General features: G+C 39.8%; 2 protein-coding genes and 1 pseudogene across 4 annotated transcripts; 2 read left to right on the forward strand and 1 right to left on the reverse strand.

Moving 5' to 3' along the window:
- The first annotated feature begins 12,910 nt into the window (after positions 1 to 12,910).
- Positions 12,911 to 13,362, forward strand: LOC309796407 (large ribosomal subunit protein P1-like; annotated as a pseudogene). The gene has a single exon. The product of its transcript is annotated as a large ribosomal subunit protein P1-like (transcript).
- Positions 13,363 to 25,607: 12,245 nt separating this feature from the next.
- On the forward strand, positions 25,608 to 33,872 carry MCTS1 (MCTS1 re-initiation and release factor). Of its 2 annotated transcripts, none has more exons than XM_082609954.1 (6): positions 25,608 to 25,771; positions 26,961 to 27,113; positions 27,657 to 27,754; positions 30,760 to 30,893; positions 32,835 to 32,902; positions 33,666 to 33,872. In XM_082609954.1, the coding sequence occupies exons 1-6, from the start codon at positions 25,761 to 25,763 to the stop codon at positions 33,745 to 33,747; spliced, it is 546 nt and encodes a 181-aa protein (XP_082466080.1). In that variant the 5' UTR covers positions 25,608 to 25,760; the 3' UTR covers positions 33,748 to 33,872. The 2 variants fall into 2 exon arrangements, with proteins under 2 accessions (XP_082466080.1, XP_082466079.1); XM_082609953.1 differs by lacking the exon at positions 25,608 to 25,771 and adding an exon at positions 26,158 to 26,389.
- An 8,350-nt stretch (positions 33,873 to 42,222) lies between these two features.
- C1GALT1C1 (C1GALT1 specific chaperone 1) lies at positions 42,223 to 50,839 on the reverse strand. Its single transcript, XM_082610085.1, has 2 exons — positions 50,679 to 50,839; positions 42,223 to 48,598 (listed from the first exon to the last, which is right to left on the reverse strand). Exon 2 carries the CDS (start codon positions 48,591 to 48,593, stop codon positions 47,637 to 47,639), a length of 957 nt encoding a protein of 318 aa, XP_082466211.1. The 5' UTR covers positions 48,594 to 48,598; positions 50,679 to 50,839; the 3' UTR covers positions 42,223 to 47,636.
- Between the last annotated feature and the right edge of the window lie 21,250 nt (positions 50,840 to 72,089).

Genomic DNA, 72,089 nt, shown 5'->3' on the forward strand with positions numbered 1-72,089 from the left:
AAGAAGAAAAAGAAATAAAAGGAATCCAAATAGGAAAAGAAGAAGTAAAGCTATCACTGTTTGCAGATGACATGATACTATACATAGAGAATCCTAAAGATGCTACCAGAAAACTACTAGAGCTAATCAATGAATTTGGTAAAGTAGCAGGAAACAAAATTAATGCACAGAAATCTCTTGCATTCCTATACACTAATGATGAAAAATCTGAAAGTGAAATTAAGAAAACACTCCCAATTACCATTGCAACAAAAAGAAAAAAATATCTAGGAATAAACCTACCTAAGGAGACAAAAGACCTGTATGCAGAAAATTATAAGACACTGATGAAAGAAATTAAAGATGATACAAATAGATGGAGAGATGTACCATGTTCTTGGATTGGAAGAATCAACATTGTGAAAATGACTCTACTACCCAAAGCAATCTACAGATTCAATGCAATCCCTATCAAACTACCACTGGCATTTTTCACAGAACTAGAACAAAAAATTTCACAATTTGTATGGAAACACAAAAGACCCCGAATAGCCAAAGCAATCTTGAAAAAGAAAAACGGAGCTGGAGGAATCAGGCTCCCTGACTTCAGACTATAATACAAAGCTACAGTAATCAAGACAGTATGGTACTGGCACAAAAATAGAAATATAGATCAATGGAACAGAATAGAAAGCCCAGAGATAAACCCATGCACATATGGTCACCTTATCTTTGATAAAGGAGGCAAGAATGTGCAATGGAGAAAAGACAGCCTCTTCAATAAGTGGTACTGGGAAAACTGGACAGCTACATGTATAAGAGTGAAATCAGAACACTCCCTAAGACCATACACAAAAATAAACTCAAAATGGATTAAAGACCTAAATATAAAGCCAGATACTATCAAACTCTTAGAGGAAAACACAGGCAGAACACTCTATGACATAAATCACAGCAAGATCCTTTTTGACCCACCTCCTAGAGAAATGGAAATAAAAACAAAAATAAACAAATGGGACCTAGTGAAACTTCAAAGCTTTTGCACAGCAAACGAAAACATAAACATGACGAAAAGACAACCCTCAGAATGGGAGAACATATTTGGAAATGAAGCAACTGACAAAGGATTAATCTCCAAAATTTATAAGCACCTCATGCAGCTCAATATTAAAAAAACAAACAACCCAATCCAAAAATGGGCAGAAGACCTAAATAGACATTTCTCCAAAGAAGATAAACAGATTGCCAACAGACACATGAAAGAATGCTCAACATCATTAATCATTAGAGAAATGCAAATCAAAACTACAATGAGATATCATCTCACACCAGTCAGAATGGCCATCATCAAAAAATCTACGAACAATAAATGCTGGAGAGGGTGTGGAGAAAAGGGAACCCTCTTGCACTGTTGGTGGGAATGTGAATTGGTACAGCCACTATGGAGAACAGTATGGAGGTTCCGTTAAAGACTAAAAATAAAACTACCATACAACCCAGCAATCCCACTACTAGGCATATACCCTGAGAAAACCATAATTCAAAAAGAGTCATGTACCAAAATGTTCATTGCAGCTCTATTTACAATAGCCAGGACATGGAAGCAACCTAAGTGTCCATCAACAGATGAATGGATAAAGAAGATATGGCACATATATACAATGGAATATTACTCAGCCATAAAATGAAACGAAATTGAGTTATTTGTAGTGAGGTGGATGGACCTAGAGTCTGTCATACAGAGTGAAGTAAGTCAGAAAGAGAAAAACAAATACCATATGCTAACACATATTTATGGAATCTAAAAAAAAATGGTCATGAAGAACCTAGGGGCAAGATGGGAATAAAGATGCAGACCTACTAGAGAATGGACTTGAGGATACGGGGAGGGGGAAGGGTAAGCTGGGACGAAGTGAGAGAGTGGCATGGACATATATACACTACCAAATGTAAAAATAGATTGCTAGTGGGAAGCAGCCACATAGCACAGGGAGATCAGCTCAGTGCTCTGTGACCACCTACAGGGGTGGGATAGGGAGGGTGGGAGGGAGTGAGATGCAAGAGGGAAGAGATATGGGGATATGTGTATATGTATAACTGATTCACTTTGTTATAAAGCAGAAACTAACACACCATTGTAAAGCAATTATACTCCAATAAAGATGTTAAAAAAAAAAGAAGGGGGCTTCCCTGGTGGCGCAGTGTTTGAGAGTCTGCCTGCCGATGCAGGGGACATGGGTTCGTGTCCCGGTCCGGGAAGATCCCCCATGCCATGGAGTGGCTGGGCCCGTGAGCCATGGCCGCTGAGCCTGCGCATCCGGAGCCTGCATTGGTAGGCGGATTCTTAACCACTGTGCCACTAGGGAACCCCGACATATTCTTAACAATTATTTGAACTTTAAGTTTTATTAGTTTATTTACCACCAGAACCTTTTGATGCGGCTCTATTGGCAATCCCATCCCGAGCAGATGACCGTGACATCATCTATCATTGGGGTCTATGTGAGAAAACGGAGAATTCACTTTTACAGCTGCCCTCTCCCATATCTGGATGCTATTATGGATTCATTGACTGGTTTCCCAACTAATTTTATCCTATTTGTTTCGTATCTTCAAGAAAATCCTCACAGGGCTTCCCTGGTAGTGCAGTAGTTAAGAATGTACCTGCCAATGATGGGGACACACGGGTTCGAGCCCTGGTCCGGGAAGATCCCACATGCCACGGAGCAACTAAGACCATGCGCCACAACAGAGCCTGCTCTCTAGAGTCTGCGAGCCACAACTACTGAGCCCGCGCACCACAACTACTGAAGCCCACATGCCTATAGCCCGAGCTCCACCACTGCAGTGAGAAGCCTGCGCACCGCAATGAAAAGTAGCCCCCGCTCACTGCAACTTGAGAAAGCTGCACGCAGCAACAAAGACCCAATGCAACCAAAAATAAATAAATTTATTAAAAGAAAACAAGAAAAAAGAAAATCCTCACAGTTTCGGCCTACTAATCATACTGTTCCCTGTTATCCCTTATGGCTATGGCTCTATTCTTATATTTATTTTTCGTCTTTCATTTAAAGCTAACTTGGGGGGAGAAAAATCACATTTGTTCAGACTAACATCTTAAACTGGAAGTCTGACGTAGCCCTTCAAATCCTATTTTGAATTTCGATGGCTTGAGCCCCTGCTGGCTGAAATGCCAAGAACTAGACTCCCCTCCAACTGTCTTGCAGCTATCTTGAGGGTTCTTCAAAGTATGAGCTCACTTGTGATCTGAACCAGGTCTCTAATTATCTTCTATTGTGGCCTCTTCAGCAAGACCTGTGGTTGTTGAGGGTCCTCCCGTGGTCACCGCTTTGCCGGAGGCAGTTTTCTCGACAGATAAATTCGGCTCTCACATACTTACCCCTAAATTCTCCACACCGCAGGTGAATAAAGGCTGTAACTTCTAATATACCTCTTCTAAACGTTTGGGAATAACGAAAGGAAGTACAACATAAAGAATAACTTAAAAACTGTCTAGGGCTTCCCTGGTGGTGCAGTGGTTGAGAGTCCGCCTGCCGATGTAGGGGACATGGGTTCATGCCCCGGTCCGGGAAGATCCCACATGCTGCGGAGCGGCTGGGCCCGTGAGCTATGGCCGCTGAGCCTGTGCGTCCAGAGCCTGTGCTCCGCAATGGGAGACGTCTCAGAGGCTCAGGGCTCGGAAGACAATCGTTCGGTAAACACGCTAACGACGACAGCCAGACCGCTGAGCTAAGCCTTGCCCACTGAGGTTGGATTTCCTGTGGATTTAACGGTTTTCAACGATGATTGACAGCAGATCTGACCAATCCCTTCAGGGGAAACCCCACTCGCCTAGCAGAGGCCTAGTTGGTGCCAAAAGCGAAAAAACGAACACTCAAAGACATCTGCTATCGATGGATACATTACCCAAAGTCTGGGTTATTCTCTCTTGAATAATACCACCTATGGGACATCAGCAGGTCAGCCAAAGTTGTTCTATTTCAAGACTGGTGCAATTCCTGCACTAACACCACTGAGTGGTAGTGAAAGTTCTGACTCTCCTTGGGGTCTCCTCAGACACAATCCCAGCGCGCAGTGGGAGAGGCACCAGGCTCCCCACGTGGTCTCCACTCAGTGGGCCAGGGTAGGAGAAGTGAGGTGGCCGCCTCGAGGTAGCTTGCCCAGGGTGGCATGGGTGAGGGGCGGGGCACAGTTCTTCCATGGCGTTTGGCTAGAGTACATCAGTTGTGTAAAATTTTCTGTCTTGCTAGGTTGGTCCTTTCCTCATCCTTTGTCTAGAGAGAGCAGAATTTGGGGGGCCCTTATTTGTGCCAGTTGACGTTTCACACATACCTTTTTCCACTACTGTGAATGGGATACTTCTTTTTCCTGTTTCTATTTCTAGTATTGCTAGAATAAAAGAAAGCTATTGGAATATAATAATAGAATGTTAATTGTAAAATCTACGTGTTGGGTATATTGGTGTTCATTGTGAAATTCTTTAAACTTTTCTGTATGTTAAAAAATTTTTATATTAAATGTTGGAAAATAAAACCAAATGGAACCACTTTATAATGCTTCAAAAAATGGAAAAATGAAACCTATGGGATTCTGTACATTTATCTTACATCCAGCTTGTATTATTAGTTAGGACTTTTGTTTCCAAGTGACAGAAACCCAGCTTGAATAAGCTGAAGAGGAAAATGGAGTTTATTGGTTTATATAACTGGGAAGGACAGGGCAGATCCCAGACACACCTGGATCCAGAGACTCAAGTCTAGCCAGTACCTAGGCACTCATTTCTTCATCTGTCTTCTCAGCCTCTCTCTTCTCTGTATTGCCTCATTCTCTAAGACTCTTCCACATGGTAGAGACACAGCTATCAACTACTCTGGGGTCTACTTATGGTTTAAAATCTGAAGAAAAGAGAATGCTACTTCTTTACCTCTTATTTGGAATATTCCAAGGAAGGTATTAGATCTCTGGTCTGGGTCATATGCCTATCTCTTGGAGCTGCCACAGTGTCCAGCAGGGTTTGATATTATGATTAGTCCATGCTGGGTTAGGTGCCCAGCTGTGTGTGCAAAGGGGGAATGGGGCAAAGTACTAACATTGCTCGTCCCACCAGGACTACATTGAAAGGACAGTGAAGGAGTAACAGATCTCCAAAGGAAGAGAAGTGCTATTACCAGAAGCAGGGAGGAAGGAATGCTAGGCAAACCAAAACAACAGATGTCCACTACATAGACTCCTCAGTTTTAATAGTTTTAAAATTGCATTTCTTGGATTCCCAATGCCTATAATCGTATCATCTGCAAATAATTATACTTTTTTCCCTTTCCCCCTTTTTAGTTTTATACAGCTTATTTTATTTTCTTGGTTTATTACATTTTCAGAACCTTCAAAATGCTGTAGTGGGGCTTCCCTGGTGGCGCAGTGGTTAAGAATCCGCCTGCCAATGCAGGGGACACGGGTTCGAGCCGTGGCCTGGGAAGATCCCACATGCCGCGTAGCAACTAAGCCCCTGTGCCACAACTACTGAGCCTGTGCTCTAGAGCCCGCGAGCCACAACTACTGAGCCCACGTGCCACAACTACTGAAACCCACGTGCCTAGAGCCCGTGCTCCGCAACAAGAGAAGCCACGACAATGAGAAGCCCGTGCACCGCAATGAAGAGTAGACCCCACTCACCGTAACTAGAGAAAGCCTGCGCGCAGCAGTGAAGACCCAACACAGCCAAAAATAAAAACAAAATAAATAAATTAATTAAAAACAAAAACAAAATACACTGTAGTGGACAACCATGCCTTATTCCTGCACAGTTGCCACGATAATTACTTCTGGTAGATAAGTGGATGGCCCAGGTCGGGTGAGTGGGGTAGGTTGTGGGAGGAGGCATTGTAGCCTGGTCAGTACAGGCCTTGTCCCTAGTTCCTGAGGACAGCTCTTGGAGCGGCCTAGCGGTGGTTGATGGTCTCTGAGAGTTGTTGCTGGCATTTGCGTTAAAGACCTTGCTCTTGGTGCTGAGGGTGGCTCTGTCTTCAGTGAGGAGGGCCTAGTCTCTAAAACCAGAGCTCCCCGATTGTTGGAGGCAGGATCTCTGAGCTGCAATTCAATGTTGGCTCTGCAAGAGCTCAGGGAGGTCAGAAGACTGTCTCTTGGGACAGTGGGTTGTGGGGAGCAAAGGTTGTTGCCATAGGAGGCCCACTTGAGCAAAGTCTCTGAGCTTGAACCTGACCTCTCAGCCCTGTGCATGGAATTGGGAGAAGCCCCACATGGCAGAGGCCTTGTCTCTGGGCATTGTACATAGCATTGGCAGAGACTACTATTTGCTTATATATGGTTCTGCAGGATATGCCCTGCACAAAGGTGTACCACTGAGGGGGTATGTGTGTTGGGGGTGGGAGAGGATGAAATCTAGCCCATACTCTGCTAGTCCAAAAGCCTTGAGCCCTAATGCAGGGATGCCACTGTCAGCAGAGAAAGGCAAGCATTTTTCTAATTGGCCTACCCAAAGGAGTGCCTTTTTCTAATCAACTCACCCAAAGGGGGCCTTTTTTTTTTTTTTTTTTTTTTTTGTGGTACACAGGCCTCTCACTGTTGTGGCCTCTCCCGTTGTGGAGCACAGGCTCCGGACGCACAGGCTCAGCGGCCATGGCTCACGGGCCCAGCTGCTCCGCAGCATATGGGATCTTCCCGGACTGGGGCATGAACCCGTGTCCCCTGCATCGCTAGGCAGACTCTCAACCACTGCGCCACCAGGGAAGCCCCGAGGGCACTTTTTTGTGTACAATTTTTCTGCTCTGAGGATCATGCCTGCTAGTTGTCACCTTGGCTCTCTCAGAAGCACTGATATGCAGACACTAGATTTCTCAATCCTAATGGACCTTTATTAGAAGTCCTGACTAATCAGAAGCCAGCACTGGAAGATGCCCTTTCCCCTGGCCTTTCAGAGTGAACGCTGGCCACTCTCCTTGCCTCAGTCAAATTGACATAAGAAAATGACTTTGGTCAGATTAGATCAAGATGGCAGCCTAAGTGCTTGTAACTTTGTCCCCATCCTCCCCTCCCCAAATGTCTTAAAACATCAGAATAGCAAAATGACCAAGAGTGGTATAGTTAAAGGAAAGTGTACCATCAGCAGTTCAGAAATTGTGAAGAATCCGTTGAGGATAGAAATCTGATATGATCATATTGATAAGAAAGGAGGAGGAGCACAGTCCAAAACGTGCAAGAGAAAATTACTGGATTAAAACCAGAGTAAATAAAATCTCTGAATAAATGCAAAGAGCGGGGGAGGCTCTCTGGTCAATTAAAGAATTGTATTCAGAAAAGAAGGATCAGTTGGGCCCCTTTGTGATCAGTCCTACCCCTCCTTCCCCCAACCCATTCCAAGGTTAAAGCCTAAAATATCACCCTAAAGAAAGTGAGCTATTTGCTTCCAAAAGTTTGCTAGTGTGAGTGTAGGATCCTAGAAAAAAAACAGAGCAGACCATGGTGTAATCTGGACTTCCACAAAATATATGGAAAAACAAAAAAAGAGAAGCAACTTTGAACAGGAGAGAAATACACTAAAGTTCTCCACTGCCAGAGTAAAATTGTTTTGGCAATTTGTGGGGAGTAGGGAGAATGGCCTTTCTGTCTCATTCGTAGTTACTTACCTTAAAGGGAAGCCTGACAGGTCAGCACACACAACCCACTTACATAAAGTTCTTCTGCTCAGAAGACGGGGCAGTCAGACACACATAACTGCAGAGGGAACCCAGGCAAGCTATCTTTGCTAATCAGTGTGTCCCTTATTCACTAATATGCATAGACAACAAAGGATTACCAGAAATAGTTGGAGAAAATCTACAACATAAAAGAGAAGAACCAAGGGTTTCAATTCAACCAACCACAGATCGAAAATATTCTAAAAAGTTCCAAAAAGCAAAAGTGAATTTGCAGAGCTGGCAACTATATACATAGCATTTACATTGTATTTACAACTATTTACGAAGCATTGACATGTATTAGGTATTATCAGTAATCTAGAGATGATTTAAAATATATGGGAGGGGGCTTCTCTGCTGGCGCAGTGGTTGAGAGTCCGCCTGCCGATGCAGGGGACACGGGTTCGTGCCCCGGTCCGGGAAGATCCCACATGCCGCGGAGCGGCTGGGCCCGTGAGCCATGGCCACTGAGCCTGCGCGTCCGGAGCCTGTGCTCCGCAACGGGAGAGGCCACAACAGTGAGAGGCCCATGTACCACAAAAAAATAAAAAATTTAAAAAAAATTTAAAAAAAAATAAATAAAATATATGGGAGGGCTTCCCTGGTGGCGCAGTGGTTGAAAGTCCGCCTGCCAATGCAGGGGACGTGGGTTCGTGCCCCGGTCTGGGAGGATCCCACATGCTGCGGAGTGGCTGGGCCCGTGGGCCATGGCCGCTGACCCTGCGCGTCCGGAGCCTGTGCTCCGCAACGGGAGAGGCCACAGCAGTGAGAGGCCCGCATACCGCAAAAAAAAAAATAATAAAATAAAATAAAATAAAATATATGGGAGTTTTTATAATAACTATAAATGGAGTATAACCTTTAAAAAATATGAATCACTATATTGTACAACTGTAACATATAATATTGTACAACCACCATACTTCAATTTGAGAAAAAGTATACAGGAGTTCATTTATTTTGTTTTGCTTTTTATTTGTTTTTTATATTCCACATATGATTAAAATCATACAGTATTTGTATTTCTCGGTCTGACTTATTTCACTTAGCATAATACCCTCAGGGTCCATCCATGTTATTGCAAATGACAAGCTTTCATCTTTTTATGGCTGAATAGTACTCCATTGTAACAAAATAAATGAACATACCAAACCAAACAAAAACAAAGACACAGATACAGAGAATAGAGTAGTGGTTACCAGAGGAATGTGGGGAGAATGAAATGGGTGAAGGGGATCAACTGTAAGGTTATGGGTGGAAACTGAATTTTTGGTGGTGAGCACGTTGTAGGGTATACAGAAGGAGAAATATAATGTTACACGCATGAAACTTATATAATATAAATCAATATTACCTCAATAAAAATAAATACACCTGAAAATAAAAAAATATAATAATAAAGTATATGGGAGGATGTACATAGGTTATTTGCAAGTACTACACCCTTTTATATGAGACTTGAGCATCTGAGGATTTTGGCATCCATGGGGGATCCTGAAACCAATCCTCAGTGGAGACCGAGGGACTACTGTACATAGAACAATTGTCCCTGAGTGGGGAAAGGGAAGGAGTGAAGTAATACAAGGAACAAAACTCCAGTTTTCAGATTCTAATTTTCTGACATATTCAGAACACATTGTAGGCATATTCAGAACCTTTGTGAATTACTCAGGTAGGTATTACAGCAAAATGAAAGAAACAAATCCAAAAAAGAGGACGATGTGGAATATAAGAAATCGTGGTAAGCAAAGAAACAGTAAAACTTTGAGTTGTCCAAATGCTAGCAAAAACCAAACAAACAAAAAAAACCCACTATTTGAATCAGACAAAAATAGAATTCAGAGCCCAAAATATTAAAAGAGACAAAAGGGTATTTAATATTGTTAAAAGGTACACTCCACTAAGAACGTGTGACAATCATGTATCTTTATGAACCTAACAACATGAATTAGTGACAAAGACTGTTAGGATACTAACAGAATACAAATTTACAAATAACCAATCATAGGTGGAGGATCCCCTTTCTTGCTCTCTCTTTCCTCCTTTCCCTCTTCCCTTCTTATCCCTTTCCTGCTTTCTCCCCTACTTTTCCCCCAAAATATATATTTAGCACCTAATATGTGCCAGGCATTGTATTAGGTACTGTGGGCATAGTAGCAAGCAAAACAGCCTTGATGCCTGCCACATGAAGCTTTCAGTCTAGTCAGGGAGATAGACATTATTCAAATATTCATTCAAATACATGTAAAATTACAACCGTGATGAGTGCTCTGTAGGAGAGGTACACAGAGGTGTGAGAGGTCAGGGAAGGTTCCCGAGCAAGCGAAACCTCCCCAGAGATTTGAAGTTAACTGAGTGAAGAGGGAGAAAAAGTATTTCAAGCAGAGGGAAAAGTCTGTGCAAAGGCCCTGTGGCAGGAGGAAGCCCAGTGCATATAAGGGACAAAAGAGCTGGTTCGGCTGTAGACAATCAGCAAGTGGGGAATTTTATAAGATGAGACTAAAGGAGTAAATATTCAGGGTCTCAGAGGCTATGTTAATTGTGTCCTTATTCTAAGCACAATAAGAATCATTGAAAAGATTAAAAGCGAAAAAGACAATTCTGACGGTAAAAGGTATTGACTAGATAAAAGTCAAAGCAGGGAGCTCAATTAGAAGGCTCTAACTGGGAATTCTCTGGCAGTCCAGTGGTTAGAACTCCAGGCTCTCAATGCCAAGGGCCGAGGTTCAATCCCTCGTCGGGGAAATAAGATCCCACAAGCCACATGGCGTGGCAAGAAGGCTCTAACTATATGCTGGAAGATATCTTAAAGGTGGTGCAAGTGGTCAACATTGAGAGAGAAGAAGAGAGTTTTAAGAGATTTAACAGGCAAAATTGATAGGGATTCAGGGTGGGTTGCACATGAAGACGAGAGAGAGGACATAGCAAAGGTGACTCCTGGTTTCTGGCTTTGCAAAAGGCAAGTGATGGACGATGGTGCCATTCTTGGAGATAGGGAACACTGCAAGAAGACCAGGTTATTGGTTTTGGTTTATAGGGGGAGGTGGAAGAAAAGACTTTGGTTTTGAATATGTTGAATTGGAGGTGTTTTGAGGCATGTAAGAGGAGATGTGTAGTGGGCGTAAAAATCTTTGGAGTTCAGAGAAAAACTGGGAACATCAATTTGTGACATATATGAACAGGGGATAATTGAAGCCCCAGGTATGGATGTGATTACTTAAAGAGAGGTTGTAAAGTGAGAAGAGGGGCTGTAACTGAGTTAAATGTTAAGATCCAGTGGTTGAGTAAAGGAAGGTAAGGAGGGTAGAGAGGTATGAGGAAAGCCAGGAGAGTGATGTGTCAGGTAAACCAAGGGAAGAGAGTATTTCAAAAAGAGGCAATGGTTCCCTGAAAGAAGAGCTACAGACAGGTCAAATAAATGAGGATGAAAACATGTCTATTACATTTAGCAATACAAAGGTCATTTTTGACCGTTCTAATTATTCTTTTTTAAAAAATTATTTTTGGCTGCATTGGGTCTTCGGGCTTCCTCTAGTTGCAGCGAGCGGGGGCTACTCTTTGTTGCGGTGTGCAGGCCTCTTGTTGTGGTGGCTCCTCTTGTTGAGGAGCACAGGCTCTAGGCGTGCAGGCTCAGTAGTTGTGGCATGCAGGCTTGCGGGCTCTAGAGTGCAGGTTCAGTAGTTGTGGCGCACGGGGTTAGTTGCTCTGCGGCATGTGGGATCTTCCTGAACCAGGGCTCAAACCCACGTCCCCTGCATTGGTAGGTGGATTCTTAACCACTGCGCCACCAGGGAAGTCCCCATTCTAGTTATTCTTTTCTAGTTATTCTTAACACACAATCCCAAAATTTAGTGGCTTAAAACAAAAATGTAATAATAATTATTGTTATATCTGATGATTATTTGGGTCAAGAATTTAGACAAGGCACATCCAGCTCATTTTGGCTTCATGATGTCTGGGGCCTCAGCTGGGATGACTTGAATGGCTGAGAACTAGAATATTTGGGGGCGGGCTGGACATCTTTTTCTCCAGACAGCCTCTCCACGTGGCTAGCTTGGGTCTTCTCACAGAAGGACGGACTCAGGGTAGGCAGACACATTACCTGGTGCTTCAAGAGTCCAAGAGTAAGTGTTCCAAGAGGCCTAGGTGGAAGCTGCAAGGCTTCTTATGTCCTAGCCTTATACATTCCAGAATATCACTTCTGCTGCATTCTTTTGGTTAAAGAAGTCACTAAGACAAGCCCAGATTCAAGGAGAGAAGAATTAGACTCCAGAGAGAGAGAGGTGCTGAAGAATCAAGAGAGAAACAGGATAATTGATAAGGCAAGGTTTCTGAGAAAATGGAAAAGAATGGAATTCCAAGGGCAGGTGGAGAGATGGGTCTCAGAAGGAGGGGTAGTTCTTCTATTGTTAGAAGAATGGGAAAAGTTAAATGGGATGGGATGAAGGTAGACAGTTGTAAGTTGTATGTTTGGTACCAGGCAGATGAAGGCAATCCCATCTTCCTTTCCATTTTATGCATAAAGTAGGATGTGATGGTTAGGGGAGGGGTGGCAAAAATTTGAGAAAAGTGGAGAAGGTTTGAAATAGTTCAGAATAACTTAATAAGAGATAAGATTGGGGTTGCTGGCCAGACTTTCAGGCATATTTGAAGTAAAATATTTCTCTAAGAAATCATCAGATCATGTGAATAAGTAAGGATATACAGAAGTTCATGACACTACTCAACAAGATTGAATATATATATATATATACATAGATATATATAATATATATGAGATTACCCTGTCCAAACATAGAATGTGTTTTCTTTGCAAATACCTATAGAACATTTTCCAAAATGGCTCATTTATTAGTCTGCAAAAATGCAGAAATCATAGGAGTAACAGTCTCTGATCACAGTGCAATAACATTACAAATTAGCAACAGAAAGAGCCCCCCAAATCAACACACTTAGAATTTCTTTCTGGTTAAAGTCCCTTAGGTAACAGCTTTCTTGAGATAGAATTTATATGCCATAAAATTCACCCCTTTAAAGCATACAGTTCAATGATTTTAGTATATTCACAGAGTTGTGCAACCATTGCCACATTCTAATTTTAGAACATTGTCATCACCCCATAAAGAAATCCTGTCCCTTTCCTCAGCTGCCACTTAGGTGGCTAAGGCCGCGTTGGGGTGAGGCCCTCACATCATCGGGCGACTAGAACCACGCCGGGCAGCCCCTGCCTTGCACTCCCCCGCACCATGGCCTCCGTCTTAGAGCTCGCCTGCATCTACTCCGTCCTCATCCTGAACGACAATGAGGTGACGGTCACGGAGGATAAGATCAATGCCCTCATTAAAGCAGCTGGTGTAAATGTTGAACCTTTCTGGTCAGGCTTGTTTGCAAAGGCTTTGGCCAGTGTCAACATTGGGAGCCTCATCTGCAATGTGGGGACTGGTGGACCTGCACCGGTGGGAAGTCCTGCCCCCTCCACCACTGCTGCCCCAGCTGAGGAAAGTAGAAGCAAAGAAAGAAGAATGTGAAGAGTCTGATGATGACATGGGCTTTGGTCTTTTTGACTAAACCTCTTTAGTAACACGTTCAATAAAGAGTAGAGCTCTTTGCTGACAAAAAAAAAAAAAAAGGAATCTTGTGTTCATTAGCTGACACATCCTATTCCCACCTTTCCCCATACCCTGGCAACCACTAATCTACTTCCTGTCTCTATGTATTTGCCTATTCTGGACGTTTCATATAAATGGAACTATACAATATGTGGTCTTTTGTGACTGGCTTCTTTTACTTAGCCTAATATTCTCAAGGCTCATGCATGCAGTAGCATGCATCAGAACTTCATTCCTTTTTATGGCTGAATCATATTCCATTGTATGGGTAAGCCATATTTGTTTATTTCACCAGTTGAAGGATATTTGTGTTGTTTCTGCTTTTTGGCTATTATGAATAATGCTGCTATGAACATTCATGTACAAGTTTTTGTGTGGGCATATGTTTTCATTTCTTGGGTAGATACCTAGGAGTGGAATTGCTGGACCATTTGGTAACTCCATATTTAACATTATATGGAACTGTCAAACTGTTTTCCAAAGAGGTTGTACTGTTTTATCTTCCCACAGCAATGTGTGAGGGTTCCAGTGTCTCCACATCCTTGCCAACACACAATATTATTTGTCTTTTTAATTATAGCCATCCTTATAGGGTATTTTTAAAACATTTAACAAACTCTTTTAGGATAGTTTTACATTTACCAAAAATATATAAGAATATTACAGAGAGGGGCTTCCCTGGTGGCGCAGTGGCTGAGAGTCTGCCTGCTTATGCAGGGAACACGGGTTCGAGACCTGGTCCGGGAAAATCCCACATGCCGCGGAGCGGCTATGCCCGTGCGCCACAACTACTGAAGCCCCCACGCCTAGAGCCCGTGCTCCTCAGCAAGAGGAGCCATTGCAATGAGAGGCCCACGCACCACAATGAAGAGAAGCCCCCCTCGCATCAACTAGAGAAAGCCCACGCACAGCAACGAAGACCCAACACAGCCAAAAATAAATAAACTAAAAATTAAAAAAAAAAAGAATATTACAGAGAGTTCCTATATACCCTGTACCCAGTTTTTCCTATTGTTAGTATTACTATGGTACATTTATCACAACTAATGAACCAATATTGATACACTATTAATAACTAATGTCCATATTTTCTTCAGATTTCCTTAGTTTTTACCTAAATGCCCCTTTTTTCTCCCCCAAGATCCCATCCAGGAGACCACATCTTTAGTCATATCTCTTTAGGCTCCTCTTGGCTGTGACCATTTCTTAGACCTTCCTTGTTTTTGACTACCTTGACAGTTCTAAGGAGTCCAGTCAGATATTTTGTAGAATATCCTTTTTTATCCAAATTTGAGTTTGTCTGATGCATTTTCCATAGTTATACATCATACCAAGGGTACATGCTATCAACATGATTTATCATTGATGAGGTGAACCTTGATTGCCTGGCTGAGGCAGTGTTTGGCTTGTTTCTCTACTGCAACACTATTCTTTTTCTCTCTTTCCAAACTCCACTGTTTATAAGGATGTCATTATGCACATCCTACACTTAAGGAGTGGGCAGTTATGCTCCACTGGCTTGAGAGAGTATCTACATAAATTATTTGGAATTCTCCTGTACAAGAGATTTGTGTACTCTCCTTTAATTTATTTATTCAATCATTTATTAATATCAGTATGGATTTATTAATATTTATTTTATACTTTGAATTATAATCCAATGATAATTTTGTTGCTCAAATTGTTTCAAATTTGGCCATTGGAAGCTCTTTCAGTTGGCTCCTATATCCCTTTGACATACCTCTATAATTGCAGGGGTTTTTGTTTTTATGTTTGTTCAGTTTTTTATAATTAAAAAAAATTTATGGTGGTCCCGACTCATCTTATATTTTCCATGCTCCAGTCCTAGAGTCAGCCATTTCTCCATGGAGCCCTGATTCCTTCTATCGGAGAATGGAGAAAAATTTGGTGCTATCTACTAAATTAAATATCCACTTAACCCTCAACTCTGCAATTCTGTTAGGTATGTAGCTTAAAGAAATAATGGCATTTGTTTTGAAAGAGGTATGTGCAAGCAATTTTTTGTGTGTAAGCATTTAAAATGCAGTATTATATGTATTGATAATTCACTTAAATATTTATTGCAGGCTTATTATGAGTTCAGCCTATTCTAGGCCTTGGGGATATAGCAGGGAGTCAGACAAAGTCCTAACCTTCTTCTTTTATTTTATTTTTTTTAAATAAAATTATTTATTTATTTATTATTTATTTTTGGCTGCGTTGGGTCTTCATTGCTGCGCGTGGGCTTTCTCTAGGTGTGCCGAGTGGGGGCTACTCTTTGTTGTGGTGTGTGAACTTCTCATTGTGGTGGCTTCTCTTGTTGTGGAGCACGGGCTCTAGGCACACGGGCTTCAGTACTTGTGGCTCGCAGGCTCTAGAGCACATGCTCAGTAGTTATGGCGCACAGGCTTAATTGCTCCGCGGCATGTGGGATCTTCCCAGACCATGGCTCGAACCCATGTCCCCTGCACTGGCAAGGAGATTCTTAACCACTGTGCCACCAAGGAAGTCCCAAAGTCCCTACCTTCTTTTTTTAAAATTTATTTTATTTTAATTTATTTTATTTTTTGTCTGCATTGGGTCTTTGTTGCCATGCATGGGCTTTTCTCTAGTTGCGGCTAGTGGGAGCTACTCTTCATTGTGGTGTTCAGGCTTCTCATTGCGGTGGCTTCTCATGTTGCAGAGTGCAGGCTCTAGGCGTGCAGGCTTCAGTAGTTGTGGCACGCGGGCTCCAGTAGTTGTGGCATGCAGGCTCAATAGTTGTGTCCCACAGGCTTAGTTGCTCCGTGGTGTTGCAGTTGTTCAGTCAGAGACGAAAATGAGTCCAACACATGAGATGTATGCGTTAAAGCACAGTGGTAGAGGGCTGTAGCTCGCTCAGGCAAAACAGCAAAGCCCTCAGTCCACTATGGCGTTTTTATTTAAGCTTTATCTAATAGAAAAAGGTTCTTTTTACAACAGGCTGTGTCGTCCTTGAACATCTAAACAATGCACCTCCTTATTTTCTTATGTTCCCGATTATACCAAGGACATGCATAGATCAGTGCCCAGAGCAATCAGTACTGCTTGCAGTCCTGAAACATTCTCACGCACCCAGCTTGTTAGGTGAGCCGATTCTTGGGTCACGTCTTTTCCCATGTCCTCAGTTACCCTGCTACACTGTGGCATGTGGGATCTTCCCAGACCAGGGATCGAACCCGTGTCCCCTGCATTGGCAGGCGGATTCTTAACCACTGTGCCACCAGGGAAGCCCCTACCTTCTTGAAGCTTACTATCTACTGGGGGAAACAGACAATCAACAGCAAAAAAATAAATAATTTTAACGTCAGGCAGTCCTGTCACTCAGGGTACTGGCAGAAATGAGAGGTGCATTCAAACAGAAGGATTGATAAGCATTTAATGAAGGATTTACAAAGTTGTAAACAATGGTAAGTGAAAGGACAAGAAATGATTCAGCAGCCACAGGTGGGAGGGGGATGAGAAGACATTACCATAGCTTGGCCCTGAGTCAACCTGGAGAGAAGTATGACAATAGGAGAGAGTTACCAGACAGGAGTGTCACAGCTGCTGGAAAATCACAGCAGGGAGGGAGCTGGGGAATAAATGCTACAACTCCAGTCTCTCCCACCCTCCTGTCTCTTGAGGGTATCTCTCACAGGCAAAACCTAAGGGGAAACCAGAAGGCAAGGAAGCCTATTATTGCAGATCATAAAGATCTGCTGCAGGGCACAGAGCAAGGTGGAAAGGGGGAGAGAGGATCCGGAGAGGCAAAGTGAGAATATTCAGCGCAGTAGTGATAAGTGCTATGGGGAAAAGTAAAGAAGAGTAAAAGAGAGAGTGTAAAATGGGGCACTATTTTAGATAGTGTTAGGATGAGGTGGCATTTGAATAATGGCGTGAGTGAAGTGAAGGAGGGAGTCATGTGGATATCTAAGAGAAGCACATTCTAGGCAGAGGGCAAAAGTGCCAAGGCCTTGAAGTGTTATTCATACAATGAAATATTATACAACAATCAAGATGAATGAACCACAGCAACATGCAAATTTACATGGGTGAATCTTAGAAAAGTAAATATGGAAGGGGAAAAATTAGGTTCCCAAAGAGTACATACAGCATACAGCTGTATAAAGTTAAAATGCATTGTAATAAAAATTATACTTTTAAGAAAGATATATATATATATCCATATATGTATGTAGGCACACATATCTATATGTGTGTGTGTGCATATATATGTATTACATAAAATTGTATTAAATGGAGCACCACAAAATGATGAACACAGGATTCAGGATAATGATTCTTTGCCAGGGGGTGGGGGGAGGCAGAGGAATGAGATTAGGGCCATATGGTTAGATTTAGTTATTAGGTTCATGGATACTTATTACATTATTTAAAAAACTAACTAAAAATGAACCATACTTGTATTAATAAAGAGAATGTGCCATGAATCAAAGATTATTATTAATTTAATTCTATTCATCCAAGAACCAATGAAAAAAAATAAGACTCTGAGAAGCAAGGGACCATGCTTGGCATGCTTGTGGAATAGCAGGAAAGCCAATGTGGCTGGAGCAGAGAAAGGGAGAGGAGTAGTAGATGAGGTGGAGGGGTGGATGGGGGCCAGATTGTGTAGAGCCTTCAGAGCAGGATGAGGACCTTGGATCTTATTATAACTGAGATGGGAAGCCACTGGGGGTTTTGTGCAAGGGAGTTACATGATCTGACTTATGTTTTAAAAGGTTCATCCTACCTGCTGTGTAAAAAATAGACTGTAAGGCAGCAGGCATAAGAGTGAAAGCAAGAAGCAAAATAAGTAAGAGACGAGTTTGGTAGTCAAGGTGACAGATGATAGTGAATTTGACTAGAGTCATAGTGTTAGAGGTATGTGAGAAGCAATCAGATTTTGGATATATTTTGAAAGTAAAGGTGATAGTATTTGATGATGGACTAAATGAAGGATGTAAGAGAAAGAGAGGGCTTCAGGGATTTTTGATCCAAGAAAATAGGTGGATGGGACTCCCATTTATTGAGATGAAGAAGATTGCATGTTGGGGAAGGGGCTGAAATCAAGGATTCTATTTTGGACACGTTTCATTTGCAGTGTCTATTATTCAAGTGGAGATGACAACTTTGGATAGTTTGAAGTGTAGTGGAGATATTCAGGCTGGAGATTTCAAATTGGAAGTCCATGGTATATAGATGGTATGGAAAGCTATGAAACTGGCTAAGGAGAATCAGGAGAGGGTGGTGTTAAGGAAGTCAAGGTACCAAAGTGTTTCAAGAAGGAGATCATGGTCAACTCAAATACTACTGAGAGTTTGAGTAAAATGAGAACTGAGTATGATTTTTGGTTTTGGCAAGGCGGAGGTCATTATTAACCGAACTGAGTAAAGGGATGGGGGGGTGGTAGATGGCATTTTAAAATACGTATTTATTTATTTATTTTGGCTGCACCGTGACTTAGTTGCAGCACGCTGGCTTTTCGTTGCGGCATGCGGGATCTTATAATTTTATTTATTTATTTATTTTTGGCTGTGTTGGGTCTTCATTTCTCTGCGAGGGCTTTCTCTAGTCGTGGCAAGCGGGGGCCACTCTTCATCGCGGCGCACGGGCCTCTCACTATTGCGGCCTCTCTTGTTGCAGAGCACAGGCTCCAGACGCGCAGGCTCAGTAGTTGTGGCTCACGAGCCCAGTTGCTCCGTGGCATGTGGGATCTTCCCAGACCAGGGCTCGAACCCGTATCCCCTGCATTGGCAGGCAGATTCTCAACCACTGTGCCACCAGGGAAGCCCGTCATACAGGATCTTTACATGCATGCAGGGATCTAGTTCCCAGACCAAGGATCAAACCCAGGCCCCCTGCATTGGGAGCGTGGAGTCTTACCCACTGGACCCCAGGGAAGTCCCTAGATGGAATTGTTAAAAGGAGAGATTACGGCAATACCTTATTGAGAAGGTAACATTTGAGCAAAGGTCTGAAGGAGGTGAGGGAATTGGTCATGTGGAGATCTGGGGTAGAGCTTTCCAGGTAGAAGGACCAACCAGTGCAAAGACCCTAAGATGTGGGGTGTTGGAAAATAGCAAGGCAGTCAGTGTGACTGGAGAAGAGTAAGAAAAGGGAAGGAAGAGTAGTAGAAAATGAAATTGAAGAGGTAACAGGAACCTAGACAATTAAAGACCTTGTAAGCTATTGTACAGATATCGGTTTTACTCTAGTTGAGATGGAGAGCTGTTGGAGAGGTTTGAGCAGAGAAAAGACTTTACTTTGAATTTCACTTTTAATAGGAAAATCTGGCTTGTGTTGAAAATAGATTGTGGTGCGAGGCAGAGGTAAAAGACCAGTTTGGGGGCTATTGAAACAATCCAGGCAGTAGATAATGATGGCTTGAACTAGGATGGTAGCTGTGAAGGTCATGAGAAGTGGTTGACTTTTTTATGTATTTTGAAGAATCAATAGGACTTACCAATGACTTGGGGGTGGAGTGTGACAGGAAGAGAGGAGTGAAGGAAATTCCTAAGATTTCAGGTCTGAGCACATGAAAGGATGGAGTTGTCAATAACTGACGACTGTGGGTAAAATAGGTTTGGGGACAGATGAGTGTATGAGGGGACAGAATGGAGAGAGTCTAGAAGTACAGTTTTAGACATGTGTTTGAGATGCTGGTAGAAGTGGGTAGATGGGGTGGTGGGAGTCTGTGAAAGGTGTTGGGGGTTGAAGGAGAGAAATAGTCATCTAGGGGAGACTGCATAGCTTATGCTGAGCTGTCCAGTACTTAGCCACTAGCCACATGTGACTACTGAGTACTTGAAATGTGGTTAATATGGCTAAGGAACTGGTTTTTCAAGGTCCATCTAATTTAATTATTTAAATGTAAACGTAAGTAGCCACATGTGCTAATGGCTACCGTTTTGGTGAGCACAGAGTATAGAATATTTCCATCATTGCAGAGAGTTCTATTGGACAGCACTAGTCTAAGAATATATACTATAATTGCCAGGCAGCATTAAGGGCCCACTTGAGATTAGTGATCATGAATTTAAAATGAAGCCGGTTAGCATGGCTCTGTGTGTGTGTGTGTGTGTGTGTGTGTGTGTTTAATTTATTTATTTTTGGTTGCATTGGGTCTTTGTTGCTGCACGGTATGCGGGCTTCTCACTGTGGTGGCTTCTAGTCATGGCACGCGGGCTCAGTAGTTGTGGCGCACAGGCTTAGTTGCTCCGGGGCATGTGGGATCTTCCCGGACCAGGGCTTGAACCTGTGTCCCCTGCATTGGCAGGCAGATTCTTAACCACTGCGCCACCAGGGAAGCCCTGTGTGTGTTTTTAAAAAAATTTTTTAATTGAAGTATAGTTGATTTAGAATGTTGTGTTAGTTTCTGGTGTATAGCAAAGTGACTATATATATATATATATATATATATATATATTCCAGATTCTGGTACTTCATAGCTTGGTAATCTTGGGCAAGCTACTTTACCTCTTTTTCCCTCAGTTTTCTCATCTATAAAATGGAAATAATAATAGTATCTACTTCATAAAGTCACTCTGAGAATTAAATAAGTTAATACATGAAAGCACTCACAACAGTGCCTGACATAGCATAAGTAGTCAGTAGATGCTAGCTATGATTATGGTCATTATACTTCCGTGTTGTTTGAATGTTATACGATGTGGGTGTATTCACGTATTTCCGTTGAAAGAGCTGAGAGGAAGGAGCCAGTAGAGAGGGAGAGGTTGAAGGTATAGGACAGAGGTAATGACAGCTTGAGTAAGGTTACTGAGGACCTGTACATGAAAGGGATCTGGAAGACAGATGGAGGAATTAGACCTAGCTTGGAAGAGGGCTCTCTCTCATTTTAACAGTAGAAGGATGGCTCTGAATATATTCCTAGTTTGGTAGTAGTAGGTAGTAGGAAGTTGGTTTCCCATATGGAGACTTCTATCTTATCTTTAAGAGGTGAGTTATTTGGTAGATTGAAGGGGCTGTTGAGGTGTTGGAGTTTTGAGGAAAATGGGCAAGCTTTGAAAGAATCACTGGGGAGAATGAGAGAGTGACCCGAAAACATGAAAGGATTTCCCCAGGAATATTGAAGGTCCATTTGAGGCTGGGACTACGAATTCAGGGTGGTACCTGTTTATTTAACTGTGATTTTTCTTTTGCAGTGTTTAACGACTCTAGGGTGGAGAGGAAAGGCTGTGAACCAGGATCTTCAATGAATGAGTAGAGGACAGCAAAGAGGAAGTCAAGGTGTAACCAGATAGTATGAAACTTGGAGGAAGAAGAATCAGGTTTTTTTTTTTTTACCTGAGGGTGAGGAGGAATTGTCTAGAAGTTGTAGTGTGGCTGGAAGAGGGCATCTCATCACCTCCTGACTCCCTAGTACATGCAGCGTCTTGGTGTAAATCACTTTCACTTGAAAGTGCTGCAAGAGAAGCTCCAATCTCATGGGAAAGCCAGGAATATCACTGGACATTCAGGGATAAGTTGGAGAATGGGTAGGAGTTTGTTAATCATGGAATTGTGTTCCAGGGAGGCATAGCAGAAGCACCTGGAAATTAAGGTAGAAATGAGAGGTCAGGTGGCAGGAGAAGAAGCACAGAGGAATATGGGAATGAGGTTAGAAGAGAGGAATAACGACTGCAATAGTAATTTAATAATAACAATACTAATAATTTAACAATGCTTTGCCTGTATTCTCTCATTTAATCCTCATAACAACCTCATAAAGTAGAGCCTTTACTTTTCAGATGAGAAGACATGCACACGGGTTTAAGTGACTTGCCCAAGGTCACATAATAATAGATTGAACTTGGTGCTTACATATTGGGCGATGACAAAAGAAAATAGGGATATGAGTGAGGCACAGTGAGTTTGGCTTATCATAAATTTGTCAAGATGGTTACTTCTGACAGTCTTTTGATAAATAGGGGTCTCTCAGCTTTCTCCAAATTTAGCTGTATTTGGGACTAGAGGTGGATGATGCTGTTTGGTTGGTGTTCCTTATATTGCTCTGTATGGAAGGATCCAGGCCATGGCCGATGCATTTTCTCACCTGTGCTCTGCACAGTGATTGGTGGTGGGGGTAGTGGTGTGATTCTTAGGTATGTCTTGACATTGTTGGGGATATAAAGTCAGGCTGCAGGTGGCTCTGAAGTATAAGGCTGCGGGGCGGTTTGTGGGAAAAGTGACCTTAATGGAAGACTTCACAGGCTGTAGATTCTGAGAGCTGAGAGACCCAGTAGGGGTCTGGCAGTGGCCCAATTCTTTCTTGCAGTGAAAGCACCTCCTCCAGTGTTCAAAGCTATGGCCCACCTCCTAAAGAAACCATTTTTTACTGGACACTCTGGAGGGTTTTGGTGCCATGCTTATTGCTCAAGGAAGCTTATGAAGAAGAAAAGGAGGCCTTACTGTAAACTTCCTTGGGCAGCATTTTATAGTCTTATGTCAAGATGATCCTATAAAATTGTTTCAAAATTCTAAGACAGCAAATACAATCATTAAACGTTTAATGCTTATTATAGCTAGGTTACTTATTTTAGTAAACTGTATGCTAGACTTGGGTTTTCTGTGTCCTGTGCTGCATGTACATTGATGTCCCTTGTAAAATAAATTGCACAGAACATCTATGCATGAATTCTAGTATAGACAGCATATATGTCTAAAACATAAAGGTCCTTTATAACTATTGCATGAATAAATGAAGTTCATTATTTCAATTTTGGAAGAGGTTTATTTTGAGGTATTTCTTCTTTTATGACATATTGTTTGTTGTAGCAGTGATTTATTTGATGATGAGTTCTGTCAGGAGTAAACCCCCAATCATGACCTTGGAAAAATGATCCCGTTTACAACACAAAACCAGAAACACATTACAGTGAAAAGTGGGCCCTGCTTATGTATCTGTGTAGATGGGTTATGAATAAAGGTACTCATGTACACATACAGAACTAAATATCTCCCTCATTAATACTAATGACCTAACTTGGCATTTGTCATAATTCAGATTCAGTTTCTGTGATTATCAGAGTGTATGAAAGTGGATTAAAATGTGTATGCACATGTAGCTATATATCTATTCCATGCATGTGGGATTTGTCATAATTTAGAGTATGTATAATTTTTTTTTTTTTTTTGCGGTACGCGGGCCTCTCACTGTTGTGGCCTCTCCTATTGTGGAGCACAGGCTCCGGACGCGCAGGCTCAGCGGCCATGGCTCACGGGCCCAGCTGCTCTGCGACATGTGGGATCTTCCCAGACCGGGGCACGAACCCGTGTCCCCTGCATTGGCAGGCGGACTCTCAACCACTGCGCCACCAGGGAAGCCCTATTTTTATTTTTTAAAACCTTATTATTATTATTTTTGGCCGCCCCACGCGGCATGTGTGGTCTTAGTTCCCCTACCGGGGATCGAGCTGGCACCCCCTGCAGTGGAAGCGTGGAGTCTTAACCACTGGACCAACAGGGAAGTCCTTATGTATAATTTTTATAGAATTAAAAGTTAGCTATTATTTCTAGCACTGCAAATACTCAGCATAATACTTTTTAATAAGTCTAAAATTAGTAGGTTCAAGAAATTAGGAAGTCCATCCAGGTATTATTAATTTTGGAGTTCATCAAGTTAAATTTTATTTACTAGTGGAATGCATTGTTATTACTAAGGTGTTATGTTTAGACTGAATACAAAATATTTATTTTCTCCTACCTCCAACCGCTTAATAATAACTGTTTATAGTTGTTATAATATATTTACTGTTACATGGCAGGCTTCCAGGGCGATGTGAGTTGCCAGTAGAGGAAAGTTCTCCTGTTTTGTAAGAAGCCTAACAGTGTAGCACTAACCACAGCTTGGGGTCTGGGCTTCAGTTTTGTATGTTCATAAACGATATTTAAATGTCACAGAGTTGATTGATGCTGGGAATGCGGATTCACGCTAAGGACGTTCTCAAGAGATTGATGTATAAACCATAATGCCAATTTATTAATTTACAAAGACAATTGTTCACGCGGATATGATTTGAAAATAGCAAGTCCTTTCCGGGCAGATCTTCATGGGAAGCTAAATTATAATCAGAAGATTGTTGCTACCATAGAGTCAAGGCAAGGTGAGTTAGCAGTACAATTCAAACACATAATACCATTTGCTGTCATTGCCAAGGCCCATCTCCCCAATATAGAGTATTTGCTCCATGGAGAGACTGGTGTATTTGTTTTACAGATCAGTGCACACCCATCCCACCGCCTGGGTAGTGCCTGTTTAGGTTTTGCATTTTTCTATGCTTTCTTTGCTGATCAAAACCCTTGATTTGCTCTTTTGTAAAATCACATAAGTAAAACGTGTTTCTTTAGCTGTTATCTCTTCAATCGGATTAGTCTAGTATCGATCGGCTACAGGCCATTCTATCATTCAGGGAAGGTACCTCTTTATATTTATAGCTCAACTTATAGCCATGGGGGTGAGGCAGGGGACAGCAACCTAGTGAATAATTCTTTGGGGGCACCTCACTGTGGCCAGTGAATATGGTTGCCAGATTAAAATACAGGACGCCCAATTCAATTCAGATAGCACGTACTTTTTTTTTTTTAGTATAAGTATGTCCCAAATATTGGATGAGGTATAGTTATACTAAAAAAAGTATTCATTGTTTTTCTGAAATCCAAATGTCCTGTACAGGGCGTCCTATATTTTTATTTGCTAAATTTGGCAAGCCCACGAGTACATCAACATGATGTCAAGAGGCTTGCTTGGCTTCAAGCTGGTCTGTAAGCACCAATCCATTCGGTTTTCTCAGGGAACAAAAACCATTCCCACTAAAAAATAACTGTAGGTAGCAATGAAACACGGAAGAATTTTGACCCTTTGAGGAACCCGTAGTGACGCAACAGCCTTAAATACTGCCTTGCTTGATTGCCCCGCCCCCTCCATCTTCTTTCTCTGCTCTTAGAATGATTGCTCTATCACTTCTTCCTTCTGAAGTCCCGCCTTTTCAGCTACCCGCTCTGGATAGGGATCGGTAAACCAAAAAGGGCCGGCAAAAGAGCCGACGGGGCTTCCCTGGTGGCGCAGTGGTTGAGAGTCCGCCTGCCGATGCAGGGGACACGGGTTCGTGAGCCGGTCCGGAAAGATCCCACATGCCGCGGAGCGGCTAGGCCCGTGAGCCCTGGCCGCTGAGCCTGTGCGTCCGGAGCCTGTGCTCCGCAATGGGAGAGGCCACAACAGTGAGAGGCCCGCGTACTGCAAAAAAAAAAAAAAAAGAGCCGACTGTTTTGAGAACCGGAAGTAGTCAAATTTTCTGACAACCGTAAAGTGCGGCTGGCTGTCTCCCTTTCCGGGTAACGACAACAGCTCCGACTGTTAGTGCCGGCCTTCCTCGTGTAAGGGGATCTGCCGGACTCTTGCTAATTCAATTTTTTCCCCATTCCGGGCCCTTCCCTATCGTCGCCCCCTTCACCTTGGATCATGTTCAAGAAGTAAGGACATTCTGTGGCCTCCGTCGGCTGCTCACAAAGGTGGTGGGGGGGGGGGAAGAAGGCGAGAGCAAAGATTCTCTTTCTCTCTCCCCCGCCCCTGCCATCCTTACTCCCTAAGGTTTTCTATAGTACTATTCTCTCAACTCGCAACCAGCAACACTTCTTTAAGCTTTCGTCCCTAATCCTCAGTTGGGTTTGGGTCCTCCCACCCTCATTTTCTTTCTCCTTACCTCTCTTTCTCTTTTGCCCCCTTTCCTAGTTCTATCTCCGTTCCTAGGGTTCTACCAGTCACATCCATGCACTGTGATTTAGGGACATATCCTCTTTAGCAGAGAGGAGAGCCCTGCACTCACTGCCTTGTGGTTACTAGTTATGAACTGAATAAGGGAAGGCTTGACTTCCTGGGTCATGGGAGTGAAGGAGTCTGGGTGACAGGAAGCTAGCGGACTGTGATACCTATTGCCTAGCTGCCAGATGAACCTTGTCTTGAAAATAGCGTGACTGCCCCATAGGCTATTCAGTGTGAGGAAGACAAAAATTCTTTGGAACCTACCTAGTGGGTTTGCCTTCCAGATTTGGTAGCCGCAAAAAGCAAAGGGGGATCATGGGCAAAGGAAGGTGGGTTTTGTGCATGACATTTTGAGCAGAAATAAATAGGGATGTTAAATACCGTCGTCATCATCACTTAAAAAAGAATCTCAGCAGATTACATAGCCTAGGAGGGGCCGATTTTCACTGTTATATTTGGGTTGGTCTTTTGTATCTCAACGCTTGAGGGTATTTTCATTTTGTTTTGTTTTGCTTTTGTTTTTTTACACAGGTTTTGTTATAGGTGGGAATCTGTTTCTTCCTGGGTAGAGTTGAGAGTAAGATTTTCCAGGAGAGGCATTTGTGTAGCTAATTACAGATTATAATGTGAAATATGCCTCATATCCTTACCCCCTCGCCCCCCCGCCCAGCTAATTGTGACTTTATGACAGTTTATTTTAATATTGTATTAAGACTTTGGTTTTGTGTTGGACACAATAAAAGGGAAATGGTATTTTAAAAAAACAATTGATTTCATAATTAATTTAGACGTCTAAATATTTGCTTGGAAATAGATGACTAATTAAAACAATACCTTTAGCTATTCTGATATATCTTCTTGGAAATGCCTTTTTTTTTCCTTGCAAAAATCATTTGGCAGATTTGATGAAAAAGAAAATGTGTCCAACTGCATCCAGTTGAAAACCTCAGTTATAAAGGGTATTAAGAACCAATTGTTAGAACAATTTCCAGGTATTGAACCATGGCTTAATCAAATCATGCCTAAGAAAGATCCTGTCAAAATAGTGCGATGGTAAGTCTTTATTTTTTTCTATGTAAAGTTCAGAGAAGCTGAATATTGTATGATTAGATTGCACTCATAATAAATGTAATTATCTTCACATTAACTATTTATCTACTCTAAATGAGTAACTCTAAAACTTATCAATATTTGTATTTTCAAGTGTTTTTCTATGTTTGTGAAAATGTGGCTTTGTGTACTGATTGTTTTATTAAAGAGTTAATTAAATGTTTTTATTCAGAGTTGGATTTATTTCAGTTTGTGCTTTAGAGATTTGTTTTATTAATTATCTAAAAAGGAAATTAAAAAAAATAAAATGTGAAATAAAATTGTAGCAGATCATATTTTTCCTTTTTCTCTACTGGACTGGTATGAATTAAAAAAAAATGTTTTGTGTTTTTTTTTGCCCTGGATCTTTATTGAAATTTTTTTTAAAAAGCTTACTGTATCTCTGTATATGCATGCTTCATATTATACATTATTTAAAGGATGTTTGGCATATTCATTTTTGAAAGAAAATATCTAACTTGGTACTTTGTGACATTTGTCTTACAGCCATGAACATATAGAGATCCTTACAGTAAATGGAGAGTTACTATTTTTTAGACAAAGAGAAGGGCCTTTTTATCCAACCCTGAGATTACTTCACAAATGTAAGTCTTGTTAGAAAATATGTATTGGGGCATATGGAAAGACACAAAAGGAGTTGAAAGTGACTTCTGGTAGTTAACTTATTAGTACTAGGTTATATGGAATATAAAACTAAAAAGATTTCCCCCCTCCCCATCTTGTGGTAAATCTGAAAAATGCAAATTGTCTCATTATGCATTCCAGAAAGCCCAAGAAAGAGCATTCATTCATTCATTACTTAATTCAAAAAGTATTTTTTAAACTTACTCTGTGCCAGGCACTGAGCTAGGTACTGAGAATGTGATGGGAAGCAAAGATAGATATGGTCTCTGTCCCTAGGAAGCTAACAGTTTAGTTGGGAGAATAGACAACAATTAGATAATTACACAAATATATATTCACAAACTGTAATAAGTGCTGTGAGCATTTTCTTTTACATTTGTATCCAGATTTGCCTCATAGAGGTAATTCTGTATAAGGGAAAGCATGGAGTCCCAGTTACTATTAGTTGAGTGCCAAGGTCAGGTGTTAAGAAACAAAATAATGTTTATTATGTACCCACATTTGCATGTTGTTAGATTGATTACATTACAAAAGAAAACCCAAAGGAAGATGCTATCCCAGTGTACAAGAGTTTTTCAACTGCAAAGTAAAATTTCTGCTTTTCAAGCCAGTATGTGTCTGGCATGAGTGCTTATTTATGATGAAGCATTGTGTCTAAAATGTCAAATGGTAGAGGAAAAAAATGTGTGTATAAATAGAAAGAGATAAAGCAAATATAGCAAAGTGCTAATGAACGATTGTTGAAACTAAGTGGATGGTGTCCAGGTGCTCATTGAACTATTCTTCCAGTTTTTCTATATGTTAAGCATTTTCACAATAAGTTGGAAGAAAAAGATGTTCCTATTTAATAATATTTTGCTGGGAACCAACCTTTTAGAACATCTTAAAGTTATTCTTGTGCAAGAAGCAGGATGATATGGTGGTTAAAAGTGTGAACTTGGAGTTAGGCAGGTCTGGGCTCAATTCCCAGTGCATGTCACTTTTGTCAAGTCACTTAAGCTTTGTTTCCTTATCTTTAAAAGTGGACGCAATTGTATGTTACATCTCCCAAGGTTGTGAGGATTAAATAAGATAGTAACACACGTGTAATGCACCTAACACAATGCCTGGAACATAGTAAGTGCTCAATATATAATAGCCATTATTATGATGTAGTAATTGTTCAGTAAATGTCCATACACTACTACTACTTGTCATCGTCCCCATGATCAGGATCATCATTATCATTATTATTAAAGGGCAGATATTAATGAGTATGGAGATCTAGAAAACAAATTATGGCTTCTGAGTAGTAAACACATTCATTCATTCAGCTTCCTTTTTTTCAGTAAGATGTTTAATTTGGAGCTGTGTTTAAATTAATTTCTAGTCTTGGTAGGAAAAAGACTTATTTGTTCTCTGACTAGTGGGAGGGCTAGTGGTAAGACATTAAAGTGAATACATTTTACCAATTATTGTTATTACTCCTAGAGAGCCCTGAGAGGCCTAAAAAGCTTTTCCCATAGATATTGTTTTAAATCCTTCAGGGATCCTTTAGTTGTTAGGTTATGAATTATTAATAGACACACATACACACACCCAAATAAATTTTTTAAGATTCCAAAAGGAGTATGTGTTCATTCTAGAGATTTGTAAAATACGGAAGTAAAATCACTTGTATTCCCATGACCTAGAGGTAACCATGGTTAGTATATCAGTGTACTTCCATCCCATTATTTCCTGTATTGTGTGTGTCTGTGTGTTATGTGTAAATGCATATTTTTTTCCTTTTTAAATTGGGCTCTCTGTTATGTAGTTTTTGTTTTTTAATTAATAGACTTTTTCTTAGAGCAGTTTTAGATTTACAGAAAAAATGAACAAAGTACAGAGAATTCCCATATACTTCCTTCCCACCCTTCTTTTCTTATTAATATTCTGCATTGCCGTGCTTCATTTGTTACAATCGATGAACCAATATTGATATATTATTGTAATTAATGAAAGTCCATAGTCTACATTAGGGTTCATTCTTTGTGTTGTACATTCTGTGGTTTTTGTCAATTGCATATGTCATGTATCCACTGTTAACAGTATCTTACAGAATAGTTTCACTGCCCTAAAAATTCCCTGTGCTCTACCTATTCATCCTTCCCACCTCCCCCTCTCTTCCAACCCCTAGCAACCACTGGTCTTCCTGGCAGTTTTTTTTTTTTTTTTTGCGGTACGTGGGCCTCTCACTGTTGTGGCCTCTCCCATTGTGCAGCACAGGCTCCAGATGCGCAGGCTCAGCGGCCATGGCTCACGGGCCTAGCCGCTCCGTGGCACGTGGGATCCTCCCGGACCGGGGCACGAACCTGTGTCCTCTGCATCGGCAGGCGGACTCTTCAACCACTACGCCACCAGGGAAGCCCCATTTCTGGCAGCTTTTATTCTGCTTTTTTCACTTATCATATATTTTGAATATTTCCCGGGGTATTCTCCAAAAACATGGTCCTATTATATAGGTATTATAGACATACTTTAATTCATTTATCTCTTACTTTATTGCTGGACATTTAGGTTGATTCCAGTTTATTTCTAATATAAATATTAGTGCTATAATGAATATCTTTCTATCTAAATATATTGTACATCTCTCATTTTTTTCTTAGGATAAAGTCCTAGAAGTAGAATTACTGAGTCAGAGTTTGAACTTTTTTGAGGCTGTTGATACATGTTGCCAAGTAGTCCTAAAGAAAGCTTTTACCCATTTATAAGTCTTCTAGCAGTATATGGGAATGCCAGTTTTCCTACACTCTTGCTAGCACTGGGAAATACTTTTCTTAAAAATATATACCAATTTGATAAGTGAAGGAGGGTGTTTCAGTTTTATTTTGCATGTGTCACAGAGTACTGTAATTTGGGGAAATATTTGTTCATGTCCTTTGACTTTTTCTGTTGAGTCATTAGTCTTACTAATTTATGTAATTCATTTCTTTTCTTCTAGATCCTTTTATCCTGCCACACCAGCAGGTTGATAAAGGAGCCATCAAATTTGTACTCAGTGGAGCAAATATCATGTGTCCAGGCTTAACTTCTCCTGGAGCTAAACTTTACCCTGCTGCAGTAGATACGATTGTTGTATCCTTCCCAGGCTCTAACTGTTGAAAAATGTGTTCATTGTATTCTTGTTATTGCTGAAAGATCTGTCATCCCAGAGAACATTAGATGTACTTTTTTGGAGGTTACTCTTACTGTTATCTCATGCCTTTCTGGCTACATTTGAAGATGTGGGAAGCAACATTATTTCTTGAGACTAAATTATGTCCCATCTTAGAAATTAAATGAGAACAAGTAACAAAAGAGTCCCAGCTGCATTTCAGCTCAGTTAGGGATCAGTGTTATCAGACTCAGGACACAGTATAAAACTCTTAATTATTAATAGAGAGGTTGTATATGATATGATTGGATCACTTATTTGGACATCATCTTGCTACTTTTATGTTTGAATTACCCCAGATACCCTGGAGTAAAAGCACTCAAAAGGGAAAAGAACTTAAGCACCAGGTGGAATGTTAGAAGTGAGTAGTGGGAACCATTGGCAATCCCAGTGGTTTTATTTTAAAGTTCCAATGAACTTTTATTCTAAAGTTCATTTTTTTTTTTTTTTTTGCGGTACACGGGCCTCTCACTGCTGTGACCTCTCCCGTTGCAGAGCACAGGCTCCGGATGCACAGGCTCAGTGGCCATGGCTCACGGGCCCAGCCGCTCTGCGGCATGTGGGATCTTCCCGGACTGGGGCACGAACCCGTGTCCCCTGCATCGGCAGGCGGACTCTCAACCACTGCGCCACCAGGGAAATCCCCTAAAGTACATTTTTAAGTTGGTTGTTTGGGCCCAGAACATGTTTTCTCAAAGAGAAATGGTAAAGTCCCAGATGGTCCTTAAGAATCTATTCAACTCATGATGGAGCTGAATAATTCTCCATTATTTCCATTTCTACAGTGCTGTTTCAGCTATATTCCAGATTAGTTTTTTGTCACCTAGTCTGGACAGGAGGACATCTTCTCCTTTGTCATAGATAAAGTGGCCATTTGCCTCAGGTTGAGAAAAGGAACCATACTTGGTGGGAATGGGGAAATCACTGGAGCGGAAAGGCCATTGGAGTGGGTTTAAGAGTGTGTCCTGTGCTCAAAAGGAGGGTGTTCTCTCTTGTGGCAGTTATATCTAAGGGGTAGTATAAGTTGTATCAATATATTTATATCTTAGGAACAGCTTGTGTTGATATAGATACTGGTCACATAATAGGTGATCAAATATTTGAATTGAATGAATGACTTGAAAACCAAGGGAGAAAAGTATTCTGTGAGGACAGGTTACCCTTTTATGTTTATGATTTTTCTGTTTTTAAAGTTTATAGTTCTGGGGTTTCCCCTAAATGGAAAATTTTCCTAGTACTTAGCCTTTACTTTTAAAATAATTTTTATTTTGAAATAATTATAGACTTTTGGAAAGTTGCAAAACCTAGTACAGAGAGTGGCTGTGTACCCTTGAACCTTTACTTTTTAAAATATGTACTGCAGTGTTTAACATTCTAGACACTTCAAATGATAACCAAGAACATTCTGGTTGTTCTGGATAGATTGCAACTTACATTGGGCTCTTAAAGATTGATTGAGGATACAATTATTGTTTTAATGTGTCCTTTATATAAAACCACTATTTAGTGATTAAAGCACTAGAACAATTGATATTTATTTCCATTTTTAATATTTATATGCAAGAAATTTTGTCTCCTTTTTTGCATGACTTCTTTTTCTTCTCCTCCTTCTTTTGTTGGCATTGGGTTATGGTATTATTAACATTTGACTTAAAAACAGAGAATGATTATCAGATTCATTAATTTAGCATGTATTGAGTATTTGCAGTCTGCCCATAAATTTTGCTGGGTCCCTGCCCTCAAGGAGTTAATGGACTAGGCGAAGATGCAAGTTGGGTTCACAGTGGCTTAAGTAGTAATGTGGCACCCCCTCTCCAAGGCATTTTGATAGATAAACAGTTTTCTTAGCTGTGTGTTTTCAGGCAATCATGGCAGAAGGAAAACAGCATGCTCTGTGTGTTGGAGTCATGAAGATGTCTGCAGAAGATATGTAAGTCTCCTGTTAGGTCTCCTTAGCTTTTAAGATATAGGTAACCTATGCAGGAAGAATCAGAATTACAGGTGAAATTTGCTCTCATTCATACCACATCTTATAAATATTTAAGCACAGAAGCCTAATTTCTGATTTTTCCTAACACTTAGGAAGCCATTGAAACCTATTTTGTCACTGGGATTGCATTCTTCCTTTAGCATTCTGAAAAGAACCTGTGTGCCAACACACCTGTATTATATGTATGTGTGTGGTATTTTAGGAATTTTTTTTATTTAGTATGATTTAGATTAGGTGTGGGGAAAGATATTTTGCTGCTAGTTTTTAAAAACAGTGACATAATTTAGTACCACACAGTATTTATCTTATATTTTAACATGGTGGTATAAAATACTAAGGAAATATTAAAGATATATTACCAAAATATAGTCAATATACTTAAAAACGTTGGAACTCATGACCAAAATATTCCTATTAATTTTGTTTCAGGGTTAATTATAACACTTTGATGTTCTCCTGGTTTGGTGACATCATTACTCTGTTTCTGTGGACCCACTAGTTAGATCACTAGAATTGCTTTAAGACATGAACTGCAGCAGAGTAATGTAGTTTAATGTAGATGATAATGTTAGTGTAATATAAATAAATTCCCTACATGTGGCTCAATAATTTCAAAATAGCAATGCACCCTGAATTATATTTACCATGAGTAAGCCTATAAAAATACTTAACAATATGTTTATGTGCTTTATGCCTTCTGCAGTGAGAAAGTCAACAAAGGAATTGGCATTGAAAATATCCATTATTTAAATGATGGGCTGTGGCATATGAAGACATATAAATGAGCCTCAGAAGGAATGCACTTGGGCTAAAAATGGATATTGTGTTGTATCTGTGTTTGTGTCTATGTGTGACAACATGAAGATAATACCTCTGTGGTTATGCTGAATAAATTCAACAGATGCTAAAATTCTGTTAGCTTAAAAATTATTTTAATTTTTCTTAAACTCAAGTTGAATTTGGGTTACAAACTTGGACATTAAAAGGTATCTGGTAAGTAACCAAACTCAGACAACTTAATGTCCTTTCTCAGGCTAATGATGTAAGATGAAGGGCAAGACTTGGTAAGTGAACTTGCTAGTATATGGCTGACCCCCCCAGAGAATCTGACTACTTAATGGGGCTGGAAGCTAGACTGGGATTTTTATCCCATTACCCCAGGGCACCTAGAAGTGCCCCTTCTCTTTTGTGTGTGTTTTTTGTTTGTTTGCTGTTGCTGTTTTTAAACTTTTCATTATGGAAAATTCTGAGCGTATAGAAAAGTATGGGTAGAATAGTATAATGGACCTTTTCTGTATCCATCACCTAGCTTCACTTCGTGGCCAATATTATTTCATCTCTATCTCACTCCTTCCCACCCCACTCTCTGATTATTTTGAAGCAAATCTCAGATATATCATTTCATCCACAGTTTCTTTAATATGTCTTTGAAATATGTATTTTTTAAAAAACCCATAATATCATTATCACACCTAAAAATTTAGCTATATTTAAAATATATATATTCATTTTTTATTTTTGGCTGCGTTGGGTCTTAGTTGTGGCACATGGGATCTTCGTTGTGGCACGTGGGCTTCTCTCTAGTTGTGGCTTGCATGCTCAGTAGTTGCGGCATGTGGGCTTAGTTGCTCCGCGGCATGTGGGATCTTAGTTCCCGACCAGGGATCAAACCCATGTTCTGCGTTGGAAGGCAGATTCTTAACCACTGGACCACCAGGGAAGTCCCAGCTATTTCTTAATAAGGTCAAATATCTGAACTGTGTTCATTTATGTGACAGATGGACCCAATTGTTTCTCTCTTTATTTTTTTAACCATTGGTTTGCTTGAAATTGGTATCCGACTAGGTCCATATATTGCATTTGGTTGTTATTTGTCTGTTTTAATCTCTAAGTTCCCCCTCCGTTTTCCCTTTAAATTAATTATGTAAGAAATCTAGTTGTTTTGTCATATAGTGTTTCTTCCCACATTCTGGATTTTGTTGATTGTATCACTGTAAAGTAATTTAACTTGTTTTTATACTCCCTGTATAGCCTGTAAACAGATCGGCTTGATCAGATTCCAGTTCAATTTATTTAATGCCTTCTCTTGAATCATACTACACAGATACCCAGAACTTGCAGATTTGAGTCCCCACTGTATTCCCCAAAGAATGTGTATCTCCTATCATAAGTGGCATATGAAGACCATGGACCTACTTCAGTAAGAACAGTAAGCTGTTTTGAGAATTAAACAGCAGTTATGAATTTATACAGTGATAACAGGTCTTTTTTCCTAATAACATTGCTGTTATATTGGGTTGGCCAAAAAGTTTGTTTGGAAAAAAGTTTGTTGTTACAGAAAAACCCGGACAAACTTTTTGGCCAACCCAATACTGTGTTTCAGCCATCTTCATTTGGTTGTTTACAAATATATGACATGTGATTTTATTTTTCAGATGAATACAGACATTTACAAGGTTGTTGTGACCTGTGTTATGGTTAGAAGTTGGTGAGAAAGGTGAGGGTGGGTAGTAAAAAGAGAGACACCATTTGGCTGGCTGTTGCAGCTGGGCCTCCCAAGATATAACATGGGTGAAGGGTATAGATCCAGGGTCTGACTCAGATTGAGAAACTATTTTCCAGTAACAAAACCTATAAGACTTGGAGATTCCCACATTAGAATGTAAATGTATTAATTTATAGTGATAAGTCTGCTTAGGGTAAACAATTAGTAAACAGGAAGTTTCTTGGTGAAGATGGATAAGAGTAAAGGAAGGTTGATAATTGGGGGAGTATTTCTTCTGGGCCGGGGTAAGGCTTGGAGAATTTTTCCTGCTTCATCATTAATTCGAATGCTTATGTCTGCCAAAATCTTTCTTTCCTAGCCTGTAGAGGTGCCCTGATACTTTTCTTCCTATATCCTTTTTAAGTTCTATGTAGAATATTTTTCTTTGTTATGACAGTTATATTTCTACAACTTACTATATTTTTATATTTTATTATTTATTCCTGGTGGATAAAAGTGTACATAATCTCATCAGTAGCACAATTATAAATGATCTTTCAGGGTAGGTTTCTTCAACAGATAGTCTCATTTTATGCTGATTTACTAGTTTCAAATCAGATGTTTCCCCATTTGAGGGAGAGGCAGCCTATTCGAGGTCTATAGCTCCTTATATGCTTAAAAAGAAAATAAGTCATTTATGTCAAAACCAAACGTTGAACCTTTATTTTTGGTACTAAGATAGTTTTAATTGACCAAGATTGCCTATGGAGTGTTAGCAATGAAAAACAAAGCACACACATATATTAGAGAAGTTTTAATCGTGTGGTTTCAGAAATAATTTATCCATGTTTCTAACCACTGTTATGGTGGGTGTGGGGAACACTTTTAAAATATTCAACACCATCTGTGCTTGTTTTCCTACTATGTTCAGGTACATTGACTTTGTTGCCTTGGTAATATGGACTAAATATGTATATTTCCTGCTCCCCCAGGTCTGAGGCCTCAGGTTATAGAGTTAATCCGGGGTGTCACTCCATAGGTTGGAGCCCAGTCTGTTTCTAAACATTAGGTCATGCAAGGAAGCCAATTCAAAGAGGTTGAACTATCAGCCTCTTTATGCACTATGCTAAAGGCAACTTAGTTTTCCCATATTCCTGAGAGTAGGAATACAGGGAGAGCCTGTTTTTCTCACAGGCAACGTGTCTTCTGTTCATTTTTAGTTAGGGTGTCAAGCTTGACACATTTTGTGTCAAGCCAACCTACAGTCTAGTCATTTTTGTGCATCTGACACACTTTTCCTCAGCTAAGGTCAGTTCAGCTCAATGGACATTTATTGAATATCCACTAGGTTCTAGGCATGTGGCACAAAGATGAATAATAGACAAGTTGCCCTTGCTCCTAAGGAGCTTCCAGTCTAGTGAGTAAATTTACGTTTAAAAAAAATCTGGGTAGGGCTTCACTGGTGGCGCAGTGGTTGAGAGTCTGCCTGCCGATGCAGGGGACGCAGGTTCGTGCCCCGGTCCGGGAGGATCCCGTGTGCTGCAGAGCGGCTGGGCTCATGAGCCATGGCTGCTGAGCCTGCGCATCCGGAGCCTGTGCTCTGCAACGCGAGAGGCCACAACAGTGAGAGGCCCGCGTACCGCAAAAAAAAAAAAAAAAAAAAAAAATCTGGGTAATGGTGACAGCCCAATAGCAACTTATAAAGCCAGTAGGAAGTTACTAATACATTTCCAATTTCAGTCATCAAAATTTGCAAATTATACGTGAACCAGATATAAAAATATTCCTTAGATTATATCCAATGTGAGGTTAAAAAATCCAGATGTCTTGGAGTTGCAACAATTCAGCATTCCAACTCAGATTGTTGTCCCATTGTGTGGTAATATAAAGGCCTGTTAAACCCTCTTCTAGCAGACTATTATAGTGGTTTGGTGGTGTTCTGTTGGCAGCTACATTTTTCCTTTTTTTAATGTTCTGGACCCAAAACAAGCAGCTGGATTTATCCAAAGGACAGCTATGAACATTTCTAATTTGAGGGATTTGATAGTCCCCAAACATAAAGTCATATGGCATTTGTCAAGTAATGATTATATCCAGCCAAGTTCCCCCTGCACGTACAAATCCACTACCGAGGATACAATATTTCTAAGCATAGTACTTCAGAAGATACAAGAATGGCAAATGACTAAATTTATAGACGTATTTCATTATAGTAAATATTTCACTCTTTTGTTCATGAGAATATTAATAATGTAGCAATTATATATTAATGGGAATATGAAATGAATGTATGCCCAAACAAAATGTGGTAAATATTTAACTTTGTTTATCTAGGTTCCCTAATTTTTAAAAAAATTTTATTTATTTATTTTGGCTGCGTTGGGTCTTCGTTGCTGTGCACGGGCTTTCTCTAGTTGCGGTGAGCGGGGGCTACTCTTCATTGCAGTTCGTGGGCTTCCCATTGCTGTGGCTTCTCTTGTTGCGGAGCACGGGCTCTAGAGCACAGGCTCAGTAGTTGTGGGCCACGGGCTTAGTTGCTCTGCGGCATGTGGGATCTTCCCGGACCAAGGATCAAACCCGTGTCCCCTACATTGGCAGGTGGATTCTTAACCACAGTGCCACCAGGGAAGTCCCATAGGTTCCCTAATTTTGAGAATATGTCTCTCAAGGCTCTTCAGGAAACTCAAAATGTTCAGATTTCTAAAGGAGTATCTACTAAAACTGATTTATAATGAGAGAAAAAACAGAAAATGTATGTATGCATCCTGTGTCAATATAACCATTACTTCTGAGGTCTCAAGCAATCAGAAACTTACTCAAATTATTCAATAACCTGTAAGAATTAGGCCATTAAAATATTTTGAAAGCCCTTCAGAACACGTTTAGTGTGTCATTAATTGTATTAAGGCAATAAAAATTACACTAAATATAATTATATTCTTTTTTTAAAGATATTTTTGATATGGACCATTTTTAAACTCTTTATTGAATTTGTTACAATATTGCTTCTGTTTTATGTTTTGGTTTTTTGGCTGCGAGGCATGTAGGATCTTAGCTCCCCGACCAGGGATAGAATCTGCACCCACTGCATTGGAAGGCAAAGTCTTAACCACTGGACCACCAGGGAAGTCCATGTATTCTATGTTTTTACACATTGTATTTATGCTTTATTATACTTTTTAAAATAGAAGGTAAAAGAATGATTAGATATAATGAATTCTAACCCTAATTTATTTAATATTGTATTAAAACTAGTTAAGTACTTGTAAAGGACTACAACTCCATCAGAACAGGAGTGAATGAATGGGATTGAGAACCAGTTTTAAAATCTATGTTGAGACTATTAGGCTAGTTGATTGGTTGGTTGGTTGGTTGGTTTAGGAGGCTGGCCTCTTGGAGAATATAATTTATATATGGAAAGAGATATGGGAGATGATTTACTGGAATTTCTCCTAATAATATCATGTTCATTAGAACAGGTCATGAGGAGGAAAAATAGATAAAAACATCCAAACTAATTAGTACTATTAATATTTGCCTCTTGGAGTGAAAAATTAAAGAACACCAAATTTTATCCCTGAACATTTTGAGGAATAAAAGATCAATTAGCGAAATAATTTCTGCTTAAAACCCTAGTTGTTACAGAGAATGACATGCTTTACTATTAGAATTGGACAATTAAATGGATTATCTTATAGTTTTGTGGGGTTTTTTTGGCTGTGTCGGGTCTTAGCTGCAGCATGCAGGATCTTCTTTGAGGCACGCGGGATCTTTTGTTGTGGCGCATGGGCTTCTCTCTAGTTGTGGCAAGCGGGTTTTTTCTCTCTCTAGTTGTGGCATGCAGCCTCCAGGGCACATGGGCTCTGTAGTTTGTAGTGCGCGAGCTCAGTAGTTGTGGTGTGCAGGATTAGTTGCCCCACGGCATGTGGAATCTTAGTTCCGCGACCAGGGATTGAACCCGTGTCCTCTGCATTAGAAGGTGAATTCTTTAACACTGGACCACCAGGGAAGTCCCTATATTATACATTTTTTAAATCCCATTTTAAAAGTAAAACAAATCATGATTTTCATATCAATCACTCGTTCCATTCCCCAATTTTAAAATACTTCAATTTTAGCCAATATGTGAATATAGAGGACTTCTAAGGCATAATGATTTACTTCACTACCTTCAAGTTCATTGTAAATGTTCTCAAAAGTCTATCGTAGGGGGGGAAGCCCTAAATATAAAATATACAAACTTTTACTTTTAAATTTTTATTACAATACTTGGTTGTCAAAGAAACTATTAACTTTCTTTTAACTTTCTTTTAATCTCCTATGATGAAATATGTAATTTCTTCTGATTTTCACAAGCATGTGAGCAAAAGACTGTGTTTTAAGAAACAAATCATTTAAGCACTTAGAGAAGGTGCCATTTCTCCAAACATATGCCTTGAAAACAAATCAAATTCAGTTACTTTTTTGTCTCAGGGAAGGCCATACTGGGGAGACTTTTGAGGTTGGGCAATCCATTTTCATTCTTACCAACTTCTAGTAAAAAAAGGAACACTTTCTTTGTCCCCAAATGCTGGGATTGTCCTCTGCTGATGTATGATGACACCCTGAGGCTTGGAAACTTGCAAACCAATAAGATGATTTTGTGATGAAATTGCATGTTAGATTGATACTATTAATAGTCCTTGAATGAGCTTAAATTTGAAACAACTTTTAAAAGCAGCATGCACTTAACTTCTCGTTTTGTTTCCCTACCTGTAAGGTGTGAAATATCTGTTTCTTCATACCGATGTTTTTAAATGTATTTTTGGCCGCGTTGGGTCTTCGTTGCTGCGTGCCGGCTTTCTCTAGTTGCGGCGAGCAGGGGCTACTTTTTGCTGTGGTGTGTGGGCTTCTCATTGCAGTGGCTTCTCTTCTTGTGGAGCACGGGCTCTAGGTGCGCAGGCTTCAGTAGTTGCAGACGCGGGCTCAGTAGTTGCGGCATGTGGGCCCTAGAGTGTGGGGGCTTCAGTAGTTGGGGCGTGTGGGCTCAGTAGTTGTGGCACGTGGGCTCTAGGGTGCGCGGGCTCAGTAGTTGTGGCTTGCGGGCTCTAGAGCGCAGGCTCAGTAGTTGTGGCGCACGGGCTTAGCTGCTCCGTGGCATGTGGGATCTTCCCAGACCAGGAATTGAACCTGTGTCCCCTGCATTGGCAGGCGGATTCTTAACCACTGCGCCACCAGGGAAGTCCCTTCATACCGATGTTTTAACAAATTTTTAGTTTTTCATGATCTGAAAGATTTGGTATGTACTTGTTAGTCTGGACACTGTTCTCATCAGTTCTAATGCTGCCCCATTCAGAATTCATTTTTTAAAGCCAAAATTCACTGTTCACTTAAACATCTGGATTAAATTGGGCAGGGTGAAGATGGGAGGAGAGTCCTTTTTGCCTTGTAGGCTCTGGACAGCTTTCTTAGAGAGCTGACTTATCCAGGATTAGGAAAAAGAATGCTTTTGTGTGACTGATATCTTTCTAAAGTTTGCTTGTGTAAGCATTTTGGATTTAAGAAAGTTCAACCTGGGAATTCCCTGGCAGTCCAGTGGTTAGGACTCCGTGCTTCCATTGCAGGGGGCACGGGTTCGATCCCTGGTTGGAGAACTAAGATCCCGCAAAAAGTTCGACCTGAATTGTATCTGAATATAGAGTAGAAACAACTTCATTTGGTGGGATAACAGCAGTCTCTAACCCATCAAATTAATCTCTATCTCCTAAATTGCTTTCAAAAACGCACATGACTGGAAGATATTTTTCACTGGCAATGCTTTATTCTGTTTAAAAAATAGTAGGGTCTAAAATATAGTAAAAACTTGGAAACTTACACTGCACTTATTTTGTGCTTTACAAGATAAAAATTTTATATTTTGTAAAATGTTTTGAAAGGAGTCCACAAAGTAATTCTGCTTTCTTGCTCCCAAATGCAGAGGTCTGAGAGAAGGCACATGGCCTCATGAGCTTCTGGGTGTTGTCAAATCCAATTCTCTCTCAAGTACCAAATGCCCAGATGCATTTACTGGGGATGCAGGAGTATCACTTAAGCAGTGGTTTTTGTCAATATAAAGAGAAGCATCTTGATTAAAGTGTGAGGAGATAGAAACCATACTGATTTGGGCAATTTCGGCTCCAATAATGTCTAATTTACTGTGAAGGGGGAATATGTTCTAAGTTAATGTTCTTAAAAGCAACTTCCAAATTTCTCCTTAAAAATATTTACTTTATTAAAAAGCTGTTTGAGGAAGAGCTGTTTTATTGCATGGCACAGATTCACTGTACAGATGTTATCTTAGAACTATTAATTAAGGAGTTCCCTCGTGACTTTGAATATTCAATACCAGCTGTTATTCACATCAATATTTTAATATTTTACCAGAAAGATACTTAATAAAAGGATTGATACATATTTAACTGCGTAAAGTGCTAGTTAAACTTGTTCAAATGGGTCAGAGGGAAAGGGAAATAACATTCTTTGAGCACCTACTATATGCACAAGCTCTACTTATATATCTTGCTTAATCTTTATGACTATTCCATGAGGTAGATTTTAATTCTCATTTGATAAGTGAGGAAGCTAAGGCTCCAGAAGGGTTATATAACTTTCCTGAAGATACATTGCTAATAAATGGCAGAGTTGGGATTTGAACTAAGTGTCCCTTGATTGCAAAGCCTGTTTTTTGGTTTTTTTTTTTTACATTATCATATATTTTTTATTTTAAAAAATCTAATATTTTAGTATTAAAATAAAATTTAAACACAGCATCCTTTTCTCACCATTAAAAGTAGGATAATTCTAGACAATTTTTCTGAAATCTATAAGTGTGCTTATACAAATGCATTAAAAGCTAAGTATCTCAGCATCTGTAAGGCCTTTAGCAAATAAGTATCAACCTTCAGGAAGATGAGAGGCCACCTGAAAATGCACCAAAATTTCAAAATTAAGCTTTTAATTTATTGATAATAAAGCTAAGTATCACTGATATGCAAGTAAACAGTTTTTAGAACAAGCTGGAGTTTTTCTAAAATGTAACCACGGTTGAATAAAATAGCAAGAACTTCAGGCAAGATGGTATGTAAATATGAAAAAATACATAAAACACTTGGAATTAATTCAGAACTTGTAAAAATACTTGAGTGGTAAAGTGTTAAAACAGTCAAGAGAAATATTCTTTTACAAAGAGATTACATTTTAGAAGAGACTTTTTCTACCTTCCATTCATACTTCACGTATAAAGAATATACACTCAGAATTTGCCTAAACCTCCCTACCTCCCTCCCGCAAAGCCTATTTTGCAGAAAATCTCCCATCACATTTCATAAAATGTTAATCTTGGCCCACAGTTGCATCAGCATCTTTGTTTATGGGCTATTGGAGAGAAGTGTAAGTTGGTCAAGCCTCTATTCCACAGTGGGAAAATATGGGTAGGATTAGAATGCAGTAAGACTGGGTTGCTTGCAGTGTGCTTCTAAGGAATGTTCCGTTTCCCTCTTCATCAGCAGGGTATTCTGGGAGAATCTTTTGAAATTGAATTTAGTCCTGAGGTCAGAACTTTTTCTGTCACCTTCAAGCTAGGTGATTTGTGACCATTTAAAGGTTATACCATTTAGAAGCCTTTCCTGGATTTTTAAAGAAAAGGATACAAGGGGGCGGGTTGGTTAAGTGGGGGAGATTAGGGTATAGAGTGTAAGTGCAAAGGCAGAACTAGCAGCTGCTTTGTGACTATCAATACATCCAAAAGATAGGTCGGGAAAAGGATTAGTGAATATTAAAATTGACAGGAGCAATTTGGTTCAATTATAATCTAAGGAAAAAGGCTGAGGGGTCTAATCGATATTTTACTCCAGATCTAATGAGTTAATTTTGAGAAGGAGGATCCAATGACTTAATTTTGAGAAGGAAGATCCAGTGATGGAACTCATGCAAAGAGATGGCCTGGGGCCTGCTAAAAGCAATTTCTGTAGCCTTCAAGACAACCCAAAAAATAAACAGGCCTTTTAGAAGAAACTTCAAGTTTTCTCCCATTCACATGACAGCCCCGGGGTGGGGTGTTGTCTCACACTTCTGGAATTGGTTAGATCTGTGCTGTAACTGTAAAATACACACTGGATTTTGAAGACTTAATAAAAAAAAAGAATGTAAACTATCTCATTTTTTCTGTTGATTACATGTTGAAATGACAATATTTTGGATATATTGGGTTAAGTAAAATATAATACTAAAAGTAATTTCACCTCTGTCTTTTTTAATGTGGCTACTAGAAAATTTTAAACTACACATGCAGCTCCCATTATATTTCTATTGGATGGCATTGGGATGGAGAACAGGCAGTATTCCCTGAAGCTTCCTTCTGGAGGTGAATACCTTAGAGTGGTAAATATGGAAAAGAAGATTCTCAGTACCAGTATTTAAAGTCTTCCATTGGGGGGGAGGGATAAGTTGGGAGATTGGGATGGACATATACATACTACTATATATAAAATAGATAACCAACAAGGACCTACTGTATAGCGCAGAGAACTCTGCTCAATACTCTGTAATGGCCTATATGGGAAAATAATCTAAAAAAGAGTGGATGTATGTATATGTATAAGTGATTCGCTTCACTGTACACCTGAAACTAACACAACATTGTAATCAACTATACTCCAGTAAAAATTAATTAAAAAATAAAGTCTTCATCAAGTTAGGACCACTTTTCCCCTTTTCCCCTCAGATGGTATGGGGTTGGTGTTTTGACTGTTAGAACATCCCCATTTATTCAGCACTTTGAGTACCTCTGTGGATGTCTCTTATCAGTCATTCATTAGAAGCATTTCTTACTTTTTTCCAAACACAAGCCTGTCACATAATTAATGGCATCCATCCTCACTCCCATCCATCCATCCATTCATAGAAAATCTGAGTCTTATTTTTAGGCCCTGCTCTTCCTGCCAGGGCTTTCACTAAATTGCCAAAGCAATGGAAAAACCAATGTGGCCATTCTTGCATGGAATCAGTGAAAACTACCAAAGAAATGGGAATTATGTGGGTTAAGAGAAATAGCACTTATCAAATTGAGGACTTTTAAGGCAAAGAGGACCACCATATTCTAATAGTAAACAATGGCTTGTTTTATTGCTCGTGCAAAGCTTACATGAAATGATTATTTGACTGTATGAATCATGTGTTTGGGCTCTTTTTGCTTTCCACAAAATACCAGGTCTAGTGTTAAGCTCATAGTGTTAAACTCAATATATACAAGGAGTAGTATAGTATATAGATTCCACACTAATAAAAGTGGACTTTTCTTTCTATTATGCTAGAGACCCCAGACATACACCATCATTTCATACTTTCTAAATAAGTCATTTCCCCCATTACCCTTTGAATACTTTATAGTATTTTATCTTTGATGATATTGGAATTGAGTGATTATTTTTTCATTAGACTTTGGGGGACTCCTTGGTGGGAAGGTTGGCAAAACCTTCCCTGAATTTCTTTGAATGCCAAAAGAAAGCTAAACTTTTACAAACAGGCTCTTCACATAAACACTCAGACATGCATTGAATGCATCAATCCAAGTCAGATAGCACTAAAAGGAACACAATATTTTAACCGAGTGGAAAATTAGTGGTACACCATTACTAAACTCTGTGCTTTCAATAACTTTTCTAATATAGGTGTTCCCTGAATCTGGGCATTATAAATCAGATTTGATACACAAGCAGTTTTTTAGCTACATTAAAAAAAAGCCAAGGGGTCTAATCTATATTTTGCTCCAAATCCAATGTTTTGAGAAAGAAGGTCTAGCGATTGAACTTGTGCAAGGAGATGGCCTGGGGCCTGCTGAAAGTCAGGTTGCAGTTTCCACTGCATTCAAGAAAACCAGAAAGATAAATATAACTTTTAGAAGAAACTTGAAGTTTTCTCTCATTCACATCTCAGCCAGTGGGCCTCACACTTCCAGAACTGGTTAGACCTGTGTTGTCCAATATAGTAGGCATTACCCAACCATATGTAAAATATATTCACAATCATGATCAATTCCCATTAGACCTCCATTCTTCTCGATTCTCTTCCCAATAACCGAGTGGAGTTAGGGTTATGGTTTTTGGCTGTTGAATGCATGATGATCAAATCTGTAACCATGACTTCTGTAGCACAATTTTCTGCGTTACTGATTCCAATTTTATCTACAAGACTAGGTACAAATAAGTTCAAGGAGACAGCATGTTATTTAAGACAACTAACATTTTATAAAGGAATACTCATGTATAAAAATACAATCAAGGGTTTCCCTGGTGGCGCAGTGGTTGAGAGTCTGCCTGCCGATTCAGGGGACACGGGTTCGTGCCCTGGTCCGGGAGGATCCCACATGCCGTGGAGTGTAAGCCATGACCACTGAGCCTGTGCGTCCGGAGCCTGTGCTCCACAATGGGAGAGGCCACAACAGTGAGAGGCCCGCATACAGCAAAAAAAAAATACAATCAAGAGCATCAATTTGGTTTAAAAAGCAATTGTTACTTTAGTACCCACTAGGAAATCAAACAATGGAATGCATTTTCTGATATATTTATTACAACTATACCTTGATACACTAATGTAATTGAAGGTGATAAATACAGTAGAAAAAGTTTTAAGATACTGGTGTTGGGGGCAATGTGACACTTGTAAACTGGGTGTCACACTCGGTGAGATACTGTTTATCATTGCACTCACACTGAATATGATTTGGTTTGTAGTAATTACATCTGAGACCACATGTTTGGGTGCTTGATAAAAGGGTTTTATTATTTTTCAAAACTAATAACCTTTCATTTTAATCAAGAGCCCCAGTGAGGAAAATCTATAAATTAAAACAAAGGGTTTTACATACTACTCTGATGATCAATAATTTGAAGCCCGAGGCCCTCTTGAGGAAATTCTTTCTGGCTTGCAAAAGCTGTGGGAGACCATTAACATCATGAGGCCAGTTACAAGAAAAATTAACCTCTAAAATGTCATGGTTTCACACCCTATGGGGGCTTATGGATCTGACTTAATATGGCATGTGCAGGCCCGATTTTAGGACAAGTCAGCTCCAAGTGTTTCACACATTTATAAACACAGAAGCTGTTGTATCCACCATCCATAAAGCTTTTGGGTAGCCACTGAAATCAGGCAAATGGCAGAGTAATCCAAGGTGAATGGTGAGGTTAAGGCCTCCACACCAAAAACCGTTGGATATGGTGCAATCATGAACATGGGGAAAATCTCAAAATTTGAACAGGTAAACAAAAGCCAGGACAGACTCAATTCAAGTAAGTGAAACTGCCAGACTTCCGAAAGGAGTTCTTCAAAGAAGACTTCCACAGAACTTGTTTGCTCTGCAGGAGTAAATAAATCTCAACTGATATATTTTTATCCAAGCCACAGCTGAGAGCTTGATTAACTGGGAAACAATACAGTTAAATGACATTACATTCTTTATAGTCACCACTCCAACTTCAATATCTGCATAGAGAAGTAGAGAGGGTTACACTGAAATTGTTTATGCTGAGGGATGCCACTAAATTAGCTCCCAGGAAAATTATTAACCTTTATAATTAATTTTCACTTTTTCTCTCAGGGATAGATTTCAACTTTCACTTTAACAGTGGTTGGGAACATTCCCTTTATTGCTTGGTTGTGTATTTTGAGAAAGCAAATCCATTGGCACTTGCGAAGGCTTAGAACATAAACCAACATTAGAAGTAACAGAAACACATAGCTAAAAGTTTTACTTTAATCACAAATTCACAACTAGAGATTTCATTTGCGTATCTTAGAAAGCTAAAAAGACATGTTAACTTTTTTAACCAATCAGCAAAAACATGTGCCACACAGATTTTTAATGTTCATAACTTAGAATTTATCACATAAATATATTTATAAATATATCCTTTATTTGTAAAATTATTATTCTTAAAACATTTCTTTCCAACACAGTTGAAATTTTCATGTGTGTTTTAAGGGAAAAAAACCCACCCTATTTTAAAATGTATTACTAAACTTCAATGTGCGAATAAACCAGTGCCACCAAACTGAAAAAGAAAAAAAAAAAAAAAGAACAGAAACATACTGCTGTGTTGGATATGCAGTTGTTAACTACAAATAACACCACCACATGTCCTATATGGTGATCATATACATGCTCGTTTCTTCTCAGTCATTATCAGAACCATTTGGAGGTAGGAAAACCAACGCATCATTGAAAATATGCCCAAACGCCCTAAGACGGTATACCCCGTACATCATTACGTGCATCTGATTAGGCGTCAGTCCATTAAAAGTAACAGCCATATCTGAACAACATCCTTCTACTACCTGGTTGGGGTGATTAGTCATTGCCTCTTTAATAAAAAGCCCAACAGACTTGGTGTTAAATACATCTTTTCCTTCAGCATCTTCTGCATTTTCTGCAAATACTCCAGCGTATTTCAGGCAGACTGCTAGCTGCTTATCTTCAGATATCTTCCAAATCATCCCTCCCTGTTCAGGACACTTTTCAGGAATACTTAGAAGGCTGTTAAGTCTTTTCATTGATTCTACACTTAAGACAATTCCTCCTTCCATACTCACATACTCGAGGTCTCCAGATTTTATAGTGTGGCCTAGATAGAAAGGTTGTGATGGATCCTTTTTTAACAAAAAGTACTTTAAGTTTTCAATAATAGCAAACGTCGTGGGGCGTGCAAGGAAGAACCAGTTGTATTGGTCTCTATATTTATCAAAGGCGTATTTGTAAGCTTTTCTCATCATTAACCACACGTCATTTGTTTCCATGTTAATTGACTCAAACACTTTAACATTTTCGGAACTGAAGAACTCTGCTTTGTCACAGTGTTTGGTCCAAGTCTCCTTCACTGCAGCCCAGAGACTCACATCTTTGGGTTTGACAAGGATGATACAGTATACTCGAAAGCTCTTACTGAGCTCCATGCGTTCATCCTCTGAAATTTTCAAGATATCTTCTTTATTAGGAGCTTGTAGGTGATGATGCTCATGGTGGTGCATTCTATTTCCATGACCAATCCTAATGTGTCCTAGCATAGTGATCAAGGCACAGAAAATGCTTCCAAGCATTACACCCTTCAAAAATGAACTGCTTTCAGAAAGCATTTTTCCTATAAAGAAGAAAAAGATCCTTAGGATACTTAATAGAAAAGGAGTCTAGTGATTTGATTTGATATTCCCCCTATACTTACATTTTGCTCTTAATGTTAAAAAAAAAGGCTCCCAAGCTTGAAATCGAGTCAATGCAAGTAGCACAAGAGAGTCTTAAGAATTTTTTGCTTCCAATGATAACTGATTACTGTTCGGTACAAAGTGGAACTTTGCAGCAACACCTTGCTGCCATAGAATTTTCTGGGAGGCTATTTTTGCACTTCATCTATAGGGATTTAATTAACCAAGTACTAAACCAAAACACTAACCCCAGAAACTGATATTACAGAGGTTGTCTGTCCACCATTCTCTTTAAAGGAATTTCATTTCACAAGCTTGCATTTTATTACTTAAATACCTCTGCGGATATAAATGGACTTTTACAACAAAACCTTAAATTGAAGAGATAAAACCACCTACAATTGGTAAATCACCAATGGTGTCTGTGCTGGCCTCTGTTCTCAACCTAGTGCTTTATTTAACTGATGGCTGCTGTCCTTAAGTGTTTTGAGTACATCTTGGAATTGATACCATATATGTTAATATTTACCCTTTTGTTCCTAAGACTAAATGGTTTCCAGTACAGTATGTCAACTAACTGATGTATAATAATAAAAGCCCATAATGAAAATAGCTAAATTATTTGGATGAGAACTGAGTCAATATAGGCATATCTGGGGACTATTAATGAACATTTTTATTTCCTCCAAAGGCATTTTCTTATTCTTTGGGGAAGTAAAAAGGGAGAAGTCTACACTTTTATTTCAGTTAGAAATTAAAAGAAACCCAACATTAAATACAACTGTTGAGATTTTCCCAATCTCCCTTCTATCTCCACAAGGAATGTTCTACTGAGCTACTTAGATTTTCCCTTTGTTTCTTAAAGTTGAAAGTGGCCTTAGAAGCTATCTAATGTCACTTTTCTCATTTTACAGATAGGGAAACAGAGGGTCCACAGAGGTTAGGTAACTGACCCAAAGTCACAGTCAGCAATAGAACTGAACTAGAAATCAGATATCCTGGCATCAGTTTAATGGTTTTTCTATTACAGAATAAAGATCTCAACAGTGCTTCAACCCATATTATTGAGAATTTAATAAAAAGTTACTGCATAACCTTGTTTTCCTACAAATGGAAAAACATGTAGGATCAGTTAACCATAATTGATATTTTGCATCCAGCATCACCGTACTGCTACAAGGAAACCATCCCTTGGTTTTCTTCTAGAGGAAATGGACTTTGACCTCCATTACCTTAGAAGGACAACGTGTGGAACAACCTGACAGATGTAATTCCTAAGGAGGGGTGGGGAGTCAGGTGGGAAAGAGGCAGGACAGCTTTCCTGTGTCACTCACAGAACTTGGTCAGCAAACACAGCTCTAATAAGGAAAAGAAAATTCACAGGAAACAAGCTCTGCTTGTTTTAGAATTGTCAGATGCACTCCAAAATGAATTATTTTATATAGGATTTTGGCATTTCATATTACACAATTTTCAATATGTCTGGCCATTATATAATAATTTACTAGTGTCTCTTAGATTGATAATGGTATATGTATGTCAGAATTCTTCCTGATGGGGATACTACTTATGAGTCATCTGCACAAATTTTTCTAAGGAGTAGCATCTAGAGGTGCACATGATAGGATATTTGGTGCAGAGGCAAGGGAAACTTAAAACCGCACACGAGCACAAGCGAGGCAGAAATGACCAGAGTGGTTTTTGAAATGAATCCTTTTAGATGAAGGCGGTTGGGGTGGAGTATGGAAAAGGGAGGAGGATGAAATGGAGAACAAAAGTGAGGGAGAGAACATGGTCATCTCAACACCCCAAGGAGGGGCCGAGGGAGCGCCTCTAGGAAGCCGGCGCTCTATCTACCCCCCTCACTGCTCCTCACACTGCACCTGCCCAGACACACCGCGTGGAGTACGCTGGGAATGGGCCAGGGCCCAAGCCTTCCCCGGAGAGGGGCGGGGTCAGGCCGCTCCCGGGGCTGCTCCGCGGGCAGCTCCAGGTGCGGGCCGATGCCCCAGCACTCACCCGCGTCTAGAGCGGCTCAGGGGCGGGAAAGCGCAGCCGCGCACGGCTTTCCTCTCACGTTCGCGCGCCACTCGGTTACGTTCCTGGTCGGGCTGCTCTAGATGCAGGCGGTTTCTTCTCGTTGGTTTCGCTAAAGGTGGTGAGGGCCCGGAAGTAGACGCCACAATGGCGCGGGCAGCGGGGCGGGACAAAGGAGCCCTAGGCCAGGCGGAGCCGCCCGCCCGCGCCGACGTCGGAAGGGCCCGCACGCACGCAGCGCGCCCTTTCTCCCCGCCCCGTGCCGAGTTCAGAGAAGCGCGTCCTGCTGGCGTGACCCGCACGCTCACCCGTACCCAATGGGACGCCCAGAGAGGCGTGCGTGCGTACGACCGGCTGACACGTCCCACCGCTTCATTTTCCGGTTGTGGAAACTGCGAGAGCGAGGTAGGGTGTTTCACCTGACTGAGATCGTGTCAGGTCTCTCAGTGGTTTCTCTGACAAGCACCTGAGGCACTGCACCCTCCCATTGACAAGAGGGCGCTCCACCCAGTACTGGGCTGGGATTAAATGCAGGCCAATAGTCGTTGAATTATGAGGGCAAAGATCACTAAGGTTATTGGAACGGCATCTGAAGCCCCACTGTCCGGTTTCCAATCCTGTCTTCACCGCTCGCTATGCCTCAGTTCCCTCCTTTGTAAAGTATAGAAAGTATCACGGTAGTGCTATCATGGAAGATTAAATGAGATAGTGCCTTTGACTCCATTAGCAAAAGACCAAGCATGCAGTAAGCATTCGTTAACTGTTAGCTGTTATATTACTCACCCCTGTATCACTAGCACTTCACCTAGTGCCGCACGCAGGGGACAGTACATATTTGTGGAATTAATGAATGTTAGAGCAACAGATGAGGAACCAGGACCAGAAAGGATAAGGAACTTTCTAAAGGCCACACAGTAATTAATGGCAGAGGTGGGACTAGAATTCAGCTCTAATTATAAGTGTAGAGCTCTCTTTCCGCTAAACATGTGATCTGTCCTTTAAAATTCATTTTTGTGGCAGAAAGGGTTTTTTGCTAAAAAGCACGAAGTCTTACAAATTTTTAAAATGTACTGTCACCAGTTTCCATCTAAATAACTTTGAGTGGTGATTTACTCAGGCCTGAGTTCCTAAAGACACGTACATTGGAGTATTGGCAATGACCCAGTTTAAGTAGACTGAAGGTTTCAAGAAGCACTGAAACAATGAACAAATAGATGTTAGGCAATTACTGTTCTGGTAGCATTACCCTAAATTCTGGAGATATAGTGGTGAACAAAATTAGCCCCCTGCCTTCAAGGAGCTCTCAGTCTAGCAGGGAAGAAAGACATTAAACAATTCATTACAAATACATGGTGGTATGTTCTCCAAAGGAATACAAAAATGAATTCTAGAACTGGAAAAGAACTTATGACTGCAAATTATCTCCACTATATTTTCTTAAATAACATATATTGTCTATTGTCACCTATTATATATAAATATGTGTGTATATATATATATACAGTTAAGTGAAACAAGTTGCAGAATAATGTGTATAGTATGATTATACTTTGGTGAAAACAAACAGAATTTTACATATGTGCACATATGTTTGATCTGTTTGTATGAGCAAGGGGAGTTGTGGAAGGCTGCTCAGCAGGCTATTAATATTGATCACATCAGGAGGTCGAGGTGTGATGATTAGCTTTGTGTTTATACATCCTCCTAGTGCATTGTTTCACTGGTTATAACAGGCATTTGTTATTTTTGAATTTGAAGAACAGCAAATAAAAAGATCTTTAAAATTAGAGGGACAAAAAGAATAAGAGGAAAAGATACCAATAAAAATACCTTGTAAAGAGTGCGGACAGCCAGTCTCTTCTTGCAAAAAGGGACCAAGGAAAGACAGAAATGGCACTCAGAATTCAGAGACAGTGGCAAGGAGTCAGTTTAAGATGCTGCTTCCTTCTAGTACAGGAAGGAATACCAAACTGGAAGTACTGATACAAGATGCTCTGAAACAGAATAAACCATGGAATTTTCAACACCAAAAGTGCTGTCAATGAGAGATTGTCTAAGAACCCAGTTCTCTACTTAAAGCAGAGCTTAAACATACTTTACATTTGAAGTGAGGTTAGTGAGATGGTTGATTTGTAGTTAGGTGATTCGTTTTTAAAACGCCATTCCACATCGTAGCCCTAATTTTAAAAATACATGCAATTAGTTTCTGCTAAAATTAAAAATATTTATATTCTTTGGCCCAGCTAACCCATTTCTTGTAATCTCTCCCCCAGAAATTAAAGCACCAGAATGTAAGGCTAAATGTATAAGGTCAAATGCATTGTTGTTGATAATAGTGGGAAATATCCATCAAAAGAGAATGGTTGAATTAATTACGGTGCATCCATATAGTGTAATATTAAGCATAAAATAAACAGCTTATCTCACCTGCACTAAACACTTCAGTAAACACACTAACCTGCTCCTTGTGTGTGGGGGGGTGAGGGTTGCTTTTGAATTTGGTTGCCTTCATGTACCCAGCAGGTAAGGCAAGATTGCATTAAAAACTGACAACACTGCATTTTTGGTAAAGTCCTCCTGCCAAGTGCATGCATTATTCAGCATGAGAAGTCATTAATTTTTAGTAATTGGCGATCACTTGCATTTGAACATTCAAATTTTCGAAATCTGTCCAAAGGCCTTTGGGAAATTAACATGACTTTCTACAACAGTTCAGTGGAATAATAAATATTGAAGAAAATCTAAGATGGATTGTTTTCTGCATAACATCTTTTTGAAGGGTTAAAAATGTCTTCTGTGTTTACCAAAATTAATAGCTATAATATATGAACCTCTTCTGCCCAGAATTTCACAACTGTTCATCTTTAATAAACAAATTCCCTTGTCAGAGCAAATTCATTATTGTTTCCATTTGAGTATAGATTGGTCCCTAAATGAATCTCATTTGTGTTTTCAGGCATATTCATGCTTGCAATCTCATTTTAGAATGTTTTTCCATTTGATGACCATCTGGAAGCTTTCCTTTTTTAAAATTAACAAACCCACTTGCCTGCCAACAAATATGTATTAAGTGTTTACAGTAGGTCAGGCTCTGTGTTAGGTATTGTTTTTTTCAAAAACCTTTTTTTATTATGGGGAACTTCAAACATATACCGAAATAGAAAAGTATAATGAAATCACGTGTACTTTTTAAGGAAGCTTCAACATCCTCAATTCAAAGCCAATCTTATTACATCTATACTCTTTCCACTTCCCTCCTTTCCATACTATTGTGAAGCACTTCTGGGACATGTCATTTCATCCATAAACATTTCAAAATGTATAAGAGATAAGGGCTTCTTAAAAAACCCCACAATACCACTAGAAAACTAAAAAATGAATAATTCCTTAACATACTTATGGAATTACTTGACAGTGTTCAAATTACCAATAATATCACAAGTGTCGTGGTATTTTAATAATCTGAAGCAGAATCTAAATAGTCTACACATAGTGATCGAGTCTTGTGTCTTTTTTTAAATTAGTCTCTGCTTTACAACAAAGTGAATCAGTCATACATATACATCTGTTCCCACATCCCCTCCCTCCTGTGTCTGCCTCCCTCCCACCCTCCCCATCCCACCCCTCCAGGCGGCCACAAAGCACCGAGCCGATCCCCGCGCCACGCGGCCACCCCCCACCATCCATCCACCCCGTGCCCGGCAGTGTATACACGTCCATGCCTCTCCCCCGCCCCGTCACAGCCCCCCCCCCCATATCCCCAAGCCCACCCCCAGTAGGTCTGTGTCTCTATTCCTGTTTTACCCCTAAGTTCTTCATGACATTTTTTTTCTTAAATTCCATATATATGTGTTAGCATACAGTATTTGTCTTTCTCTTTCTGACTTACTTCACTCTGTATGACAGACTCTAGGTCTATCCACCTCATTACAAATAGCTCAGTTTCGTTTCTTTTTATGGCTGAGTAATATTCTATTGTATATATGTGCCACATCTTCTTTATCCGTTCATCCGATGATGGACACTTGGGTTGTTTCCATCTCCGGGCTATTGTGAATAGAGCTGCAATGAACATTTTGGTACATGTCTCTTTTTGAATTATGGTTTTCTCAGGGTATATGACTAGTAGTGGGATTGCTGGGTCATATGGTAGTTCTATTTTTAGATTTTTAAGGAACCTCCATACTGTCCTCCATAGCGGCTGTACCAATTCACATTCCCACCAGCAGTGCAAGAGTGTTCCCTTTTCTCCACACCCTCTCCAGCATTTATTGTTTCTAGATTTCTTGATGATGGCCATTCTGGCTGGTGTGAGGTGATATCTCATTGTAGTTTTGATTTGCATTTCTCTAAGAGTTTTGTGTCTTTTAAGTCTCTTTAGTTTATAGGTTTCTCTTTTTCTCTTTCTCTCTCCCCCTTGACATTTCTTTGTTAAAGAAGTCTGGTTGTTTGTCTTGTACATTTACCCACAGTCTGGTGCAGATAGCCTCATTCTGGTTCCTTTAATGTGTTTCTCTGCTGTTTGTGTTCCTTATAAATGGGTAGTTGGATCTAAAGTAGGGTTGCCAGATTTAGCAAATAGAAATACAGAGTTCCCAGTTAAAATTGAATTTCAGATAAACAATGAATACATTTTTAGTATAACTGTGTCCCAAATTTAGTGTATGGGACATACTAAATATTGCATGGGACATGCTTACACTAAAAATATTATTTGTTGTTTATCTGAAATTCAGTTTTAACTGGGCATCCTGAAATTCATCTGGCAACCATAACCCTAATCTAAAAGCTTTGTTTGATTCAGGTTCAATTTTTGGGGGGGGAGGGAGGGGGTGCAAAATTACTTCATAGGTGGTGGCGTGTGCTTCCTTCAGGAACATTATGTCTGGTTGTCTTTTTTAATGTTTTATTTATTTTGTTTTGTTTATTTTTGGCTGCATTGGGTCTTCGTTGCTGTGCACGGGCTTCTAGTTGCGGCGAGTAGGGGCTGCTCTTCATTGTGGTGCATGGGCTCTAGGTGCGCAGGCTTCAGTAGTTGTGGCACGTGGGCTCAGTAGTTGTGGCTCATGGGCTCTAGAGCATAGGCTCAGTAGTTGTGGCACATGGGCTTAGTTGCTCCGCGGCATGTGGGATCTTCTGGACCAGGGCTCGAACCTGTGTCCCCTGCATTGGCAGGTGGAGTCTTAACCACTGTGCCACCAGGGAAGCCCTGTCTGGTTGTCTTTGTGATGATAGCTGCCATTGCTGCCTAGATCCATAATTCATTAGGGTTGCAATATGATGGTCTTCTAATTTTCCAAGGCATATTTTTAAGAGGAAGGTTGGTGTAGTGATTAAGAAGTCAGGCTCTGGCATAGGAAAGACTTGGCTTAAGCTCTGGCTTAGCTACTTTCTTAGTTGTGTGACCTAGGGCAAGTTAGGTCACTTCTCTCAGCCTTAGCTTCCTCATCTGTAAAACAAGGTTAATAATAGTACCTATCTCATAAGATTTTTTTTTGAGGATCAAATGAGTTAAGGTCTGTGGAGGATTTAGAACGGTGTCTAGCACACAATAGATGCTCCTAAGAGCCGGCTATTATATCTAATGAGACTCTTGAAGAATTATGGCCTTTAAATTCAGGATTTCCCAATATTAAAAACTTTAAATCCTCCACTCAGCAGTTATATTTTCACATAATTAATAAAAATAACAATAAGGATGTATTGAACAAACAGCATCTCCTATTTGTCCAGTGCTTTGCAGTTAACAAAGGCCTTCTTCACATGATTTCATTCTCATTTGATCCTCATAGCAGCCTGTTAATCAGGACTGGTCTTATCTATTTTTAAATCTGAAGAATCTTGGGCTTAGGGAGGTGACTTGCTCAACTTGTAACACAGCTAGAAAGTCGCACAGTAGAGTAGGGACTGAGTCCTAGTACAAGGCTCTTTTGAGGGAAAACATTGAGTGAGGAAAATTGTGTGGTTCTCCCTCTGTGCAACACTTTCATTTCTTGGTTCCAGGGACAACACTATCTTGTTTTCTTTTTCAACTTTTCAGCTTCTTGTTTCTTTCCCAGATGAATCCCTCCTCGTCCCCATCCTCAGTCTCTTTCTTCTCTTCAAAGTGTAGTTGTTCCCCAGGATTCTATCCTTGGGCCATTTTTATTGTTATATTCTTCCCCTTTAATACCTACTCAATAGCTTCATCTATTCAAATAGCTTCAACGATTCCCTCTGGGAAGATGATTTCCACATCTATATTTCTGGGCTCTACCTCTTGAATTTTGGACCCCAAATTTCAGTTGCCTGCTTGATATCTCCATATGGCTGTTTCAGACAGAATCTTACATTCAGTGGGACCGCTTATCTGGATCCTGGTTTTAACCAATCAACTATATAAATCAAACAAACAAGGGGCCGATTGAGGAAGTTTGAATAATTACTGATGACATTAAGTATTTGATGACATTAAAGGCTTAATGTTACCTTTTTAGGTGAGATAATTATATGTGGCTATGTTAGGAATATCTTTCTGAAATACATACTGAAGTGTTTATGGATAATATCGTATGATGTCCAGGATTTACTTCAAAATAATCCCGTTGGGGAGAGAAGGAATAGGTAAGGGTGTTGATTGGCTGTGAGTTGATAATTGTTGAGCTAGGTAGTGGGTATATGGGACTTCAATATCCTATTCTCTCTTTTCCTCTATGTTTTGAAATTTGCATAACAAAAAAATTTTAAAGCTTAAATAGGCCCCAAACTGAATTGATTAACCTTGTCTAAATCCATCTCCTGACAATCATTTCCTCTTATCTTCCCAGTCACTTATGAAAACCAAAGCTCTTGGTTTCTTCCTTCTCCCTGACCTCTACACCCAATCAATTGCTAAGTCAGGCCGAGCCTCACTTCACAGTGAATCCTGCTTCTGTCCTCTTTCCCATTCAAACTGCCACCACTCTCTTAAGTCCCTAATTACTTCTTGCCTGCACTAGTTTAATAGCATTCATAAATTTCTCTCCATTTCCAGTCCCTCCTCACTTGGTATATGTGAAGCATCTAGCATAGTGCTTGGTACTTAGTCCCTTCTCCATTTCTCCTCAATAGTGAATTCCTCTTCCTTCCTGCTGCCTGCTTAACCCTCTGATGACATCTCCCTTCCCTGAGACTGCTTCTCACTCCCTTTCAGAATTGCTTTCTTCCCCATCCCTCCTGGATCCTGCACCCTCACTGCTGCCTCCAATCCACCCAGCTGCTATGCTTTGTGGAGGAAGCACGTGTCTGAATAAAGAATGATTTCTCAGTTCCAAAGTTAGAGCGGGGTTTTTCATAGCTGTAGGTGAGTGGAGTCTTTACGTACAGATGAAACAGGCATACTAAGTGTGAGTAAAAGAGAAGCAAGTTTTAAAGCTGCCTCTTGTCCCCTCAACTCATTGGAGAAGAAGAGGCAAGATCTGTAGTCCAGAGGGATCAGCTTCTAGATCCAGGCAGGCTAGGGTAAATGCCAATGGCAAAGAAGGAGCTGGGTGGATATTATTCCAGCAAGCTAGGGACTTCTTGAGGAAATACCTCTTGCCTGGTCTGGCTAAGGGAGGAAGAGCAAGAACTGCCTCCGGTGGGTCTCATAGAGGCAGCATCAGCAGTATGGATTGGGTGAAGGTCCTGTTGCTCAGGGCTGTCCCAGAGAAATAGAACCCTTACTTTTGGTGGCCTGCCTAGGTATACTTCTGTCTGTTTTGGAGAGCAGCCAGGCATTCAGGAGCTGGGCTGACCAAGCAAAAAAAAACCCCTATCCTTTAAAAAAAATTCTGTAAATCAATCACATTCTTGCATTTTAATCATAACACTTGCAACTAAAACCAAACTGCTGTATTATAATCAAGATGCATCTGCCTATTTTATATTTAAGGCCCACAGGCTCCAACTAATTTAGGGAACCATCTGGTAAGAAAGAGAGAAAGTCTTATTACAAAGTGGTATTTGTTTGCAGGCTCAGGCCTCAGAAGGGATTGTCCTGGGGATCCCAACCAATTTCCAGTGCTCCTGACTTAGAAAGGCATGGCTCTGGAGTCAAATAGATCAGATTCAGTTCCTCCTGCAACATTAACAAACTGGTGTCTTGAGCCATAGGACTTCTGAGGTTTGAATTTCCTCAGTTTCCTCATATGTAAAATGGGAATTAGATTATACCTGAAGTTGCTGGGAAGATAAAGGAGATAAAGTCTCCCAGAGGGAGCCTAGAAACATTGCTTCCTTTCCCTTGATCCATAACTTAATCTTCCATCTTATTCCCTCTGAGCCTTGCTCTTCTTACCTACTTTGTGTAATATCCACTTTCACATGGATAGATGTGGGCATGCTTTTACACTGAGCTTTGAACAAAAGTTCTGAGAAATAAGCTTTATTCCAATGCTGTTATTTGTTCACTTCTACAGAAGTTAAAGAATTGAAATGGAATTGCCCTGGGATGCAGTGGTCAGAGGGCAATTTTGCCTCTTCTGCAGTATGCTAAGCAAATCTATTCTCAAAGTCCTCCTGTCCTACATTTAAGTTGTTGAAAGGATTAGACCAGTTAGCTGGGACAAGTGCCAGTTGCAGCTCAGGAGCGGGAGGAGAGGGAGTTAGAAAGCAGGTTGGTTAGAAATGGAAAATCTGGAAATGGGGATGCTCTTTGATTTTAACCAGATAACTGCTACTTAGGTGACAGCTTTATTTCAAGTGAGAATATGAATTTGGCTGTATTCCTAGTTAGAATCTAATGCTCAAAATTTCCTCTAAATAGAGAAACAAAATTAAAAAGTGATGATTGAGATAGGCAAATGTAATTGCTGAAGCTGAGTAGTAGCTACCTGGAACTTCATTGCACTATTTTCTATACTTTTGTGTGTGTTTGAAAATATCCATAATTAAAAGTTTTTTGTTTATGTGACAGTTATGGGACAATGGAGGTCACTCAAAAACTGGGGAGTTTGATGTCATGTCAGTAAAGCAAGTAGAGGATATTTGAACCAAAAGAACTCCTTAGAGGAAATGTGGTGATTTCTATAATTCTTATCTAGCTAAGTGGATTTATTTGAAGGATTAAACAGCATGCAGATAAGACATTTGATGGATATAATATAAATTGACCTCCAAAAGTTTTTGACAAGATCTGACGACCACTGTTTTGGGTTTGTTTGTTTTTTAGGTTTTTGTTTGTTTGTTTTGGGGCCATGCCACACTTGCAGGATCTTAGGTCCCCAACCAGGGATTGAACCCAGGCCCACAGTAGTGAAAGCGCAGAGTCCTAACCACTGGACCACCAGGGAATTCCCACGACCACTGTTTTTAAGGGAATTGAGTCACTATAGGACCTTGACTCTCTTTCCTCTCAGTAGATACCACCTTAGAAATAAGAAACAGACATAGAGTACAAGGAGGTTAAGGACATTATTTTGACATTTTGAAAATATGATTTCTTAGGGATTGGTGGGGGGGGCAAGTTTTTAAAAAATCTTTATAAAAGATCCAAAGGAAGGAATGCACAGTGAAATCTCCAGGTGGAGAATTACATGAAACTTCCTGACAATAAAAAGCTTAGTTGATGGGAATAAACTATAAGGAAATCTCATGAATATGGGTGTGGGTATATTCACTGGTAGCTATGAATATTGGCTTTAGTTGTTGCTCTGAGTTGTTGCTAAACTACTTAGGGATATTATGAAAACCTTGCTTGGCAAGGCTCTAGGCATGAAGGCTCATTATAGAATGACTTAACAATAATTCACATATGTATATGTACACATATGCATTTGATGCTAGAGTAGTGGCTGGGATTGATTGTGGACCACAGGAGAACAGATTTTTCTCCTCCTAGAATTGGCATGTTGGAAGGTAGGTACTCTATTATGGACACCTGCAATCCATCCTGTCAGGGGCTGGGAGAGAGTGTAAAACTAAAATCTAGTAGGGAAGAAAAAATAATCTGCCCTCAGAGGCTTTCCCTTCCCTTCAGGGAGAGGATTGATAGTCTTGCTGACAGTGGAAAAAATAGGTCAAAAGCCTCCTTGTTGAGAGGTATTACCCTTCTACTTGAAGGAACAAAAATGAGAGTAGCAAGTTCTCACGTGGTGGTTGTAGAACAGCACATTTCCAGATGAGAGCTGAAGAGGCAAGCTATACTCCTGACAGGACCAGCAATGTAATTTGTAGGGCTCAGTGCAAAATGAAAATGTGGGGCCCCTTGTTCATGAATTACTCAGAATTTCAAAATAGTGACAGCAGAATATTAAACCAAACATGGGCTCTTCTAAGCATGGGACCCTGTGTGATAGCACAGGTTGTATGCCCATCAAGCTGACCTTACTCCTGGGCAGCAGGAATAGTGATAACAAAAATTCAGAAGACATAATAGAAAGGTATAAAGCAGAAAATCAAGATCATCTAAAACTCCCACCATGTAGAAACAACCCTTGTTATTTTGGTGTATATATCTAAGAGATGTTTCTGTCCACATATACATATATAGACACATATTCATACAGTTTTTTATACTATGGAAATTGTATGTTAAAAAGGAGATAAGGGGGCTTCCCTGGTGGCACAGTGGTTAAGAATCTGCCTGCCAATGCTGGAGACATGGGTTCGAGCCCTGGTCCAGGAAGGTCCCATATGCTGCGGAGCAACTAAGCCCGTGCGCCACAACTACTGAGCCTGTGCTCTAGAGCCTGCGAGCCACAACTACTGAGCCCGCGTGCCACAACTACTGAAGCCCACGCTCCTAGAACCTGTGCTCCGTAACAAGAGAAGCCACCGCAATGAGAAACCCGCGCACCGCAACGAAGAGTAGCCTCTGCTTGCTGCAACCAGAGAAAGCCCGTGTTCAGCAACGAAGACCCAACACAGCCAAAAATAAACAAATAAATTAATAAATGTATTTTTTTAAAAAGGAGATAAGGCCCAAAGTGGAGTCACTTGTGCTAAGCCCATGTCACCAAATGGAGACTTAATATGTACGAAACCTAATTACAGTTTCAGCCTCTCCTAGGAATGTAATCTTAACCAGTCAGTCTGGAATTTCCTGGTTAGCACTAAAGAGGTAATCTCCTTGATGGACCCCTGCTGTCCCCCAGAGGAAGGTAACCTTGCTTGAAACAACCAGCTCTTTGCTAGAATAACTTCCTTGTTCTGCCTCCTTCTACCTGTAAAAGTCTTCCATTTTGTACAGCTCCTCAGAGCTTTTTCCTATTTGGTAGATGGTATGCTGCCCAATTCATGAATTGTTTAATAAAGCCAATAAGATGTTTAAAATTTACTCAGTTGAACTTTGTTATTTAACAGATTCGGTGGCAGCAGTGGGACTGAAGGAGACTTCTGATGGCTTCAGGGACAATGAGAAACACAGGAGTGATACCTTGTGAACCCCTTGAGTTCTCTTTCTCGCCATTTCCAAGGGCCGTGGGTAAGTTCCTCTTGGTTCTGAGCTCCACTCTCTTTGCCTTGAGCTTCCAATCTAATTGGCTTTCTGCAGTTCCACGTTGGGACCTTCTGGTAATTAGACCACAATCCCCTATTTGACTGGAAAACCCCAGCCCTTAGTTTAGTCCCCAGATTCCACATTGGGAACTGCTGGCGATTCTGTCAATAGTTCCCCATTTGTTTAGAATCCCAGTCTGTAGTCCCCACTTGTTGGGTCTGCTGGTTCAGTCCTTTCCCGAGTCCCAGGTTCCACATTGGGAATTTCTGGTGGTGTGTACAGGGCCTTCTCTTGTCCAGGCCACAGTAACATCTCTTGGTTACTGCTGGTGTGTTAAGGTGCACATGTTTGTTTGTCTTGTTTTGTGTAGATAAGGGCTATTGCTAACGGGATTCTTGGAAGCCAAAAGTCGCAAAATTGGTGGGCATGGGTCAAGTACTTAAAAACTGATGGAGCACTCACCACCTAACTCTAAGATTCCTGTGTTAGGATAAGTTGATCACCAACCTCAAGAAAATTTCCATGCAATGAGGTATGCTGTAAAACACCACACAATCCTCAATGCAGCAGCACAACCCTCTTAGGTATTACAGTAGTCCTCCCATATCTGCAGTTTCACCTTCCATAGTTTCTGTTACCCCTAGTCAACCGTGGTCTGAAAGTATTAAATGGAAAATTCTAGAATTAAACAATTCATAAATTTTAAATTGCACACCATTCCGAATAGCTTGATGAAACCTTGAGCCCTCTAGCTCCATCCTGCCCAGAATCCCCAACCAGTGACATTGTCCGCTCCTGACATCCAGCCATCAACATCATCATGGCTCGATGATCTAGGATCACCCAAAGCAGATGATCCTTCTGACATATCATAAGAAACTCAATAGTAGCCTAACGCTACATCACAATGCCTACGTCATTCACCTCACTTCATGTCATCACATAGGCAGTTATCATTTCATATCATCACAAGAAGGGTGAGTATAGTACAATAAAATATTTTGTGACAGAGACCACATTCACATAATTTTTATTACAGTATATTGTTATAATTGTTCTATTTTGTTATTAGTTATTATTGTAACTCTCTTACTGTGCCTAGTTTATAAATTAAACTTTACAATATGTATGTATGTTCATATAGGAAAATATATATATAGGGTTTGGTACTATCCTTAGTTTCAGGCATCCACTAGGGGTCTTTCTTGGAATGTATCCCCTGTGATTAAGGAGGGACTACTGTAGTTTGGCTCCGAGAGACCAAAAAGGCTTAGCTAAAAGAAATGGGATCCTTAAATTCCAAAGAGTTGAACGCACCACCTTTTGGCACACCTGCTTATTTTATGTGTAAGAACTATGGTCCTGGAAGCTATAAATATCTACAAAAATGGCAGAATCTTACTAAAAAAATCCTAGAATTACAATGGCCATTATGGGGAATGTTCCAACTAGACAAGATCGTTTCAGTTAAGAGGTTCACTAAAAAGCAAAGGTTCCCAAATCAAACAAACAGAATGGGATACCTATTTTAATTGGTATGTAGAAGCTTCCAAAAGGCTTCTAGATTCCAAAATAGCTTCAGTGAAAATTTTGTTGTAAAAGGCTAATGGAAAATCAAAGACACAAAAGGTATCTAAAACAACACCAAGGCCTCCTGAATTACACCCTCCTAGGGGTCCATCATCAAAATGCTGTCCTAGAGATTGATATCTATTGTAATCAACTGGGATACTGGAAAAGAGATCGTCCTCAAAGGTCCTATGCAAATTCTTCAACATCAGCTTGAATGCCCCCATATCTACCTTCTAAGGAGGGGCCCTATATGGCCCCCTCCAGAGTTGATGAGACTCTGAGGGATTTTTCTAGTAAACTGCTACTTTATTCCCTTAAGCAGCCAAGGGGAAACTAAAGTTAAAATCAATCAGAAACTTTACCAAATTCTGGTAGATACCAGAGCTTACACTCTCTACTTTAAACCCCACTCAGAGCTTGCAGATGGGATCCTGGGAAAACTGGCAGAAGCTGGCTAAGGGTAATAATTCTTGCTACAGTTGGCTCTCCCAGATCTCTTCTGTTGTATCCTGTAGAGAAAGGAAAATAAAATACCGTTTGCACCCTCTTTGGGGGCGCCTCTTTAGTCCAAGGAATTGTTCAATACTGCCAGAAATATTTACTGTTTTTCCTGGATGAAACCTGACAAGATATTTGAAAGGATTTTTCTTTTTTTAAAGTAGCTCTGCGGTCAGAAGTTGGCCAAATTGAAGCTGATATTCAAAGCCTATTAGGAACTTTTTTTTTTTTTTTTGCGGTACGGGGGCCTTTCACTGTTGTGACCTCTTCTACTGCGGAGCACAGGCTCCGGACGCGCAGGCTCAGCGGCCATGGCTCACGGGCCCAGCCGCTCCACGGCATGTGGGATCTTCCCGGACCGTGGCACGAACCCGTGTCCCCTGCATCGGCAGGCGGACTCTCAACCACTGCGCCACCAGGGAAGCCCTGGGAACTTTTTTAAAGGCCTTCTCCCCCAAGCTAAAATGAAAACTATACACCCAGAAGGAAAGAAAAACCTTCTGAAGCCTTTGTGGGAGGACTTACTGAAACATTCCAAAGACAAATATTTCTAAATCCAGAACACAGAAATATTTTGGTTTTCATCTTAGTTGGGAATCTTCTCCCTGACACAGAAAAGCAAATTGAAGATAATGTGGTTGGATGAGTGGAACAACCTATGATGCCATTTAAGTTGCAACCCAATTTCTTGAGAAATTAAAAGCAACTGTCCTTATCTTACAGATCTTTGCAAAACGAGAAATGTGGCTCCAGAAAAAATGCAAAGTCCACCTATCCTTTTTACCTATCCCAAAACCTCCCCTACTTATCTCAGAAAGCTTGTAAGTATTGTAAAAATTCTGGTCTTTAAAGAACAAAAGTCTTTCTTGGAGGAACTTGCATTCTTTCCCTGAGCCTTTGAGAAGTAAATGTTTTACCTAGTCTTTCTCTGGGAACTCTTATCTAGACCATCGCCAATTCCTGAGAATGAAAGAAAAAAGTGGGGGGAAGGCTCTTAAAAAATACAAACTGCTATAAATGCTCTCTTGCCCCAAATCTGGTCCACAGCTTCTATAAGGTTACTTGTTAAGGACAAATACAAATCTTCAGTGTCTTCTCCACAAATATTATTAGAAGAAGCTTTAACCATAGCCATTGGAGCAGGTATACTTATTTCAACTGTTCTTTTATAAGCTAGTGAGTTTTATATTATCATATCTGTCTCATGGTTAAAATTTTAGGACAAGAACTATAAAGTCTCAACTATAAAGTTTGCATCTGTATGTTTATGTGTGTCTCTCTATATATGTTGTAGATGTGTGGTATTTTTTTTTACCTCCAGATGGTATTGCCAAAATTAATTTGTAAAAGAGTTCTGTTTAATTGGCTTAAAGAAAATGAATGCCTATATGAATTAAGTATTTATAAACTTCTCAAAAAATATAATAGAAACTAACCCAAATGCTTTTCAGGTTCGTGTGATCTAGGAAAATATTTGGTATTAAAGCTAATTTAAATCTGTTGGTTTAATTAAAATAGACATGTCTTTAGAGTTATCAACATTGAATATAATGCAGACATACAACTTTTATTCTACCTAGGTTTATTAGTCAAATAAGTTCATGTTATCTCTGTTATAAAACTTGTCAATAAGAAACATAACTTGGTATGATGAAGTAATCTAAGCATAATTGTTGAAAACAAGTGAATTAAATAGATGTAAGTGAGATAAGAGTTTTTAGGTGAACTTTTTAGCAATAATTATATTTTACAGTATATCTACTTAAGCAGTTTCCCCAAATCTTTTTGGTAACCTGAAACCTTAAAGTTTTGCTAAGTTAAATTAAATGATAGTCATTAAATATCTAGATAATTTCCAAATAAGATGAAATACTGAAACACTAATTACTGAATGTAGGTTTATCCACTTTTGGTTTTGTTTTACAGAGCAGCTAAAGATATTTGGGTTTATTAGTGAACATGTTTTGTGCCACACTGAAAAAAAATCACTATGAAGAAGCATATGTTTCTAGAAAATATAAAATGTTTATAAATTTGCCACAAAATGCTAATATATAAAATATTTCACAATTGTTTACTTATTTATTTCAGTAGAAATTAAAGTTTTTAAGGGTTGAAAGTTATATGTAATTAAAACTACTAGAAATAATAAGGGAAAGTTTCCATATGCAAGGAAAGTAGGATGTATGTTTTCAGTAAAAGAAGGTATGAGGAATGGAAATGCATTTTTGTTGAGGGAAAGGAAAGTAGTTTTGTCCTAAGGCTGGTTATTTCAGAATGGAAAAGAAGGAAAACATAGGACAAAATCTGAATGTAAAAAAAGTAAGTTGTAAAAGGTTTATGGGAAAGGAATCTTGGGAAATAATTTTATGCATGGTTAAGCTGGCTAAGATTAAAATGAATTTATTTGAGTGAAAAATGAGTTTTAATATCAAAAGTAGCTGGTACAATATTAGAATTTCGTTTTCTCTCTGTTAAAAGGACAAAGATTTTGTGCACTATTGATCTGCTCTTGTAAGAGATTGTAAATGGTTTTTCTTTATCTTTTAAGTAATTTGCCTAGAAGACAAAGATTTTGTGTCTTATCAAAATAATTTCCTGTTTCGGGCTTCCCTGGTGGCACAGTGGTTGAGGGTCCGCCTGCCAATGCAGGGGACGCGGGTTCGTGCCCTGGTTCGGGAGGATCCCACATGCCGCAGAGCGGCTGGGCCCCTGGGCCATGGCCGCTGAGCCTGCGCATCCGGAGCCTGTGCTCCGCAACTGGAGAGGCCACAACAGTGAGAGGCCCGCGTACCGCAAAAAAAAAAATAATAATTTCCTGTTTCACATTGTCTTTATCAAGTCTTTGATTACTTAAGAAAATTGAGTCTTCTCTATTAAAAGAGCTAAGGCATTTTGTTTGTTTGTTTACAAGTATTTAATTTTCTGTATTCGCCTGTGAAGTCTAATTGTCACTATGGCTAAATAGATAATTAAGTATTGTTTCAGTGACCTATGATCCTATTTGACCAAATGTTTTTAAAGCCTTTTGATATTTTGAAAACTGCCCCCCCACACCAAAAAAAAATCAAATTCTCAATGAAGTCTTTTTGACCTGGAAGTAACTTTGAGATTTTTCCAGAAGCCCCTGGAAAATCACAAAAGAATTACTCTCCTTAGAAAAAGAGAGATGTTAAACTTATTAGGCATATTTGATATGCTAATTACATGGGAAGCATTGTCAAATAAGTAGTACTAAGCTTTCTTTATGTTGTATTTGTATAGATATATGTGTTCCAGAAATTGTATGAAATTTCTGGGAATTTGAAGTGTCCTGGTATGCTATCAGTAATAATTCCAGTTATTTTTTTTTTTTTTTTTTTTTTTTTAATTTTATTTTATTTTATTTTTTTGCTTTATAACAAATTTAATCAGTTATACATATACATATGTTTCCATATCCCCTCCCTTTTGCGTCTCCCTCCCACCCTCCCTATCCCACCCCTCCAGGCGGTCACAAAGTACCAAGCTGATCTCCCTGTGCTATGCGGCTGCTTCCCACTAGCTATTTACCTCACGTTTGGTAGTGTATATATGTCCATGCCGCTCTTTCACTTTGTCACAGCTTACCCTTCCCCCTCCCCATATCCTCAAGTCCATTCTCTAGTAGGTCTGTGTCTTTATTCCTGTCTTACCCCTATGTTCTTCATGACATTTTTTTTTCTTAAATTCCATATATATGTGTTAGCATACAGTATTTGTCTTTCTCTTTCTGACTTATTTCACTCTGTATGACAGACTCTAGGTCTATCCACCTCATTACAAATAGCTCAATTTCATTTCTTTTTATGGCTGAGTAATATTCCATTGTATATATGTGCCACATCTTCTTTATCCATTCATCCGATGATGGACACTTAGGTTGTTTCCATCTCCGGGCTATTGTAAATAGGGCTGCTATGAACATTTTGGTACATGTCTCTTTTTGAATTATGGTTTTCTCAGGGTATATGCCCAGTAGTGGGATTGCTGGGTCATATGGTAGTTCTATTTGTAGTTTTTTAAGGAACCTCCATACCGTTCTCCATAGCGGCTGTACCAATTCACATTCCCACCAGCAGTGCAAGAGTGTTCCCTTTTTTCCACACCCTCTCCAGCATTTATTGTTTCTAGATTTTTTGATGATGGCCATTCTGACTGGTGTGAGATGATATCTCATTGTAGTTTTGATTTGCATTTCTCTAATGAGTAAAGATGTTGAGCATCCTTTCATGTGTTTGTTGGCAGTCTGTATATCTTCTGTGGAGAAATGTCTATTTAGGTCTTCTGCCCATTTTTGGATTGGGTTGTTTGTTTTTTTGTTATTGAGCTGCATGAGCTGCTTATAAATTTTGGAGATTAATCCTTTGTCAGTTGCTTCATTTGCAAATATTTTCTCCCATTCTGAGGGTTGTCTTTTGGTCTTGTTTATGGTTTCCTTTGCTGTGCAAAAGCTTTTAAGTTTCATTAGGTCCCATGTGTTTATTTTTGTCTTTATTTCCATTTCTCTAGGAGGTGGGTCAAAAAGGATCTTGCTGTGATTTATGTCATAGAGTGTTCTGCCTATGTTTTCCTCTAAGAGTTTAATAGTGTCTGGCCTTACATTTAGGTCTTTAATCCATTTTGAGCTTATTTTTGTGTATGGTGTTAGGGAATGATCTAATCTCATACTTTTACATGTCCCTATCCAGTTTTCCCAGCACCACTTATTGAAGAGACTGTCCTTTCTCCACTGTACATTCCTGCCTCCTTTATCAAAGATAAGGTGACCATATGTCCGTGGGTTTAACTCTGGGCTTTCTATCCTGTTCCATTGATCTATCTTTCTGTTTTTGTGCCAGTACCATACTGTCTTGATTACTGTAGCTTTGTAGTATAGTCTGAAGTCAGGGAGCCTGATTCCTCCAGCTCCATTTTTCGTTCTCAAGATTGCTTTGGCTATTCGGGGTCTTTTGTGTTTCCATACAAATTGTGAAATTTTTTGTTCTAGTTCTGTGAAAAATGCCAGTGGTAGTTTGATAGGGATTGCATTGAACCTGTAGATTGCTTTGGGTAGTAGAGTCATTTTCACAATGTTGATTCTTCCAATCCAAGAACATGGTACATCTCTCCATCTATTTGTATCATCTTTAATTTCTTTCATCAGTGTCTTATAATTTTCTGCATACAGGTCTTTTGTCTCCTTAGGTAGGTTTATTCCTAGATATTTTATTCTTTTTGTTGCAATGGTAAATGGGAGTGTTTCCTTGATTTCTCTTTCAGATTTTTCATCATCAGTATATAGGAATGCCAGAGATTTCTGTGCATTAATTTTGTATCCTGCAACTTTACCAAATTCATTGATTAACTCTAGTAGTTTTCTGGTAGCATCTTTAGGATTCTCTATGTATAGTATCATGTCATCTGCAAACAGTGACAGCTTTACTTCTTCTTTTCCAATTTGGATTCCTTTTATTTCCTTTTCTTCTCTGATTGCTGTGGCTAAAACTTCCAAAACTAGGTTGAATAAGAGTGGTGAAAGTGGGCAACCTTGTCTAGTTCCTGATCTTAGTGGAAATGGTTTCAGTTTTTCACCATTGAGGACGATGCTGGCTGTGGGTTTGTCATATATGGCCTTTATTATGTTGAGGAAAGTTCCCTCTATGCCTACTTTCTGCAGGGTTTTTATCATAAATGGGTGTTGAATTTTGTCGAAAGCTTTCTCTGCATCTATTGAGATGATCATATGGTTTTTCTCCTTCAGTTTGTTAATATGGTGTATCACGTTGATTGATTTGCGTATATTGAAGAATCCTTGCATTCCTGGAATAAACCCCACTTGATCATGGTGTATGATCCTTTTAATGTGCTGTTGGATTCTGTTTGCTAGGATTTTGTTGAGGATTTTTGCATCTATGTTCATCAGTGATATTGGCCTGTAGTTTTCTTTCTTTGTGACATCCTTGCCTGGTTTTGGTATCAAGGTGATGGTGGCCTCGTAGAATGAGTTTGGGAGTGTTCCTCTCTCTGCTATATTTTGGAAGAGTTTCAGAAGGACAGGTGTTAGCTCTTCTCTAAATGCTTGATAGAATTCGCCTGTGAAGCCATCTGGTCCTGGGCTTTTGTTTGTTGGAAGATTTTTTATCACAGTTTCAATTTCAGTGCTTGTGATTGGTCTGTTCATATTTTCTATTTCTTCCTGATTCAGTCTCGGCAGGTTGTGCATTTCTAAGAATTTGTCCATTTCTTCCAGGTTGTCCATTTTATTGGCATAGAGTTGCTTATAGTAATCTCTCATGATCTTTTTTATTTCTGTAGTGTCAGTTGTTACTTCTCCTTTTTCATTTCTAATTCTATTGATTTGAGTCTTCTCCCTTTTTTTCTTGATGAGTCTGGCTAATGGTTTATCAATTTTGTTTATCTTCTCAAAGAACCAGCTTTTAGTTTTATTGATCTTTGCTATCGTTTCCTTCATTTCTTTTTCATTTATTTCTGATCTGATTTTTATGATTTCTTTCCTTCTGCTAACTTTGGGATGTTTTTGTTCTTCTTTCTCTAATTGCTTTAGGTGCAAGGTTAGGTTGTTTATTCGAGATGTTTCCTGTTTCTTAAGGTGGGATTGTATTGCTATAAACTTCCCTCTTAGCACTGCTTTTGCTGCATCCCATAGGTTTTGGGTCGTCGTGTCTCCATTGTCATTTGTTTCTAGGTATTTTTTAATTTCCTCTTTGATTTCTTCAGTGATCACTTCGTTATTAAGTAGTGTATTGTTTAGCCTCCATGTGTTTGTATTTTTTACAGCTCTTTTCCTGTAATTGATATCTAGTCTCATAGCATTGTGGTCGGAAAAGATACTTGATACAATTTCAATTTTCTTAAATTTACCAAGGCTTGATTTGTGACCCAAGATATGATCTATCCTGGAGAATGTTCCATGAGCACTTGAGAAAAATGTGTATTCTGTTGTTTTTGGATGGAATGACCTATAAATATCAATTAAGTCCATCTTGTTTAATGTATCATTTAAAGCTTGTGTTTCCTTATTTATTTTCATTTTGGATGATCTGTCCATTGGTGAAAGTGGGGTGTTAAAATCCCCTACTATGAGTGTGTTACTGTCGATTTCTCCTTTTATGGCTGTTAGTATTTGCCTTATGTATTGAGGTGCTCCTATGTTGGGTGCATAAATATTTACAATTGTTATATCTTCTTCTTGGATCGATCCCTTGATCATTATGTAGTGTCCTTCTTTTTCTCTTCTAGTAGTCCTTATTTTAAAGTCTATTTTGTCTGATATGAGAATTGCTACTCCAGCTTTCTTTTGGTTTCCATTTGCATGGAATATCTTTTTCCATCCCCTTACTTTCAGTCTGTATGTGTCTCTAGGTCTGAAGTGGGTCTCTTGTAGACAGCATATAGATGGGTCTTGTTTTTGTATCCATTCAGCCACTCTGTGTCTTTTGGTGGGAGCATTTAGTCCATTTACATTTAAGGTAATTATCGATATGTATGTTCCTATTCCCATTTTCTTAATTGTTTTGGGTTCATTATTGTAGGTCTTTTCCTTCTGTTGTGTTTCTTGCCTAGAGAAGTTCCTTTAGCATTTGTTGTAAAGCTGGTTTGGTGGTGCTGAACTCTCTCAGCTTTTGCTTGTCTGTAAACGTTTTAATTTCTCCATCAAATCTGAATGAGATCCTTGCTGGGTAGAGTAATCTTGGTTGCAGGTTTTTCTCCTTCATCACTTTAAGTATGTCCTGCCACTCCCTTCTGGCTTGTAGAGTTTCTGCTGAGAGATCAGCTGTTATCCTGATGGGGATTCCCTTGTGTGTTATTTGTTGTTTTTGCCTTGCTGCTTTTAATATGATTTCTTTGTGTTTAATTTTTGACAG

This window comes from Mesoplodon mirus (assembly GCF_964341445.2).
Source record: "Mesoplodon mirus genome assembly, chromosome: X".
NCBI lineage: Eukaryota > Metazoa > Chordata > Mammalia > Artiodactyla > Ziphiidae > Mesoplodon > Mesoplodon mirus.

Coding starts and splice junctions, on each gene's coding strand:
- C1GALT1C1 (XM_082610085.1), bottom strand. CDS start 48,593: ATGCTTTCTGAAAGCAGTTCATTTTTGAAGGGTGTAATGCTTGGAAGC.
- MCTS1 (XM_082609953.1), top strand. Junction 27,755..30,759: donor CCTGAGATTACTTCACAAAT/GTAAGTCTTGTT, acceptor CTTTTCTTCTAG/ATCCTTTTATCCTGCCACAC. Junction 30,894..32,834: donor CTGCAGTAGATACGATTGTT/GTATCCTTCCCA, acceptor GTGTGTTTTCAG/GCAATCATGGCAGAAGGAAA.